Genomic DNA, 72,089 nt, shown 5'->3' on the forward strand with positions numbered 1-72,089 from the left:
TTACATTCAGCAACTTTTATTATCTGATTTATGGGAACGGAGGTCGTGCAGGTGATGAAACAGAAGTAGTGGAACTCCCTCCCTAGGGAACTCCGCCATGCCCCCTCCTTAATGAGCTTCCGTCATGCATTAAAAACGTGGTTGTTCAGGCAAGCATTTGGGGTGGGTTAGGGTATTTTAGAAAACGTTTTTATTGTAGAATTTTATTGTTTTAAACTGTTTTATTGTATGCTGTACATCGCCCAGAGTGGCTGGGTGACCAGCCAGATGGGCGATTAATAAATTTAATAATAATAATAATAATAATAATAGTAGTGAAGTGACATTTTGTTCCCATACTTTGCAGGTGCTTTAAATGCATATGTGCCATGATGTAACCCTCACTGAGGATTTAATTTCTGAAGACATGGGGGCAGGGAGGAGGATGACATTTGAAGAACTCTAAGACGCATACAGGCAAAGGAACCATTCTTAAAAAAAAAGCTTCCCCAGAATTGTCCCCAAAGGCAAAATAGTGTCAGCAATTTTTCAGGGACAGGTGCCAGCAAACATGGACAGTACCCTGGGAAATGGGGACAACTGAAGTCTGTGGCAGGGGTGGGTAGACTTCAAGCTTCCAGAATCTGTTTTGTTTTTTGCTAAAATACTGAGGTCTATCAGCTTGAGCTGGGTTGCAGTTAAACCTACCCCCCCCCCCCAGATTATGGCAACCAGCTTGATTGAGAACTGGCAAATAGAGGGAGAAAACATGGAGGCAGTGACAGACTTTGTCTTTCTAGGTGCAAAGATTACTGCAGACGCTGACTGCAGCCAGGAAATCAGAAGACGTTTACTTCTTGGGAGGAGAGCAATGACAAATCTTGATAAAATAGTGAAGAGCAGAGACATCACACTGACAACAAAGGTCCGCATAGTTAAAGCAATGGTATTCCCTGTAGCAACCTATGGCTGCGAGAGCTGGACCCTAAGGAAGGCTGAGCAAAGGAAGATAGATGCTTTTGAACAGTGGTGCTGGAGGACAATTCTGAGAGTGCCTCGGACTGCCAGAAGATCAAACCAGTCCATACTCCAGGAAATGAAGCCAGACTGCTCACTTGAGGGAAGGATATGAAAGGCAAAACTGAAGTACTTTGGCCACATCATGAGAAGACAGGAGACCCTGGAGAAGATGCTGATGCTAGGGAAAGTGGAAGGCAAAAGGAAGAGGGGCCGACCAAGGGCAAGGTGGATGGACGATATTCTGGAGGTGACAGGCTCGACCTTGGGGGAGCTGGGGGTGGGGACGGCCAACAGGAAGCTCTGGCGTGGGCTGGTCCATGAAGTCACGAAGAGTAGGGTTGGTGGAGAATTTCTCCCCGAAACTTCGGGGGGGCCGAGCGCCAACGTGTTCAGCCCCCCGAAAAAGTTCCGGGGAGAAATTCTCCGCACCCCCCCCGGGACGGGACTTACCTTTCCCAAATGTCCCTCCCGGCGGCGGGTCCCGGCAGCGGTTCGTCAGGTCTTCGTCAGGGGCGGGGGCGGCAGCCGATCTTTCGACCGGCTGCCGCCGCCGCCATTCCAATAAAAGTAAATAATAAAAAAACGCCCCCGTGATAGGCTACGTGACGATTTACGTAGCCTATCACGGCTGACTTTGCAGATCTAGCCGTGATAGGCTACGTTAATCGTCACGTAGCCTATCACGGGGGCGGTTTTTTTTTTTTTAACTTTTAATTTCGCGGCCGGGCGAGGCGAGGCGCCTCCTCCCCGGCCTGAATTTCGGCCGGGCGAGGCGGGAAGCCTCCCCCCCAGCCTGAATTTCGGGGGGAGAGCAGCGAAGCGCCTCCCCCCCACCGCGAAAAGCTGCGAGACCAGGTAAGTGACTTTCGTGCACCCCTAACGAAGAGTCGGAAGCGACTGACCGAATAAAGAATCAGCTTGAGCCAGACACAAAATAATGGCTCGGGGGTAGAGTTAATTATCTACAGCACACCGCTTGCTTAGGGTGGCTACTTACACGTCGCCGAAAAAGAGGAAATGCATCACTAAAAAAGAGGACAGATTTTCATCACATTTGCATACGTTAATTTATGTCTATTGATGCACAATTAGAAGTGATTACTATAATTTAAAAAGGAATTCAATACATCTCACTACAGTAGGAAAGACCGACTCGTGTGCCTGCTGGGTCTGCTGTCTGGGTGCTTGCTGTTGATGGGCAACTTCACGGCCCCTTCTCTCCCCTTCTTAGGGTTCCTTATCTTTAGAGCTGCTTTGGACTGGACAGCCCTTTCGACAGAGGACTGTTCTCTGCAAAATGGGGTACATGGCCACCCTGCACTAGCATAGATTCAAATCTACTTCTGAATTACCGGAGATTAGGGATTCTAATACTTCCCTCTAAAACCAGCCAGCAGAGCTGAACTGGTCAAAACAACTAACTAGTACTCCTATTTTACAGATGAGGAACGCTGAGAGCAAATAAATTTGCCCAAGGCCAGCCACGGCAGAGTTTTTTGTTCTGCGATTTTATTTGCTCTGATTAAAATATTGGGGGGGTCAGAAACCATTGAGATCTGTTGAAATCACTCATAGACACCCCTGGTCTGTGGGAATGCATGGGTTGTGCTAAGACGTCAAGAACCGTGGTTTCATTTTTGAAATGTCACGTAGGGGAAGGATACACACCAGCTTCCTTTCTCTGCCTTCCCTAAACACGAAGGCAGCATTTTGAAGGCCAGACTGGTCCAATGGGAACCAAAGATGCTGTCTACCTCAGTACAACACTCTTAAAGATTCTGCTTTGAAAGGAGTTTAGGTTAGTGCTTCAGTGTCCTTCTGTGTTTCAGCGTGTATACATCGATAAGTAGCTCTGTTGAGAAATAAGCAGCGGCTGGGTACCCTCTTTGCCTCTGCATGCTGCCCGAATTTGCAAGCTTGATATCGAAAGCACAGAACAAAACCAGGAAGTTGTTTTCAGCTCCCTGCTGGTTTGCTTCTTTTAAGTATCCTGTTCGAACACAGTGGATACGATTAAGTACGGAGGGATATTTTAATGTTTTTCTAAAACGTCCGCTGAGCACTTTATTCCTTTGCTGTGATTTCTGAGCCATTTGTCTCTTTTTCCAGCAGGAAACAAAGCAGTTCGTGTTTCTTGGTGACATCTGCAAAAGTAAGTGGTTTCTGGGGGGCGGGGGCTTGCAGCTAATAATTCACTATGCAGAAAATCCATACATCTAACACAATCTGACACCTGGAAAAACAACAGTTGCAGCAATTGGTAAAAACTGTGCATTTACCATGAGGACAATTGGTCTTCTGAGTTCAGCAATAACAGACAGCTCAGAGAATATTCTGCAAATTCTTGACCCAACCAACAACCTGATTCATTATAGCTTCTTTGCAGGAACAGAGAGAACTAATGTTATGGGGCCATGTGTGCTATAGTTTTGTGCCAAACCTCTTTTATAGGTTCTTTCATGGCTTAATTAATGGTGAATGACAGCTAGTTCTTCATTTGTTCTATCTATCCATTTGTATGTCACCTTTTCTTCAAGGAGCTCAGAGTGGTAGAATCATAGAATAGTAGGGTTGGAAGGGGCCTACAAGGCCATCGAGTCCAACCCCCTGCTCAATGCAGGAATCCAAGTCAGAGCATTGAGAGTATTCATGGAGTTTTTCCATTTTACCCTCCCAACCACCTTAGTAGGTTGTTGTGTTGTCTGAACCTGGCACATTTCCCACAGGGTGGCTTAATGTTCATGAAGAATCACCCTGACAACCCAGGGCTTGTTGTAGGGTTGTTCATACCCACGGTAGGTTGTCATATTGTCCGAACCTGGGAGAGCGATTTTATTGTGGGTTGCCAGGATCAGCTACAGGGCCACTTGGCAAGAGTGGCAAAAAAGCCCGTGCCGCTGTTTGCGATCTCCCCAACCTCCCTCACCAATGACTGCCCCTCCACCAGGCCCAAACGGTACTTTCAAGGGGCAGTGACTTGTTTGCCACCTTAAATTGTTTTTGGAGGGAGGCGCTTCAGGAGTATGCAAATGTGTTCATTAAAAAAAATATATATTATTTTTCCGATTCTTTTGCAAGTGAACAACAGCGCACTTTCGCCGGTCCGATCATGTACTCTTTCCTTGTCAATGTCCTTGTATGTTGCAGCTGTCAAGGGAGCACCAAAGTGGAGTAGGTAACTACAAGGAAATTGACAAGGTGAGACTGCAGATAGGTTGATTTGCACACAGTTGAAAAGGACCAGGGAGAAAAGAATACCTAGGGACACTAGGAACCCATTTACACAGTTGAGAAGCCCCCAAAAGGGGAAAAATGCAAGATCAGTAGGTGCACCAAAGGGGGGGGGGCAATATCTCTCACTTGGCAATATAATCCTCTTGCTTTCAAGTGTTGAGCTGACACTTGTCAGGGTCTTCCTCTCATTCAACACTTCTGCGAGTCCCCAGCAAGTCCAGAAACAGAAGATACCGCCCCCCCCCCCTTTGCGGCTCCTTTTTGGAGCAGTCACTGCAGTAACGGCAGCAGCAACTGCTCTGTTCGTCAGTCTTTGGTTTCCTTTTAATTTCTTACTGTCACTCTCGGTCAAGTGCACAGGAGCAAGTGATAATTGCTGGAGACATTGCACCATGTTCTGCTCCTCTGCCATGATTTCTGCCTAATTTCTGTCAATGTCCCTCCCGGTCTACATCACGTCAAAACCAGCAACCATTTAAAACAAAGCAGGGACAATTTCAAACAATTTTACAAGAAGAGATAAATATCCAAGTACCTAAAGCATAAAAAAAAACCATTTTAAAATGCAGCATTAAACTGATCGTTAAAATCAAACAGCAGTTAAAAATTCTTTTATAAGCCTTTGGAGAATAAAGAGGTCCAAACTCTCATGAGACACAGGAGACCTGTAATCTCATCACCTGATGTTTCCGTTTTTACTGTACAGCAGCTGCAGCCCCCCACCCCCAATCTGTCCAGAGTTGCTGTATGGAGGAGTTATTTGTAACCCTTCCCTGTCCCCGAAACTTTTTCCTCAACTAAACTGCCCCCTGAAGCTGCTGTTTGACTAGCTAGGGAATACACAGAGGGGAGGGTTAACAAAATCCTCCCTGAGCACAAGGGCTCCAAACAAATCCAGAGCCTTCCACAGCTGCTGCAAAAATAGAAACATCTGAGGATGTGATCATGGGTCCACATAGGCCTAAGTAGCTGAAATAACAACAAGAGGAACTAATAGCTTTCTGGGCCCATCCATTCCAGGACTGACTCATCCAAGGCATCCAATGGCTTTTCTGTCACCCCACACCCCACACTGATCTTGAATCGGGAACTCCACTAACAGGGCCTAAATGCCTTTTCTTCCATATCTCCACGGGAACTTGCTGAAGGGAGACGTTGCTGGACTGCCCTGCAGATGCAGTGACCAATTCACCAGGTGGCACAAGAGGCCGATGGGCATTCTCCAATCCTATAAAGCAGGGGTGCAAAAATGGCAGGCCGCACGTGGCCGCAAAGCTGTGTCAGGTGACGCTCAACATCTACAGCTGCTGGAAAAGGAGGGGCCACTCCATGTTTTCTGCCATAAAGCAGCAACCTCATTCCTAAAGTATCCAAGAAAGCAGCGGTTGGATATTCCTGCCTGCTCCCTGGGATGCTCTAGGAATGAGGTTTCTGCTCTACAGCAGGAACCATAGAACCTTTTTTCCAAGAGTGCTTTCTCTTCACTTTTTTGGTGATCGTCCTATATTGGCTGGGGTGAGGGGAGTGCTTTGGTATTTTGGTTTTGGTGCTGCAAGACTGATGTGTGTTGCTGCTGGGACGTGAGTACGGGTGTGTGAGCACAGGTGCGTAGGTGTGGCCCCTGCTACCCCAGCAGGCACCTGATGCAGCCCTCTGGACCAAAAAGCTTGTGCACTCCTGCTCCAAAGCTTTGGGTTCCAGCTTGGCTGCTGAGTTTCACAGCCCTGTGCTTGCCTTTAGGCCATCAGCCCTGACAAACTCTAACAAGGCAGGGAATCTGCAAACAAACTGCAGCAGCCAGAATGAAGGGAGGGCAGATTCATGACAAGATGACCAAGGGGAAAGGCTTCAGCGAGCCCCTCTGTTGCTAGTTTGGTGCTATGTGGTGCCAAAAGCTAACCCGTGAGATTTTGCCAAGGGTGCAGCTGCAATGCACATTCTTATAGATGCACCAGGATTCTCTTAATCAGCTTTAAGTAACACATATTCCATGCGAGTGCAACCGTAGCAAGGTGCCCTACATTCCTTTGGGCATCTCGGAAGTTACCACTGGCCACCACCCACCAGGACTGAATTCCATGGCGGTGGCAGCAACATTGCATATATATACTGTGGAAAGAATGGGACACTGTGGACACATAAGATATACAGTCAGGGCCAGAAATATTGGAACAAGGATAACTGTTTTGGCAGTTGGCCTCTGCACACCACCACATTGAAGTGGAAAGGAAACACACCCAGATGGGAGCGAAGTCAGGACTGTCAGCTGTAATTCAAGGGGTGTGACAAAAGTGGGGCACTAACCATTCAGGAAGGACAGCCAGTGGCATCCCCCCCCCCATCGTTGGTGGCTCATAAGTAATGGAACAAACCAACATCACTTCAAACTGAAGGATCGCCTTTAACTGTTGTTGTTCAGTCGTTCAGTCGTGTCCGACTCTTCGTGACCCCATGGACCATAGCACGCCAGGCCTTCCTGTCCTGCGCTCCCTCCCAGAGCGTGCTCAAGTTCATATTCATTGCATCGGTGATGCTATCTAGCCATCTCATCCTCTGCCGTCCCCTTCTCCTTTTGCCTTCAGTCTTTAAACAATATTGTTCTTTACAGCATCAGATTTTCTTTTCACCACCAGACACATCCACAGCTGAGTGTCCTTTCGGGTTTGGCCCAGCTGCTTCATTCTTTCTGGTGCTACTTGGAAATACCCTCTGCTCTTCCCCAGTAGCATATTGGACACCTTCCGACCTGAGGGTCTCATCTTCCGGCGTCATATCTTTTAGCCTTGTGATATGTTCCATGGGGTTTTCTTGGCAAGAATACTGGAGTGGGTTGCCATTTCCTTCTCCAGTGGACCACATTTTGTCAGAACTCTCTGCCATGACCTGTCCGTCTTGGGTGGCCCTGCACGGCATAGCTTATGGCTTCACTGAGTTACGCAGGCCCCTTCATCACAACAAGGCAGTGATCCATAAAGGGGTCTTTAATACCTGGATGAAAATCCTTTGTAGTCAGTGAATGCCTGAAGTCTGGAACCCATGCACATGACCAAATGCTGAGTTTCCTCCCTCGAGATGCTTTGCCAGGCCTTCACTGCAGCTGCCTTCAGCTGCTGCTTGTTTGTGGGTCTTTCTGCCTTCCGTCTTGTCTTCAGGAAGTGAGAAGCATGCTCTATTGGGCGGAGATCAGGTGACTGACTTGGCCATTGAAGAACATCCCATTTCTTTGCCTGGAGAAACTCTTGGGTAGCCTTTGCTGTATGTTTGGGGTCATTATCCATCTGCAATATGAAGCGGCGTCTTATCAGTTTGGCAGCATTTGGCTGAATCTGAGCAGAAAGTATAGGCCTATACACTTCAGAATTTCAGGATGTTCCAAACTGTTGTATTGGCCACTCCCACTGTTTTTGCTGTCTCTCTGATGGGTTTATGTTGTTTCCTCAGCCTAATGATGGCCTCCTTCACTCGCATGGACACCTCTTTGGACCTCATGTTGGGAGTTCCAGTGAACAGCTACCAAATGCAAATGTAACACTCAGAACCACCTCCAGGCCTTTTATGTGCTGGATTGGTCATGGGGTGCCCAGGAAACAGGCCACACCTGGCCATGCAGCTGCTTGTCAGCCATTCGTTCCATTACTTATGAGCCCCCAACGATGGGGGTGTGTGTATGCCACTGGCTGTCCTTCCTGAATGGTTAGTGCCCCACTTTTGTCACACCCCTTGGATTACAGCTGAAAGTCCTGACTTTGCTCCCATCTGGGTGTGTTTCCTTTCAACTTCAATGTGTGGTGTACAGGGGCCAACTGCCAAAACAGTTATCCTTGTTCCAATATTTCTGGCCCCAACTGTAGGTGCATGTGTACATCATGGTGAACTTTGAGCTCTGGAGTGGGAGGGAGCAAGTCTTTTTATACGTGAGCTCAGTTTCCCACGTGTTTCTTCTTTGGACCTCTTTTTATTAATGTATTTATATTGGGATACTGGGAATTATCAAAGCAATTAGATGTCAATATTAAAATGAAAAGTTTAAGAGCAAGTTGATGTTTGGGTTACAGCTAGCATTCATACTGTAATAAAAGTAGGTCTAATGTTTTCCCCTATCCCTGTGCCATATTTATCCTATCTTTCCTCAGACATTTCAGTGTTTAATTTAATCCAGATGGTTAATTGTCTCATTCCTCTCAATTATTTTCTTCTGTCAACCCTGTTTTGTGTGTGTTCCTGTTTGGGTTTGTGGCTATCCTGATGAAATATATTTCCTCCGGGGTTTTGTTTAGAGTTTGTGCCTGTTTTGGTTTATGAGTCTGGTGTGAAAGTCTTTCATCATTTTTACAGCATCTTTCCCCCTCCTGAGTTTAGTTTGAATCCCTGAAGAATCTAAGGTTGTTCCTGACAGGTTCCCATTTCACTGGAGGCAAATGTTTAAAAAGACACCATGGAGTCTGGAACCTCACGCCCTCAAAGCAAGGGGTCCCACTGATGCGTCATCTCCAGTGACATGGTTACTGCCACCTCTGTGCAGTTGCTCCCCGACAAAGCTGCTGCCTACATTTTCCATCCATATGCATGACCAAACTGAAGTCCGAATCAGCCCCCCGTCAGTAGCCACTGTTGCAGACAAAACACACTCGGGTGGTGGGTTAAGAACAGACTTTACTTGAGATAGAACAAGCTTCCATCTCGAGGTATGTTGGCTGAGGTCAGCCCCATGGTCAGCATCCCTTGCAGGAGGAAGAAGGGAGAAGAATAGGAGAGTAGGGGATCACCCAGAGACCCCTCTCACCTGACTCAGGTACATATTAACCCTTCAAATTCAGGTTAAGTGACTCATGGCCCGAGTCCCTCCAACACCCCTTCTCAAGGGCAATGGGTCACTGCCCCAATCCCATCCCAATCCCAATCCCATGCCCATCAGGTGGCGCTGGTGCAGTTCCCCAGCAGAAGCTCTGTCAGCACATCTGCCACCATCTCTTCAGTCGGGCAATACTTCAGTTCGATACTGAATACTCTTGCTCTACTAAGGCTGTTATCAGATGATGCCTGATGTCAATGTGCTTTGTCCGTGGCCTCAGTTTCTCGCTTGACGCCAGCTTTAGGCACCCCTGATCGTCTTCATATGGCACTGTGGCTTGCGCGTTGTCCTCTCCCGTGGCAGTGAATAACTGTCTGAGCCAAATCACTTCCTGACACGCACTGGTTGCTGCCATGTACTCTGCCTCTGTGGAAGACACAGCCACAACTGCCTGCTTCTTACTGGCCCAGCTGATAGTCCCGCCGTTGTATGTGAACAGGTTTCCTGATGTGGACTTGCGTTCTGGCTCATCGCCCGCCCAGTCTGCGTCCACAAACCTGATCAGCCCTGCGTGTGTGCTGCCGGGCAGTGTGAGCTTTGTATGTGTGCACCTCTCAAGCAGCGCATCACCTGCTTCACTCCGTCCCAGTTGCGTTGAGATGGCTTGGCCGCTTTCCTGCTCACGACGCCCACGGCTGCAGCTATGTCTGGTCTGGTAACTGTTGCGATGAATAGCAGCGGTCCACAGAGGTCGGAGTGGATGAGCTCCTGTGGTTCTTGAGCTCTGCTCTTGCTTGTCTTGGGCAGTGGGGCTCACGTGGACTTGGTCTTGATGCAGCACACGCAGCTCATTCTTGACCTGCACGCTGGGATCTGTCAGTCTGCAGTGAGTGCTTTGGTCACCAACTCCTTCAGTGCCTCCATGCTTCTGTGCCCCATGCATCTGTGCCAGAGGTGGATGCAACTGTCGTGGGGTATGTGGTCTGCGCTCTTGGCCTCTTCTCTGCTGCCAGCAATCTCATACATAGAGTTTCTTACCCTGGCATTGCCCCACAACCTTCCTTCTCTGTATATTTGGCATTCATCTCCTTCGAAAAGTAGGACAGATCCATCCGCTGTAAGTTTTATTTATTTATTTATTTACATTTATTTATTTATTTATTTATTTATTAAATTTATTAATCGCCCATCTGGCTGGTCACCCAGCCACTCTGGGCGATGTACAAGCATATCACTAAACAGTTTAAAACAATAAGATTCTACAATAAAAACATTTTCTAAAATACCCTTACCCACCCCAAATGCCTGCCTGAACAACCACGTTTTTAATGCACGGCGGAAGCTCATTAAAGAGGGGGCATGACGGAGTTCCCTAGGGAGGGAGTTCCACAGAGTGGGGGCCACCACAGAAAAGGCCTTCTCCCTCGTCCCCACCAGTCTAGCTGTCCTGGCTGATGGGACAGAGAGAAGGCCATCCGAGGCTGTTCTTGTTAAGCGGCCTTACTGAGAGCAAGTTCCGTTCCAGGTCTGGCACAAACAAGACATCTTTTAGCTTTGTTTTCCCACCATGCAGTGGTGCTACACAGTTTATGGTGCCTTCTCCTGTTCTTGAAACTTTTACCTGTTTCCCATTAGCCAGGTAAACGTAACCCTGCTTTTGGAGATCCAGTTCCTCGAAGAACTCCCTCGGGCTAGTCATGTGGCTGGTAGCTCCTGAGTCCAGCACCCAAACTAGGCTGTGCCTCTGAGCTCTGGTTGCTCCGAGGTAAACAGACTGGCAGGGATGGGCCCCTTGTGGCACGGAGTTTCCTCTGCCTTGCCCTCTGTTGCTCTTTGGCTCCCTGTTGTGGCCGTTTTCAAGACAGTCTCTCTTGAAATGTGTCCTGGAACCACACTGGTAGCATTGTTTTGTCCTTGCCTTAAGAGCTTGTTCTGATTCCCTCGTGGCCTTTGTTTCTGGCCTAGCCTTTGTCCTCTTGCATGAGGCGTCAGCCATGTTTTCCATCCTGCGATTCCACTCACTAGTCAGCCTGGCCTTTACATAGTCCAATTTAGCTGCTTCAGGGCACATTTCCAAGGCTGTTATGAGGGTTCATAGGAGTCATCAAGGCTGCACAAAATGATGGCCACGACATCCTCCTCTGGGGTCTCTGAGCCAATTGCCCGCGACTCCTCAACAACATGCAAGACTGCATTTACATGGTCTGGCAAGCTGGCTCCTTTCTCGAGCCTCATTTTAAACAGCTTCCTCTTCAGGAAGAGCTTTGCATTTATGCTGGTAGGCTGGTGCACCATCCGCAGAGCCTCCCGCATTTGCTGAGCTGTTCTCTGATTTCTGATGTGGAGCAACTGGCCATTTTGGACTGACAGAGCAATTGCTGTCCTTGCATTTCTGTCCCTTTTGTCTCAGTCCTGGGGGGTTTCTGCAGGGCCAGCCAATCCCAGAACCTCCCACAAGTCCCCTTGCACTAGCACCATTTCCATCTTGAACTTCCCTATCTGGTACTTTCCAGTGCCTAGTTTTTCCATGGCTCCATGTACATTTCCTTCAGCCGTCATTCCCCCCTCTGAGATTTTTCTCCCTTGTCTATCCGAGGGGCAGTACTCACAGATTCTGGGTGATTCCTTGCAAAAGCCTTTTTCTTCTTTATTGGCTGCTGGGCCACATAACCCGAAGCCCAAATCAGCCCCCGTCAGTAGCCACGGATGTAGACAAAACACACTCGAGTGGTGGTTTAAGGACAGACTTTACTTGAGATATAACAAGCTTATATATCAAGGAAGTTGGCTGAGGTCAGCCCCATGGTCAGCATCCCTTGCAGGAGGAAGTAGGAAGATCTAGGGTTGGCGGAGAATTTCTCCCTGAAACTTCGGGGGGCTGAGCGCCAACGTGTTCGGCCCCCCGAACAAGTTTTGGGGAGAAATTCTCCGCACCCCCCCGCCCCCTGCACCCCCCCCGGGATGGGACTTACCTTTGCTGAATGTCCCTCCTGGCGGCGGGTCCTGGCGGCGGTTCGTCAGGTCTTTGTCAGGGGCGGGGGCGGCAGCCGATCTTTCGACCGGCTGCCGCTGCCGCCATTCCAATAAAACTAAAAAAAAAAAAAACGCCCCCGTGATAGGCTACGTGACGATTAACGTAGCCTATCACGGCTAGACTTGCAAAGTCAGCCGTGATAGGCTACGTAAATCGTCACGTAGCCTATCACGGGTGACTTAAAAAAAAAAAAAGCGCGTACGGATAATGGTGGCCCCCATAGGGAGCCGCCATTCGTGTTCCTTATTTGGTCGCTGTAGTGTACGTAAAGATTACGTAGACTACGGTGAAAATAAGGGCAATGCTATTTGTGTTGCCCTTATTTTCGCCGTAGTCTACGTAAAGATTTACGTAGACTACAGCGACCAAATAAGGAACGCGAATGGCGGCTCCCTATGGGGGCCGCCATTTGCGTACACGCTTTTTTTTTTTTTTAAAGTCACCCGTGATAGGCTACGTGACGATTTACGTAGCCTATCATGGCTGACTTTGCAGATCTAGCCGTGATAGGCTACGTGAATCGTCACGTAGCCTATCACGGGGGCGTTTTTTTTTTTTAACTTTTAATTTCGCGGCCGGGCGAGGCGAGGCGCCTCCCCCCCGGCCTGAATTTCAGCCGGGCGAGGCGGGAAGCCTCCCCCCCGTTCTGAATTTCGGCCGGGCGAGGCGGGAAGCCTCCCCCCCTGGCCTGAACTTCGGGGGGAGAGCAGCGAAGCGCCTCCCCCCCACCGCGAAAAGCTGCGAGACCAGGTAAGTGGCTTTCGTGCAGCCCTAGGAAGACCCTCCCACCTGACTCGGGTACATATGAACCCTTCAAGTTCAGGTTAAGTGACTCATGGCCCCAGCCCTTCCAGCACAAACTGCTCAGAGCTGAGTGCTTTCACCCAGGAATAGCTTGGTTGCCTGTTTCTTCCTGCCCGTGTTCTAGGAGAAGTGAACCGAGACTTTCTCCTTTCGAGGGAAGTGAACCAGAGCAATGGAGCCAGACTTCCTCAGCGCCTTTTCAGAGATGGTTACTCGGTTGCCACAAGAGGAGGACATTGTTCCAGGTATGTGGTTAGGAATCAGCAGGGGAGAGAGTGCCAGCAAACGTTCAAGGCTCCTTGGTGAGCAAGCAGATTCTTTTGCTCAATATACTTTCTAGGTTTAATTAAGTCCTTTGTGGGTAGATTGGTCCCAACCCCACCCCATTTTCAACAGGCACCTTAGAAGTGGTAATATAAATTACAGATGACCTTTTAAGGGCAGAATCCTATGCATGTTTAGACAGACAAAAAGTCCTACAACTCCCAGCATTCCCCAGCCAGCCATGCTGGCTGGGGAATGCTGCCAGTTGTAGGACTTTTCCTGTCTAAAATGCACAGGATTGCAACATAAATGAACTTAACATTAGGGATGTACGAAATGTACTTACCTTTCTGTGGATTATGTTTATGGTGGGGGGGAGGCGTTCCGTCCCTCCCCCCGGAATCCTCGACGGGGGGGAGGCGCTCCGTTCCTCCCCCCTGGAATCCTCGATGGCCGGCTGTGCTCTGCGGCAGCTCCGTGGAGCAGCCGGCCAGGCCCAGGCCACAGCCGTTTGCAGCCGGATTTCCGGCCGCGGAGGGCTCTGGGTAAAAAACAAAACAAAAAACTGCGTACGCAAATGGCGGCAGCTACGGCCACCGCCATTTGCGTTCCTTATTTTTGGCTGTCTTAGTCTATGTAAATATTTACGTAGGCTAAAACGGCGAATCAAAAAGGGACGAAAATAGCGCCCACTACGCTATTTGCATTCCCCTTATTTTCACCGTCTTAGTCTACGTAAATATTTACGTAGACTAAAACAACAAAAATAAGGAACGCGAATGGCGGCGGCCATAGCCGCCGCCATTTGCGTACGCGGGTTTTTTTTTTTACCCAGCCATGATAGGCTAAGTAAATCTTTACGTAGCCTACCACGTCTTGAAAAAAAAAAACAAGTCTGCAAATGGCGGCGGCGGCGGCAGCTGGTCGGAAGACCAGCCGCCGCAGCCACCGCTGCCGCTGCTGCCGCCGCTGCCGCCACCACCGCCCGGAAGATCCGGCCCAGGTAAGTCTCATCCCGGGAGGGATCCACGGGGGGGCAGGGGGGGCAGGCCGTTCCGCCACAGATTTCGGGGGGCCGAATGCACTGGCATTTGGCCTCACCGAGATCCATGGTGGAATTCTCTGCCATCCCTACTTAACATATCACCCAGTCAAGTCAAATTAAGGTGGTATTATTTTTATGATTTTCTTTTTAAACATTAATTTTAAGAAGCGTTTCCTCCTACAATAAAGGGTTATATTACTTGGTATTCCCTTGATATGTTATTTCAAGGGCTCCTTCACACGGGACTTTTATCCTGCTATGGTGATTGCTTACTCACAGACGTTTGCGGGTCCTGTATTTGACGCAGCCTCCTCCAGGGAATCTCCCACTCTTTGTGAGCTCTATTGCGTTGTTTTCCATGACCATGAAAGTTTGGCATATTCCCTCCTCCCACCATGGAGTTGATATAAATGAGGGTATACTGTTCAAAGTCGCTTTTATTGCAAATAAAACAACAGTGCCGCCTAGTGACTTTGTAATGAAACACATAGAAGTTTAGTTTTCTTTTAAAGCCACGTGGAAAGGACCTGATCTAATCCCACAAAGATTCCGGAAGCAGAAGCCCTGGGAAATTGCAGGATTTTTAGCCTTGTGTGATGGAGCCCCAAATCTGTGATCTTAAAAGATCTGTGTTTTGCTGTGCTTTCTCCAGGGGAATCTAGAAGTCCAAATGATTAGACTCCATGCACAAATCAGCAATATGTTGAACAAATGGTACTTATCAGGGCCTGCATTAGTCATGCTCCATAATTGTAACCAGTGTTTGTTTTCTTCTGTTTTAGGAGAAAAGAGGAAATACATAAACCCAAGTTCTCGAAATGACCCTAAACTGGAAGCCCTGCAAACAGTAATGACATTTAACTGATTTTAGTGAGCTTACAGTTCTTTTATAACAACCACATTCTCAAAGATGAAATTCTAAGTGCCTCTGCTGACAAACAGTATATTTGGGCAACATTTTTATTGGGCAGGTTAGCTCTTCTTTGCAGTTGAACTCACTGAGGTAGTGGTGCTAGTTATACCAGTAGCAATGTGTAAAGGACCACTCCTAATCTAGTGGGCCTCCCTTTCTGTGGGATGCAAGAGAGGCATCGGTTAGGTAAGAAGCAGCCCCTTCCATGTGCTGGATGTGCCTGATCTGGATGCTGGATGCGCCTGATCTCGTCTGATCTCGGAAGCTAAGCAGGGTCAGCCCTGGTTAGTACTTAGGTGGGAGACCGCCTGGAATCAGGCTTCCTGCACTGAGCAGGGGGCTGGACTCGATGGTCTTGTAGGCCCCTTCCAACCCTACAATTCTATGATACCCCTCCAGTAACGCTGCTTGCCTGATCTCGTCTGATCTCGGAAGCAGGGTCAGCCCTGGTTAGTACTTGGATGGGAGACTGCCTGGGAATCAGGCTTCCAGCACTGAGAGGGGTTTGGACTCGATGATCTTGTAGGCCCTTCCAACCCTACGATTCTATGACATCAAGCAAAGGGCTGGATGCGCCCGATCTTGTCTGATCTCGGAAGCTAAGCAGGGTCAGCCCTGGTTAGGACTTGGATGGGAGACTGCCTGGGAATCAGTCTTCCTGCACTGAGTGGGGTTTGGACTCGATGATCTTGTCGGCCCTTCCAACCCTACGATTCTATGTCTATGTCTAAATGAAAGGGTTCTGATAAGTTGGTGACAGGGGTGAGATCCAGCTCATAGGCTGCCTGTTGACCATCCCTGGTTTACATGCTGAAGTTACATGACTTAAGTGACTCAGCTTAGGGGCGGCAGACTGTTCCTGGTGTGTGCCATGTGTCCCGGCTCTTGGGGGGAATCTGTCCCCTTAAATTGAAGACATTGGCCATTCTTGATTAAAATATAAGGACATGCTCAAAGCCTTTGGTAGACCATCATGGGGCAGGATCAAGCCCCAAAGATGGTGCTCTCTGTTGAAGCCTGTCTACTGATTCAGGTTCCACTAATTCAGGTGTTGCTAATGTATGTGTATTAACAAGTGGTAAATGGGGCAGCCGTTACTATGGTTTTTAGGAGAGTTGCAATGGAACCTGCAAACTGGGTTTGTGCGGGGGTCTCTTACTGAGTGCAGGCAGCTACGGGTTCCTTTTTCCTTTCTCTTAAAAAGCAGTTTAAAAGCTGCCAGCAGCTTGACAACAGCAGGAGCACTTGTGCTGCCTCCATGCCTCTCCAGAGCGCACCTGGAAATACGCTAATGTGGACATCCTAGTGGCATTACCAGGGGCACTGTGCTCTGATGGCTGTGGCAGACAGAACTCCACTGCTGTCACCACCAAAGACACTGGCAGGAGCTGGCAACTTTTAAATTGGGGGAGGGGGGGGAGACAAAGCAAGAAAATGCAAGGAAGCTGCAGATGTCCACCTCCATGGGACATGGACCTCTGCTTCTTCACACAGCGCATAGTTAAACTATAGAATTTGCTACCTCAGGATGTAGTGATGGCCACCAATTTGGATGACTTTAAAAGGGGGTTGGAGAAATTCATGGAGGAGAAGGGTATCAATGGCTACTAGTTCTGATAGCTATGTGCTACCTCCAGTACCAGAGGCAGTGAGCCTGTATGCACCAGTTGCTGGGGAACATGGGCGGGAAGGTGCTGTTGTGCTCATGCCCTGCATGTCGGTTTCCAGTTGACAGCTGGTCGGCCACTGTGTGAACAGAACGCTGGACTAGATAGACCCTTGGTCTGATTCAGCAGGGCTCTTCTTCTGTTCTTAAGTGCCCCCTCTTCTCAAAACAGTGTGAACCATTTCACCTCACCCCCCAAATGCAGCCTCCACCTCTTCTTAATCTCATCTGCTTCTGTTAGGTCCCTGCCTTCTTTGTCCTTTATCATGCCTGTCTTTGCACAAAATGTTCCCTTGAGATCTCTGATTTTCTTGAAAAGATCTCTAGTCTTTCCCATTCTGTTGTTTTCCTCAATTTCTTTGCATTGTTCATTTAAGAAGGCCTTCTTGTCTCTCCTTGCTATTCTCTGGAACTCTGCATTCAGTTGGATATATCTTCCCCTTTCTTTCTCCCTTGCTTTTCGCTTCCCTTCTTTCCTTAGCTACTTGGAAAGCCTCCTCAGACAGCCACTTTGCTTTCTTGCATTTCTTTTTCTTTGGGATGGATTGAGTTGCTGCCTCCTGAACAATGTTACGGACCTCCGTCCATAGTTCCTCAGGCACTCTGTCTATCAGGTCTAATCCCTTAAATCTATTTGTCACCTCCAATGTATATTCATAAGGGATATGATTTAGGTCATACCTGAATGGTTTAGTGGTTTTGCCTACATTCTTCAATTTCAGCTGAAATTTTGCAACAAGAAGCTCATGATCTGAGCCACAGTCAGCTCCAGTTTTTACTGACTGTATAGAGCTTCTCCATCTTTGGCTGAAAAGGATATAATCAATCTGATTTCGATATTGACCCTCTGGTGATGTCCATGTGTAGGGTCGCCTCTTGTGCTGTTGGAAAAGAGTGTTTGCTATGATCAGCGTGTTCTCTTGGCAAAACTCTATTAGCCTTTGTCCTGCTTCATTATGTACACCAAGGCCATGCTTGCCTGTTATCCCGGTTATTTCTTGACTTCCTACTTTAGCATTCCAATCCCCTATGATGAAAAGGACATCTTTTGTTGGTGTTAGTTCTAGAAGGTGTTGTAGGTCTTCATAGAACTGATCAACCTCAGCTTCTTCGGACTCAGTGGTTGGGGCATAGACTTGAATTACTGTGATGTTGAATGGTTTGCCTTGGATTCATACTGAGATCATTCTATTGTTTTTGAGATTGTACCCCAGTGCTGCTTTTCCCACTCTTTTGTTGACTATGAGTGCTGCTCCATTTCTTCTAAGGGATTCTTGCCCACAATAGTAGATATGATGGTCACCTGAATTAAATTCGCCCATGCCTGTCCATTTTAGTTCGCTGATTCCCAAGATGTCGATGTTCAAACTTGCGATCTCATGTTTGACCACCTCCAGCTTACCTTGATTCATTGATCTGACATTCCAGGTTCCTAAACAATATTGTTCTTTACAGCAACGGACTTTCTTTTCACCACCAGACACATCCACAGCTGAGTGTCCTTTCGGCTTTGGCCCAGCTGCTTCACTCTTTCTGGCGCTACTTGGAAATACCCTCTGCTCTTCCCCAGTAGTATATTGGACACCTTCCGACCTGAGGGGCTTATCTTCCGGCATCATATCTTTTAGCCTTGTGACATGTTAGATGGGGTTTTCTTGGCAAGAATACTGGCGTGGGTTGCCATTTCCTTCTCCAGTGGACCACATTTTGTCAGAACTCTCCACCATGACCTGTCCGTCTTGGGTGGCCCACGGCATAGCTTATGGCTTCACTGAGTTACGCAAGCCCCTTCACCACAACAAGGCAGTGATCCAACTATTTATTTATTTTTTTAGCTATTCACCTATTCACCTATTTATTTATTTTTTTAGCTTTCATGACAAACAATCTCAAGGTGATTAAACTCTCTTCTGTATTATGTTATTTTATATATGTCCCCACATAGGAAACAGTGACAGGGAAAAGGTTGCAACTTAGCCTTCTCCCTGACATGCCAACTTTTTATGTTCAGGGAAATGTTTTGTATGTGGGAACTTTTAGTCTTATGAGCTCCCACCTCCAGCCGAGAGACAGGTTTACCATCGTAAGAGAGGACTAGGCTGCAGTCTCTATAAGATGCTGTCATAAGGTTCAGCAATTTGGGGACAGCTTTTTCTTAAGATACAGGCAGGAATTAATTTGCATATTAATGATCTATACCTTTCTGTCAAGTGCACCGTGCATGAAATCTCTTCAGAACACATAGATATGCTAAATTTTGGGAGGCGCTAAAATTTTATTTTTAAATTAAAATGGCGTGTGTTACAGTAACCCCAGATGACAGCCTTTAGATGACTATGGCATATAATTTTAAAGTAAACCTGAGTTCTACAATATATATAAATGTTGCAGAAAAAACCCAATTTGCATGGACTTTTCTTTTTTGCTTTTGATACTCATCAGGAGTGGCAAAGAGTTAATTAGGGCATGGAAACACCAGCCCTTTCATCTCTGAAATAGATGCACAGTGCCCTGTCTGGTTTCTGTAAGGCAGGGAACCATCTGCAGCTTATCCCATTCTCAAGGGCTCAATTGCCACTGAATTTTTAAAACTGGCTTTCCTTCTGCAGAATTTAGTCAAAATTATGATGGAATATGCTAAGGGAAGAAGATAGAAATGATGGGAAATTGAGAAGAGAGAAATGAGTTGGATAGAAGAGAGAGAATGCTGTATGAAAACAAGGAATAATTCAAGTGAGAGCAAAAAAGACATGCACTTTGAAGGGCTACCTGAGAAAAAACTCCAGACATTTTCGTAGAAATACTTAGCCTCAGATTAGGATGGATTCTTGTTATAGATAACTATCGCACTTCTATTTTACTATATTTTAAAATATAGTAAAATATAAATATATTTTTACTATATACATATAGTAAATATATATATATATATATGTAAAATATAGTAAAATCTGGGACCAATGTAATTCTAATGAAACAATTCCCCCACAGTTTTTGATGGATTGGATTAACACAACTTTGAAGCATGAACACATTGTGGTGAAAAGCCTTGAACAAGACCTATATGATGGATTAGTCCTTCACCATCTCTTAGGTAAGCCATTTATCTCCGTAATTCAGAGCCCTGGGTGTGCAGCTCACATTCATTTCAGTGGGTGCCCCTTAATGAAGTTGAGTGAGAAACCCACTTCTTTATTCATTAATTAAAATTAAGTTCACAATGCTGGTGGGCGTGTGCATATGTAAATGAAAAGAAGGCACAGTTGTGCCGGAGCGCCATGGATGGTTTGGAGTACCTTGCAAGAAACTGCTGGGGTCAGAACTATGTTCTCCCTCTTTTTTTGCTCCTTTTTAAATCCCAGAGAAACTTGGATCGCTCACTCTGGAAGTGGAGAAGATTGCATTGACAGAAAAGAAACAACAGCTTAAACTTGCAGTTATTCTGAAAACTGTGAGCCAGTGTTTACAGCTAGAAGAAAGTGAACTGAAATGGAGCGTGGATGGTATGTACAGATGCAAAACCCAAAACAGATGTCACATAATAATATGTATGTATCCTTTCTCTTTTAGTTTTGGAAGGTGGTGATGTAAAGGAAGAAGGTGTTCTAGACTTGAGTGGAACTCAAAAAACCAAAGTTTTAACACCTGACTTAGCCCCAGCTTAACAGCAGCGATTGGCATAACATTTGGAGGGCAAAACAAGATGACATCACCCCTCAAAAATATAGGATATATTTATTTATATATATATAAACAATTTTTATACATGCACACTATAAAATATATAAAAGGCACCCTCCAACATTCTACCCCAAATCTCCCAATAATCTAGTGTCACCAAGAAAGAAAATCCAGGATAGGTCTATGCAGGATCAACTCTTAGGCTCATCCCTGTGGACGCCATTTATGTTTTCCCATATAAATGAATGGTTGGCATTAATTTCTGTTGGGAAAAGTAAAGTACTGTACTTGGGGACAAGATAGGGTAAGGGCAAAACCTCCCCTCCACCCCTAATACTGTGGCCTGGCTTTCACTGATAGGGATGCAATGAGGGAACACATACTGCCCTCCCTCTACAAGCCATGATATAGCATGATACAAGATTTCTTCACAGTATACATTCACCTTTATACTTCTACAGACCAAAGAAACGTAAAACTTAAAATATACAAATTAATTCCCATCAGCCTTTTGGGGCTCTGCTTAATATATTCCACAAACTGGCAAACTTCTGAGGCCCAATCTGTTACATAAGTCATGACCTAGGAATAATATTTATTTCCTTCCCTTTGAAATTCTGTGTCACTACCTTGGTTGCAATATTCACCTTTTTGAACTTCAGAAATATTCCTTTCTTGTTTCTTGAACACAGGGAGCAATCCTATGGTCACTAGACAGGGGCTAGATGGCCATAGAATATGGTGGTTCCTGGAGAACCGGCTTCCCCCCAAATCCGCGTTGCCTTGGACGCAGCGCGGAACAGCCCCATCTTCTGTGCTCGCAAGAGGAGCGTGGAGCTGCAGAAAAGGGGCATGGTTGGGGGCATTCCGGGGTGGGGAGGGCGGAACCGCCTGTACGACACATTCGATGTGTCGTACACCAGCCTCCTTCCCCATCCCGTCCTCCCGCGGCTAGACAGCCGCAATCGGCTGTGTAGCCGAAAATGCAGGGCAGGAGAAGCGCGAAGGGAATGATCCCCTCCATGCTTCTCCTGCCCTGCATTGGATAGTTGGTCACCTCCGAGTTCGGAGGTGGCCACCTGTCTAGATAGGATTGCTCCCTCAGTTAGCTAACTAACGTCCTCCACTGAGATCCTTTTTATCTGAGTTCCTGTTATTTCTCCAGAGTTCAGGTGGGTGCAGTGTAATCTTGTGTGCCATTGGGTTTCAAACATAGAATCTAGGGATGTCAGAGAATTTCTCCACGAATCTTGGGGAGGTCAAATGCCAGTGCATTCGGCCCCCCGAAATTGGTGGAGAAACGGTCTGCCCCCCCCCCGGGACGGGACTTACCTTGCTCGAATGTCCCTGGCGGCGGCGGGTCCAGCGGCGGTTCAGAGGTGGCGGCGGCCGGTCTTCTGACCAGCCGCCGCCATTTCCAAGTAAAAATAAAAAAAACAAAAACAAACGTGATAGGCTACGTAAAGATTTGCGTAGCCTATCACGGCTAGATTTTAAAAAAACACCGTGATAGGCTACGTAAATGTTTACGTAGCCTATCACAGCTGACTTTGAAAAAAAAAAAAAGCGCATATGCAAATGGCGGCGCCCATGGGCGCCGCTATTTGCGTTTCTTATTTTGGCATGTGTTGTCTATGTAAACATTTACATAGACTACGGCCAAAATAAGGGCAACGCAAATAGCGTTGCCCTTATTTTCGCCGTAGTCTACATAAATGTTTACGCAGACTACACGTGCCAAAATAAGGAACACAAATGGGCGCCACCATTTGCGTACGCACTTTTTTTTTTTTTTAAAGTCAGCCGTGATAGGCTACGTAAACATTTACATAGCCTATCACGGCTGACTGCAGGGACGCAAACGGCGGCGGCTACGGCTGCCGCCATTTGCGTCCCGGCAGGAGACGAGGTTCGCGGCCGGAGGGACGGGGCGCCTCCCCCCCCGGCCAGAATTTCGGGGGGAGGGACGGAGCGCCTCCCCCGCACCGTGAAGCAAGCGTCGGGATCAGGTAAGGGACTTTCGTCCATCCCTAGAATTGACAGAAAATAGCTAGCTAAAAGGGACATGCTGAAAAAGGCAGAAATGGAAGGTCATACAGTTTGAACAAACTGGATATGAAATCTGCTTGACTGAAGGTGAATCTGACTCATATGTTCACATTTTTTCTAAATATCCATGAAGAAGGGCAAAATACTCAATTGCTATCATGGACAAAGGCCAACACTGGGGGCGGCGGCGGCGGTGGCGGCGGCTTCTTCTTCTTCTTCTTCTTTAATAAACAATGCTTTTCTGTAGCAGAAAATCCATGTAAAATATATATTTCTGTTGGCTGAGGGGAAAAGAGATAAAGAAGGTATGGATTAACACAGAACTAGGCACTGGAAAGGAACGTTTTCTGCCCTGGATGATTATGTCTGCATTGCAGGATGAACAGCATTGTTGGAATTATTAGTGAAGTGATCAGGGCTGTGTTTCCATGACAGTGGAAGGAGAAGTTAATGGAGGAGTACCGGATTTTTTAAAAGGAATCAGCTTTGCTGCGCTTTGGTCCATGCAGGGCTCTACAAGAGAGTGCTCCAGACCAGTAAAAATCACTTCACAGAACATAATTCCTGGTGAGGGTGTGGGTTGGAGTGAACGTTATCTGAATGGCAGGGGCTTTTCAACCAATAGAGGCTTCCCCCTCCCCCCTTTCTCTCTTCTCCTGAAAGCCCATATGCATCTGCATTTCAGGAGCAAGCCTCTTTGAGCACAATGGGAGTTACTTCTGAGTAGACACACATATGCTTGTGCTGGGAAGGGGAGGGAGAACACAAAGAGGGAAACCAGCCCCCATTTTAACCTGCAGGATCTCATTGACCACAGTAGGAATTACTTGTGAGGAGCCGCTAATGGGTTTGTTGTGGGAAAGAGAGCAGTAAACACAAAGACGGAAACCAGCCCCCATTTTAACCCACAGGATCTCTATAACAAAGGGTTGAAGTAGTTTCTTCCTAAGGCAATAAACCAAACAAAGGAGAATCAGAGCCTCGAGATTGCACTGTGCTATGTCAGTTCTCTGTTATTTCTGTGGTCACTGGGCAGGCAAGCCTCATTCAGCACAATGGGGGGAAACACCCCTTGACCAGGGTCACGGTGAAAGGCACACTCCTGGGCAGGGCTGGCATACCCGAGGTCAATGCGGGGGTTGGGGCACACAGCAACTATACCAAGGAGAACCCGACTTAAGGAAAAGAATCGGACATTAAGCAGTCTCAGGAAATCTGTTTTTTCCCTGATAAGCTCCAGGGTGGCTGCTGGATGGCCATGATGTCATCTATCCCTGATGACCTCAACACGCAGCTAACTGGGAGAAAATTGCTGGTGGGAACACCCCCCAGGTCTGGCTTTAAGGAATAGTGAGGGTGGGTATTTCCTGCACCCCAAGGCCAGCAAAGGACCCACCGTCCTAGCAGCACCAGCAGTTTCACTTTTTCTCATGCTGTGTCCTTACTGAGTGCTCTGCACAGAGACAGCATGAGGGAATTTGTGGTTCACATGCCCCCATCTCTTCCAGATTAAGAGGGCCAACTCAAGGTTGCTTTCCGGAGGCCCCCCCAAATCCTGGAGCTAGTACTTGTTCTAAGTTATTTTTAAATAGCTTTTGAAATAATATAACTATGCCAAGAGATTTTCTACACGAGGCAGTTAATTGGCTGTTAATCTGCTGTATCTACTTTTGGTTTCGTCGCAGAATTGAGATTCAAGCACTACATGAGGAGCATTTCCTTTCCTGCTTTTCCACTCTAGGTGGCACTGTGGTATAACAGAATAACACAAATGCACAAGAGGAAATTGCACTTTTGTTCACGTTCACAATTAAGTGCCACATTTCCCCTGCTCTAAAAAAATAACCAAAAGTGGTGGTTAGACCCAGAAGCAAAACTGGAGGGTTGCGATGTCATCTAAAGAACCCATAAACAACCATGAGTAGGGAATGACAAGTGCACAACAAATGCCTCATGTAGAAAAGCCCCCAAATCTACTAGCATTAATACAGATGTTCAAAATACAGTCGGCTTGTACGTCATCAGTTTTCTTTGTGCTTTGATTTTAGCCATCTTCAAGAAGGATTTGTTGAGCACGTTGCATCTTCTGGTGGCCATTGCTGAGCATTTCCAACCAGAGCTCCCTATACCTCCAAATGTTAATGTGGGTGTAATACATACAGAGGTAATTTAAGACCATTATTTCCTTTGTGCCCTCTGTTGTGGTTGTAGGGAACATCTTTTTACCCTGTTGTAAGTATCTTAAACCTAGAGATGTGCCTGTTATGATAATGGGGGCGGGGTAAGGAGCCAATCCTGGCCTCTATTCTCATCTATCTACCTATCTCAATGATGGGTCAGGGAGCAAGAATGGTGTGGGATATGGGGAAGAGAGCTTCCACTTGCTCCCTGTCACCAACTTCCTCATCCTACAGCATATCAGTAAGAGAACTGACACCATTTGGTGAGGGAAGAGTGGGGCCAAGATTGGTTCTGTAGGTCCCCACCTCCCTCTCCTCTCATTTGACCTGCTGTAGTAGCAGCAACTTAGTTACAAGATAGCCTGCAAGGTAGTGGAGAGAGACTGTTCCTTCCATCTCAGGTCCTCAGGTGTGTCATAGACCATAGGATGAGGTGAACAGCAGATCAGCGTCCACTCAGTTTTTCTAGAACTGAGATGAATATTAGGAATATTCAAAATTGGCCACAATTTCAATTTTTGAATGCAAAATTGAAATCTGGAATGTGTAATTCTCTTAAAATTCAATTACATTGGACTTGATGGCATCTCATAATGGTCTTGATTTTGGGTTTTGATTATGAGATATGAACTCTCATAAGCTGTCAGCTATGAAAACCATCACATGCTTCATACCAGTGCATATCAGCGATTAAATATGAAATACTATTGCATGCTGACTGTCAAATACTGTAGAATGTTAACTGTCAAGTACTGAAATAAAATATGTTTCACAATTAAATATCACAGGATCTCAAATAGAGACATCAAATATTCACTGAATATTTGGCAAATATTTTGGGAGAATATGCACTGTGCAATTGACATCAAAATTTTTAGAGGAGAATTTTGTGGATTTGGGGGGGGGGGGAGCGAATGCAGTCCAAGGGTATGTTTCCATGCTATCAGCTTCACCTTGTTTGCAACTTTGTTGCGATGTTTCCCCAATTGCAGCTTCTCCTTTTCCAGTTTCCACAGTGCTTAAAGTCCCAGCTTATCATGGCTGTAGCCTGGGGCTCTGTGCTGTTTCCACTGAGCTCTAATCGAATTAATTTCTTGATGGTTGGGTGGAGTCTGAGCGGAGTCTGGGCTGGGTCTGATGACCTCATCAGTATTCCCGCTTCCTCGGTCGTGTTTCCAGGACAACGGAAGGAGAAGCGAATGGAGGAGTGCGGGATTTTTAAAAAGGAATCAGCTTTGCTGTGAAGAGAGGCTCCCCCCTCTCCCCCCCTTTCTCTTTTCCCCTGAAAGTCCAGATTCACCTACATTTCAGGAGCAAGCCTCACTGAGCACAATGGGAGTTACTTCCGAGTAGACACACATATGCGTGTGCTGGGAAAGGGAGGGGGAGAACACAAAGAGGGAAACTAGCCCCCATTTTAACCCAGAGGACCTCACTGACCACAATGGGAGCTACTTCTGACAAGACAGTAATGGGCTTGTTGTGGGAAAGAGACCGAAACCAGTCCCCATTTTAATGCGCAGAAGCTGTGAATGAGTTATGTCCTAAGGCAAAGGACCAAAGCCTTGAGATCACATTTAAGGAACTGGGCTTAAAAGTGTGCCATTTGAATTGAGGGGGAATCTCTGTAAGTTCTGATGTAGGCATTCAAAGGCAAGCCTCATTGACCGCAATGGGAGTTACTTCTGAGGAGACACTAATGGGTTTGTTGTAGGAAAGAGAGTAGTAAAGACAAAGATGGAATCCAGCCCCCATTGTAACCTGCAGGATAGCTATAAGGAAGCTGAGAAGTACTTTCTTCCTAAGGCAATTCATTGGAGCCTTGCTTGGTTGCTTAAACGCATTTAAGGAATTGGGCTTTAATGTGTGCCATTTCAATTGAGGGGAAATCTCAGCCTCAATGGGAGTTACTTTTGAGGAGACACAAATGGGTTTGTTGTGGGAAAGAGAGCAAAACCAGCCCCCATGTTAACGCACAGGATCTCTATATGGAAGCTGTGAAGGAGTTACGTCCTAAGGTGATGGACCGAAGCCTCGTGATGGCGCTCAATCGCATTTAAGGAATTGGGCTTTGATGTGTGCCCTGTCAATTGAGGGGCTTCTCTGTTATTTCTGTGGTCATTGAGAGGGCAAGCACAATGGGAGGAAACACCCCTGGACTGGGGTCATGGGCTGTGTTCTCGTGCTTATTTTCAATGATGTTTTAAAAGTTGCTCCCTCGGCATCCTGCTCCAAAATGGTGATGAGACTTCTGGAAAACAGGGAGGGGAAGGGTTGGGTCGCTGAGGTCAGAGTGACACACCCACAAAGGCCGGGCTACATGCCCCATGGGAAGGGCTAAGACAGCGAACCCAGTGCGACTGTGGAAACAGGTCAGTAATGGAACTTTTCCAGTAAGCTGGAAAAGTCGGACTATAAGCAGTCTCAGAAGAAGCGGTTGTTCAGCGATAAAATGTGGCGCTGGGGCTGAATGGCTACAACTTCATGGAAACACAGAGACCTCGCGGCACAGCCAGGTTGGAGGAAAGCGCTGGCAGGTTCCCACGTTCCTAGGAATCTAGCTTGCGGATCAGTTCAGCTACCAGAAGTATCTTGTCTTTTTTCCACATTACATCTTTTTCTATTGGTTGCATACCTGCTACTGGTTATGGACGCTCAAACACACCCTAGATCTGTTCAGAATACTTGTGCTAGAAACCAAATTTGACCTGTTTGATTTTCCATTACAAAAGATTTTCCAGAGAACACAAAGGGTAGCAGGTAGAACTTCACGATCAGAAACCAGCACAGGATTCCCAGCTCCATGACTGCCGATACCAGTCAAAGCAGTGTGTGCACGTGGGCTTCATGTGGGAGGAGCAGTGGGTAGGAAGACTATTACAGGCCCCTCAAAACACTGTTGCCACTTTATTTCTTTATTTCAGCATGCATATTCTGCCTTTCTATCAGATAACATCTCAGAACCCATAGCTGGAGGTGGGTGGGGTGGGGAACGGCAGGGGGAGGGTTGCAGAGGAAAAGCAGCGAGCAGGTAAAGGGTTAAGCACCTTTCTTTCAACCTCCCACTTCTCCCTTGCAAACACTCCCCACATCACTTTCCATGTTGGCAGAAAAGAGGGTTGGGAGTGTTGTGCTTGACCTCAAAATGCGTAGACCTGTCCTAAGGGTTGTGTTTAGCAACATCTTGTTATTTCATACTAGACCATTGAGGCATCTTGCACAGCTGACCGTACATTGCACTCCCATCCATTTAATGTTCTTTCTTCTCTTTCTTTTTTGCAGTTAGTACTTGATCTCTTCTCTTACCTTGCCTCTTACAGTTTTCCACAATTCGTCTAAAGCTTGCTTTCTGTTTCATAGTGTACCGCAAATGGATTAAAGACAGAAAATGCAGTAGAGTGCATCACAAAGAACAGGTAAAAACGTACTTTGTCCTGAACTTTGAATGATGTAGTACAAAGATGGAAATTATACTTTACTTATGAAGAAGTGTGGTAATTTCACTTAGAACATTATGTCAATTTTGCAAATAAAATGGTAAAGGAGTAGAAAATACATTGTGTTTCGTTACTGGCTTGTGGAAAGCCTGTACAGCTCTTTATTGATGTGCTTTTGAAAACAAGAGACAATTCAGCAGGTGCAAGGCTCTCTTCTTAACCCACATTTACTCCTTCTGGTAGCTGAACTGATCCGCAAGCTAGATTCCTAGGAATGTAGGAACCTGCCAGCAGGGCAACTGGTCCATCTAGCCCAGTATTTGTCAACACTGTCTGGCAGCAGCTGTCCATGATTTTAGGCAGGAGATTTTCCAGCCCTGCCTGGAGATGCCAGGGATAAACCTGGGACTTTCTGCATGCAAAGCGGGTGCTTTACCACTGAGCTGCAGCCCTCATGTGCAGACATATGCCGAAACCAACACATGGGTGTTTCAGCACGTGCTGAAACAAACACAGTTCTACACAATTCACAAAGGCCATGGCAATCTGATTGAACAAACTCACTTTTACATTTCAGGGCTAGCGAGCATGATGATGGTGATGAGGTCATAAAACTGTTCCTGGATTGTATTGCTTCAGATGCTAAGTGGGGTATTCCTTACCGAATGATCTGCCATATGAACTAGTCCATGCCCATAAAGTCAGGGGGAGGATTCAAAACAAGCCTATGGGTAGGATATTTTTCATGTGAAAGCATTCAAAGATGTCTCCTAGAAACAGTGTCATCTCCTCAAGTTCACTTGGTAGCTTCCACCATGAGGGATGCCTTAATGTCCCGAACCTCTCTGTATTTTCCTTAATTTCTTTTTTTATTTTTTTAAAAAAGAAAAACACAACAGAACAACAACAGAAACACAACAACAATACACATACACTAAAATATCTCTTAAGATTGTAAGATATCTACCTTTGGCTCCCCTTACAAAACAAATGCTTATTATTATTATTCTCCTCTAGTTCTTGTCTTAGTTGTGTATCATACATTGAGTTCACAGACATTATCTCCTTTCCCCTAATTTTAACAACAACAGAAAAAAGAGAATCAACCATCTCAAAGTTCAAAATCCACATACATAGATATCATTTTTCCCAACCACTCTGTATTGAGCAGAAGGGGCGGGTGGTTGTGGTGGTGGTGGTGGAGATGTCTGCATGGAGTCTTCTAGTCAAGTTCAAGCAACTGTGAGTGGAAGTTCCCTGCAGACCACTCTGCTCAACATTGGAAGATGGGGACTTCAAGGGCCCCCCCAGCAACGACGAGGATGTTGGAGGTGGAGTCAGTATGCATGGCCCCGCGACTCTTATGTATGATACTGCACTCATGTGGTGAGCTGACGGTGAATAGTGGCACACCGGGTGGTTGAGTGCTTTTCTCGTCAAGATAGCGAATTGCCCCAGAAAAGGAAATATGGGGTAAGTTGATTGATCCATGTGGTGAGCGGCTCTAACTGAATGGCTCATCATGTGACAACAGCGGCCATATGGATCCCTTTAACTCCATCCTCCTCCTGATGGCTGTAATGGGGATGTTGCCCTAAAACTACTGCCACACAGTTACAGTGTGCCTCTCCGATGAGGCACAAGAGTTATATGCAAGTCAAAAAACATGGATGACTCTTTTCCAGCACATGATGCAGAGGCATTAGCCCTATTCAGGCCTTCTATATCCAGAAATACTGAACAGGCGAGGAGAGGGCACACGCTAGTCCTGCACCACTCCTCATGAGTTTCCCTTGTCCTCTACTCGTGAAGGGTGATTTTGTGAAGAAGGGAGCCCCCTGTATCCATGGATACAGGAGGCCCTCTTCTTCACAATGTCACCCTCCATGTATAGAGGGCAGCAAAGGAGCAGGCAGGACTAACACGCTGTTTCTCCTTGCATGTTCAGTATTTCCGGATGTGGAACACCTGAATAGGACTACAGTGAGATTTTAACTGTAAACGTTTCCATCTTCAACAAATTATTCATACCTTCTGATCATGTGAATGACCCATTAGCTTGGTGCAGATGCAGTTTCGGATCTCTTAACTATGTTGCGAGGTGAAGAGTGAGAGTACACTCCTGGCGTACTCTCTTGATCTCCCTCTTCTTCTCTCCTGCCATCTTGTGTGCAAATTCCCCCTTTCTTTACCTTCTGGAACTAACCATGGTGCTGGTCCTGTTTACCCCAATGGTTGTCAAGGTTGGATCTGAGCCCATAGAGTCCCAAAGTAGCTCTGGTTCTGAGGAGGAGATAGAGTCTCCAATGTTCTTCAAATTGTATGTAAATGCTATTGACATATAACAAGTATCCATATATACTTTCATATAAACTTGCTTTTAGTGATGTGTTGCTGAAATCAGAGATTTTCTGTGTAGTTTTGGTCTTGAAGGCAGGACAATAAGAATGAGCTCAGTTTTTATTATAAGAAACTGCTGATTAAAAAGGGAAAAATCATGATTTATAATGTCTAGAAAACATGGAAGTATGTCTTCTGCCTTTAATTGCTTTGTCCTTAGCTATTATGGTAGACCAACCTTTCCCAGCCCAGTGCCCTCCAGATTCTTGGACTACAATTCTCATTAGCCCCAGCCAGCATGGCCAACAGCCAAGGATGAGGGGCATTGTAGTCTAAGACCTTTGGAGGGCACTGGGTTGGGGAAGACTGTGGTAGACGATTAATTAATAAATATCACAAAGCGTGCTTATAAAATAAATGTTCATTGGCTTGGGAGCCAAGGTCAGTGTCACAGCTAAGTTTGGATTTCAGGCTCTTACTTCCTTGGGACAAATGCCAGAAAGGCAGCTGTGTTAATCTGTTGCAGCAAAAATAACTGAGGCTGCAATCCTATGCAATTGACCTAGCGAGCTCTCCCACCCTGGAGGCATTCAAGACGAGGCTGGACAGCCATCTGCCAGGGATGCTCTGACTTGGACTCCTGCATTGAGCAGGGGGTTGGACTCGATGGCCTTGTAGGCCCCTTCCAGCCCTACTATTCTATGATTCTATGAGAAAGTGAGACTTACTTCCAAGAAAGCATACATAGGATTGGGCTGTCAGAGGCAGCATGAGATATTGTGGGCTGCAGCCCACCTTATCCGATGCCTTTCCTCTGGATACTTGCCTAACTCCTCATTTTTTGTTTCATATTTAGGGAAATGGCAGAAAACTCTTCAAGTAAGTTACAAAACAAAGCCTTGTTTCAATGTTTCTGTACGACATTCTGCTTTCAATAGCTCTGTGACTTGGACAACAGTTCTGATTCCCTGCAAAAAGCCTCGTATCTCATGCAGCAAATGACAACATTCTTCCAATACTCTTACAGGCAACTACATTAGTTTTTCTAAACTTGTAAACATAACAGCAGAGAGCTGCTCTTCTGAGATGTTTATGAGTGTGAGGTAAAAAGTCAACTGCGTCTGAAGCTGGGCAAGAGCAATAACGGCTTTCTTAAGGACACGGGCTACTGACAGATTCCTTATTCTGCTGTTAGTCGATGGTTTTCAAACTGGATTAGAGGAACCTTGGGCATTTATTAAGAATCCCTCAATGAGAATCAAACTTTTTAGGTGAGTTAAAGTGTTTTTGGGGTGTATTCCTGTGCATTTCCCAGCCAGCATAGCTGGCTGGGGAATGATGGGAGTTGTAGGGCTTTCTTCTGTCTAAACATCCCTAGGATTGTGCCGTTAACTGATTAATTTATCCAAACAATTGATTATATTATTTTTATTATTTAATAGGTTTATATACCACTTACTACATGTTAAAAATACCTGTAAGGGCGCAACCCTGTTGGTTTGCCACCTGTTAGAAGGAAGCCTATGCCCTGCTGGGCTGCTTTGACCAGGGCTAGAGGAGAAACAGAGGCAATTTCCTCCACTCCAGCCTCCTTTTTTTTTACATTTTCCTCTCAACAGGCCTCTCAGCCCCTGTAGAGTAGTTGTGCTGCTGGGGGAAGGGCTGGAGATGACATAGGATTTTGTGTATCCTGGCCTCTCCTCTCCCCTCCCTGCCCATTGGAATCCCGCCCCCCCTTTGACCTCTATGAGGTCCTCTGAGGCTGCTTTTGCAACCTCGGAAAGCAGGCACAGCAGTTTTTTCCGCAGTGGCTGCAAGGGGGCAGGCAAAGGGAAGGATCAGAACTTGGAGTCCCCCTCCTGAAGTCATAGTAGGGTCTACTGCTCCGGGAGGGGAAATCCCAAAACTCCTGTGGTCCCTGGGACACTCTCCAGGGACTGTAAGATCGCACCCTAAATATCTCTATGTTGCTCTTCTCCTTCTCCTTCTCCTCCTCCTTCTCCTCCTCCTTCTCCTTCTCCTCCTCCTCCTCCGCACAGCACCATCAATAGACAGGATGCATTACAGAGTAGAGATGTACGAGTATTTCATTTTGATTTGTTTTTGACCAGGATTTGCCCCCTGCGCACCCCTTAACATGAACGTGAGTGCAATTTTCGGGAAATGCTTGAATATCCAAGAACTTGCATTCACGTTAGAAAAATGCGTACTTTTAAAATGTGCATTTGGGGGGAAATGTGCATTTTCACACTTTAATCAGGGGAGGATTAAGCGTGCATTTGGGTGCACACTTTAAAACCGCGCACTCTAATGCACACTTTCTCCCTTTGAACTGCAGCAACAGAAGCTCACCAGCTGTATGGGAAATGAGGCAAACTGAGCTCCGAGACGAAAATCAGGGGACCTCAGCGAGATTAAGTGTTGCTGATTCTCCCATCCCTATTACAGAGTAAATAAACATAGAAGACAGGTCTCTGTCCGAAAGAGCTCACAGCAGCCTTCCTTCTCCTGTTGCTCTCCAGATGTGTTGGAGTGCAACTCCCAAGCTGGCTGGGGGTCATGGGTGTTGTAGTCCAACACATCTGGAAGGCACCAGGTTGGGGAAGCCTGGTTTACAGTCTAATATAGACACATTGCGTGCCTTTTTTTGGTAGAAACGGGAGGTATAAATCAAATAAAAAAATAAATAGCACAGATTTAGGATGACTATAGAAGGATAGGAAGAAGAAGCAAAGGTAGCATGCAGCAGAGACAGGAAATATATGTCATCTATGTACAAGCTCAGAGAGGGGCTCATGCACTCTGCCCTATCCCAATTTGTTATTGGGTTGAGGTATGGATCATTAGGACCTGCATTACAACAAATAACATAAATGCATTCCCCATAAGCATTGATCAAGGGGATGGCAGTTATTTATCCCAGTTAACATGTACCACTTTGCTGTAGAAGCTGACATCTTTGATGAATTACTGAAACGTGCTCCAGAGAAACTGGATGCTGTAAAACAGGTAAAAGAAACACTACTATTTTTTCAGGACACTTGATAGTGTGATATAGAACTGAGAAGCACGATGATTCTGTGCTTTCTCTTCTTTTAGGTACTTTTGAAGTTTGTCAACAAGCATGTTAGAAAATTAGGATTAAATGTTGAAGATCTTGACTCTCAGGTAAAAATCTGCTACTAATGATTTCCTATACCATTTTTAATCTGCAAAGTGCTTTATGGTGTTCACCTTTATGCAGCTCTATGAAAGAGAGATTACTGTTACTCCCTTTTTACAGATGGGTTGGGGCAGTGACTTGATTAAGGTCACATAGCGGGCCAGTTTGAAGCACAGAAATATCATGCAGTTCAGTCTTTCCTGGACTGTACCACTCCAGTTAGCAGGAGATTGCATGTTTCGGTGCCCCTTCCCCCCTTAAAAAAATCCATAAAGAACAAGCATGTCAGGAAGAGGGGTTTTAACCCAGCACCTTCCTTGATGTGTTAGTTCTCCCCAAGTAGGAAGTTTGTTTTTATGTGAGGGAACATTTAATCATACACCCCATTACTACTATCTGCCTTCTGTAGTGGTACATTGCAAGCAAGATTGCATGCTTTGCTATTTCTGCATGATTGAATTGGTTAAGTAAGAGTCATTTCACATGCTGTGTTTTTCAAAAACGTAAGGGAGTCCTATTGGGTCAGAACAAGGGTCAACTAATTCAGCATCCTGTTTCCAACAGATGCTTCCTGGAATCCCATAGAAAGGACTGCATACACCTACGACTTTTTAAGGTGTATTCATAAAAATGTAGCATATGAAACATAAACACATGTACTCATTATTCATAGTCATTAGAGACAGGATTAGCTTCAGCTCCCTGTCAAGTGGAAATCTGGTGGCAAACCAGGTCTCCTACCACAACATGTGTGACATGGCCCTGCCATCAATGTCTAAGTGGTAGGCAAACCTCCTCTTGTCAGATCCAGGTCCATTTCTCTGTGCCCTGGAGTGGAACACACACTGCCCTGGAAGGTGAAGCTAATGTACAAATCTTGCAGTAGATGAATATTTTACCAACAAGATTTTTATTTATATATTTTTATTGATTTATTATATTTCTATACTGCCCAATATTCAAAGCTTTCTGGGTCGTTTTTAGCTATAGGGGCTTGGATCCAGATTTAGGTGCATACGACTGGGCTGGCAGAAGTGAATTTCCCACCCTATTCTCCTCACTGCAAGCTCCTCTAAAAGCTACACAGAGGATGGGGGACCCTGCTGAATAGGGTAGCATGTGGGGCAGGGGGAATCTCTGAAAATTGGGCAGAGGCAGCTTCTGTGAGAGGATTTAAGGCTCAATTTTCAGAGACCTTGCTGTTCCCTGTTGACTTGGGGATATGGGCACTTAACATTAGCCTAAATTGGTAACCCAAAGCCATGCCCAAAGCCAGGCAGTATATTACAAGGTCTGAACCAATTAGTTTGTAACGTCATATGGACGTGTACAGGCTGACTCTTATCTGAATCCTTAACTCTAAGATCTGATTCATATGTTACTTGGTGGTGCCATACCACACCAGTAATTTATTTATTTATTTAGCTGAGGTATTTATATATTGTCTTTCAATCATGTTCCCATCCAAAAGTGTGGATGAAAGAATCGTCACCTGGAATAGTATGAAATAACAGCATTAGTACCCAATGTCCCTGTGGCCTGGCAGCACGGATATGATTATTTTTCATGTGATCCATACATCCGACGTTATTCTTTCATCCAAATGGTACAAGAGAGCATGGGATCTAGCTACAGGTATATGACTTCCATGCTACATTGAGCTGGGCTTAAGGTGCTAGTTGGACTTAGAATAGATCATGAGAACATGGGTGATATTGTAGTGTTGTAGCATTCCAAACAGTTTATGGATTACTCTGTTTTGTGCTGGTTTGCATGGAAACCTTATTGGAAAAAAACTTTATTGGACAAAAGGTTTTTTTGGACCTTGATTGTGCCCAGTAGTTAAATCCTTTCTGTCATGGAAGTCTTGAAGTTAATGGAACTGAAACCAGAATTAAGCAACTATACACAAGTATATGTTCATGATCTTTATTGTCTTTCTGTTCACCCCCACCCCTGGCAGTTTGCAGATGGAGTGATTTTGCTTTTGCTAATCGGGCAACTTCAAGGCTTTTTCCTGAATCTGGGAGATTTCTTCCTGAATCCAAGTTCTGTTTCAGAAAAGGTAGGTTATTTTTGTGCACCCAGCTTTGACTTTAGGACTTTGTGTTGGCTCCCACACTTTAGGGTTACCCCAAGAAGTAGGGAACCTTTTTGATCTGTTGACACATTGGGCAATTTGAGAAACTGTCCTGGGCACCACTACAAAATGGCTGCCATGGGAGGCATAGCTAGCTGCAAAGGACAAATAACCTGCCCCAAAGACTGAGCACAAAGCAAAGGTGGGGTTTGAGCCCCAATACACTAAACAACTCCTTTGAACCCCCTAGTTTTCAGTGCCAACAGAAACCTATTTCAAAGAAGGCAACTCTTTTATCCCCCCACCCTTCCTCTGCTAGCCAACTCATTCTCCCCTACCTCTTTTTCTCTTGCACTCTGGATCATTACCCATTACATATGCGCTCTCTCTCCCTCTGGCACACACACACATCCAAGCAATTCCAGCTGCCAGCAACAAAACGTGTTAATTTTTCAAAATAAAAAATAAAAAGTGAGAGGAGTAGGACACATTGGCGAGAACCAAGGAAGGTGTCTGAGGCTGCATTGCTTATCCTTGGGTTACTCACACTACTGTTAATGTTCTTGGGTACCTTATGCAAAGTAAGGATACTGACCTTATATTGGGCAATGTAACTTTTGCCAGTCTCTAGAGATGTAAAATCTCTGGAAATTTTGAAGATAATGGAAAAAAAGTTTTTAGGAAGAATGGAAAAATAAGCAATTTTTTTTAGCAGTTGTTACAGATCTAAAGTTGCTTTGTTGCTTTAAGACAGCCTTCCCCTACCTGGTGGCCTCCAGATATTTTGGACTTCAGCTCCCATCAGCCTCAGGCAACACAGCCAGTGGTCAGGAATGCTGGGCATTGTAGTCCAAAACATCTGGAGGGCACCATGTTGGGGAAGGCTGCTTTAGGAAAATAAATCAGTTTTATGTTCCTAAAGCTATACTATGTATAACTTGGTTTGCTCATAAAATTATCATTATACTTTAAAAGTTTTAAAAGTAAATTCATTAAATTTGTAATTATTGTCTGAATAAACTATACTGTTAAGTTTAATATACCAAACATAATTTTATGAGCAAACCAAGATAGATAGATAGACAGACAGACAGTTCCTATTTAATGTCTGACCAACGGGAACATCAGCAAGTAATCCCTGAAACATCTAAATTATCCTAGAAGCCAGAAGAAGCAGGCAGAACTGGAAGCAGAGGAAGACTCGTATATAGCATCTATTTCTATTTGTAAGGAAGTTTAGGAAAATCCCTAAACCTGTTCCTGTTTTTGGGGTGGAACTTAGGGAAAACTGACCTGAAGGAAAAGCTATTGAGATTGTATTTACCTGGGAATTACTCAGTTTAGGAATGGTAAGCAACTGTAAGAAACTTTAAGCAATCTCAACCTATTTGAAGAGTGACATTTTATTCACTTTCTAAATAATTTCCACTAACAAACGTCTTGTTTTTGTTCATTTTGAAAGGTGGTCTGTAGTGGTAGTGCCAATCCCATGCTTATGCCATGGGAACCAGACTATGAGTTTCTTTTAGATAGAGAGGGTTTATTCTAGTAGCAATAGTTCAAAGGTTTTATAGCTGAGGCAGCCTCACTAGTGGTGAGGTCTAACTGAGAACTTTATTAAAAACTGTGGCAGTGAGTTCCATAGATGCAAGCCTCAAAGTTATTATTTTTTAAATGAAATATAGGTGGGATAACCCACACGCTTCTCTGTCACATCTGGTTGGCCATGGCAGGATAACCTACAGTATTTTTTTTCACATGTGGGTTTTCGATTAGAACTACATTCATTGACTGCTATAGCATCTAACCAGAACAAGCCCAGAAACACCGGACTCTGTAGAACAAAGCCCAAATTGTCAAGAGTGCACCTTTTCTTCCATATGGTGATACGGTGACTCTACTCACATGCTGGGAAACCGAGCATTACTTGGGGCATCCTGAAATGTCTATCAGTAAGAGATACATTAGATAAATAACTTTAATAAGGACTGGAAGAAATGACTATGCTGGGAATCTTATAAAGAAGATTAACAAAACATTTTCCCCATGGCATCATTATTTCCAGACGTTTTGCATCTCTGGTCTTTCTATAGAAGTGTACTTATTACATAGTTTTTAGAAATTATTGGGGTGTGTGTGTAAAGGCTGGGCAACAATATGTAAACACCTTGTCTTAAAATTCTAAAAGAAAATATTACACAATCCAAAGCTATTCCGTTTTTCAGAAAAAAACAAAAATGGTCCTTGGGAAAAAAAACTGGTTTTCCCAAATTTTTCTGTCCCCCCACCCTCCTGGGCCTTCACATCTCTAGTCTTAGCACCCTGTCATATGCCTGTCTTTGCCATCCTTGGAAACTAGCCATGTATACCTTTATGCTTCTGTTTAGCTATTACATGTGAATATGACCAAATTCATACATATGGATTTTGTATGGCTATTCAGAAACTGACGCAAAGCTGCATTGGCTGGGCTGTTGTTGTTTTCAGTGCAGTAATTTTCTGTGTGATATGTGCTTCTTCAGTGTCCAAAAGTCTGAATTGATGCTTTATTACCTGGTTTGTTGTTTTAATCAGTGAGCCTACATTTTACCCAGAACTGGAACCACCTTTTCTCTTATTGACCTTTCTTAGGTACACAATGTTAACTTTGCAGTAGACTTGCTGATGGATGGAGGCCTTTTAGACACTCCCATCAACCCTGAAGGTCAGTCATTGTAGGAGAAGGATAATTTTGCAGGTCATACCCAGCACCTTGTACAGGGTGGGACTGGCCCATCATAAATCAGTGTAAAACCGCAAAAACATAAAAATAGTCTAATATGTTGAACATTATAAAACAATATTGATAAAACATGTTACATAAGTGCTTGTCAATCATATCTTTGCACTCATTGGCCAGAAAACTGGATCGCAGGAAGGAGTTTGTTTTGCTGAGCAATTGGATTTCATGTAGAATCCTGCCTGCACATTTTCTCTTAGTTCTCTGTAAGGTTGTAAACTTATACCTTCTTACCTGGGAGTAGTCCCCATTTAGCTCAATGGGACTTATTTCTGAATAGAAATATATATATTCTGCTGTGAGTAAAAGAGATAGAGACTTACTCTGTTTCTCCCTGACTGAGCTGGCAGAGGTGGTCTTCAGTGTGGTGTTGGAGGAATCCAGGACGGTGATTCTGGGTGACTTTAACTTCCATGCTGAGGTTGTCTCTGTAGTTCCGGCTCGGAACTTCATGGCCTCCATGACATCTATGGGGCTGTCTCAGTTTGTCATCAGCCCAACACATGAAGCAGGGCATACCCTTGATTTGGTTTTTGCTCCAAGTTGTGGGCTGGGTAGTCTGAAGATGGGGGGTGGGTGGGTTTCCAAGTAACCCCATTGTCATGGTCAGACAATTTCCTGGTGAGATTTGAACTCATGGTGCAACTTTCCTCCTGCAGGAAGACTGATGGAATCCAATGGATTTCTGAATGCTCTTCAGGGTTTTCCAGTGGAGAGAGCTGGTGATCCAGACGAGGCCCTAGTCTCACTGTGGAACAGTGAGATATGGAGGGCCATTGACTTGATTGCACCTGAGTGCCCTCTCCAGCACTGTAGAGCTCATCTGCTCCTTGGTATACTGGGGAGCTGCAGTCAGTGAAAGAGGCTGGATGTCAGCTAGAGCGCAAGTGATGCAAGACTCACAGCGACGATGACCGAGCACGCTCCAGAGCACATAACCGTTCCTATTGCGTGGCAGTGCGGGCAGCCAAGAAGGCTTATTTTGCTGCCTCCATTGTGTCCTTGTGCGGAGCTCTTCCGGGTGGTCAGGGGCTGTTAACACCCTCCCCAGCAAATGGGGCCCTGGCCCTGTCGAGGACTCGCTGTGACCTTTTTGCATTGCACTTTGAGGACAAAATCGCTTGTCTCCACAGCAAACTTGACACTGTTGTTAGTGCAGTTCCAGTCGAGGTGTCTGATGCCACCATCTGCCCGGTTTTGTGGGATCAGCTCCAGTTGCTGTGGCCAGATGAAGTGGACGAGGTGCTTGCAGCAAGGCGGCCAACCACAATGCCCTCTTCATCCCTGTCCCTCCTGGCTAATAAAAGCTAGCTGAGGGGGAATGACTGGGTGGGTCCAGGGAGTGATAAATTCTTCCCTACAGGAAGGGGTGGTCCCTGCTGTCCTAAGGAGGCAGTAGGGCAACCACTCCTGAGGAAGCCCACTTTGGACCCAATTGTATTGGATAACTACTGCCCAGTTGCCCTCTAGGGAAGGTACTTGAGAGGGTTGTGGCGAGGCAACTACAAGCACTCTTGGAGGATACTGATTATCTAGACCCATTCCAGTCTGGGCTTCGATCTGGTTATGGGACAGAAAAGCCTTGGTTGCCCTGATGGATGACCTTTATCAAGAGAGGGACAGGGGGAGTCAACCCTGATAATTCTGCTTGGCCCCTCATTGGCTTTTGATACTATCGACCATGGTATCTTCCTGGATTGACTCTGTGGGATGGGTATCAGAGGCACTGTGCTACAGTGGTTCTGGTCCTACCTACAGGACTGATTTCAGAAAGCATCATTGGGTGACTATTCCTCAGCCTCTTGGCAATTGAGCTATGAGGTCCCGCAGGGTACCACCTTGTCCCCAGTGTTATTTAATATCTAGTGTACAAAGCCGTAAACAACTTGGGAGCAGTATACCTGAGAGAGCGCCTTCTCCCTTACCAACGTGCCTGGTCACTGAGGTCATCGAAAGGCCCCGGTGATCCCACATGGACCCATAGCCCGACTGGAATAAACCAGCCACAGTTTATTAAACTTGGTTTTATCAGAACTCTGTTTCTTCTTTTAAAAGAATTAAATTTTAACAAGGCATTTTTAATCTTTATCCTGTTTACTCTTCCCTGCTCCGAGGTCTTTGGATACGGAGCCATATATACATGCTTTAAATAAATAACATAAATAAATGAAAGCTGAAAAATCACTAGAGGGTTTATCATGTCAACCTTTATTTGACAACACATCCCAGAATTCATTGTCTATATAAACTACGAGTGAACAGCCCTGGCTTGGCACAGGTTGAAATAGCTCGTAGTTTGATACAGTGAAGCCTTCAAGTTATCTTACACAGCTGTCGGATTTGAGCATATTGTGCCTGCCCTGTCTGAATGAAGCCATACCCACTGGCATCCCTTGGCATAGCCCCCTGAGGGAGAAGTCTGTACCCCCTAAGTGGGGGGGGCTGCCCCACAACAGGGGGAGGGGAGGCATATAATGGCCCCTCAGCCAACTATTCTTCCCTGGCTTCAAACTGTATGGACTACAAAGCTATGTGCTGGTTAGAAAAGTCTGCTCCTCATGGCGGAAGGTGTGACTGCAGGCTTCAACCACATGGACACATTTAAATAAATACAAAAATCATTAATGTGTTTTAGGGCGCAATCCTATGGCCGCTAGTCAGCGGCTAGATGGCTGTAGGATACGTCGGTTTCCGGGAACCGACCTTGGAGCCCATGCTCTGAGGTCGGTTCCCTGAGAACTGACCTTCCCCCCTCCCGCGCTGCTGTTCTCAAATTCTCCTGCCGCAAATTCTCCTGCCCTGCATTGGACTGGTGGTTGCCTCTGAGTCTGGAGGCGGCTGCCTATCCCAATAGAATTGCGCCCTCCAAAAATAAAAGTAACGCCAAAAAGCACACCCGTAGGGTCCCCTTAGTATGCATGGTAATTTTCTTGGTCTTGATGCTATGGCAGTGACAGATGGGCAGACAAACATCTTCTTTTATTATATACTCCTGTCTTTTCTCTTAATATTTTTTGCACCTCCATTCCACAGCACCTTGAAGGCAGTTGCCTCTGGTCCTGACTGTTATGTCTGGAAGAACTGCTTTGGCTTCTTCTCTCCACCCTGAGGGATGCCAATTATATATGTTAAACCAGACATTTCTCTTCAGCACCGGGATGTATAACTTATCCGATTTAGTTTTGTCTTCCTTGTGTCTTCGCAGATGTTGTGAACCGAGATATGAATGTTACATTGCTAGTCTTGTACTGCCTGTTCTCCAAATACAAGACCAAAGGGGCATGAAGAACAAAAATCAAAAGGCTTCTGTCACACTCATTTTTGCTAGTGAACAGTCTACTTTTCAGTGCTAATCATTATTTGACGCTTTGCATCTATATACACTTGATATCTGTATACATGTACCTGTGGATAAGTTTCAATGTCAGAAATACTAGAAAACTAGTGAATGTTGACATTAACCAGTAATTTTTAAGATTTTAAGAGGGCCTGCAGGAAATAGTTGCAAATGTTTGTCTCGGGGCTTGTTCTGGCATTTACAGTATGGTAAACGCCAGGTTTTTAAACATCACAGCTTAGATGTCCTCAGTAAGATTCAGGTTTGCATACCTATGGAGTTCCCAGTTGATGCCCAATCTCCTGACCTTAACTTTTCTTAAACCAAGTTCCCCAGAATTTCTGCAAGATGTATGCATATCCAGTGAAAAAAGGGCCTGATAAATGCAGTTTTTAATTAAAGGGCTTGATCACTTGCATTAGACTCTGATGGCAGACACCCCTCTCCCATCCTTTAATTGGGCATTCTCACGAATGTTACATTAATGCCAGTCATTTATCTTTAACTCAAAATTGTTATAATTTGGCTGCACCAAATATGCAGTAGTATTGCTTTCCAGCGATTTCAGTGAAATAGACGTTATCCTGAGGAAAAATGTGAATGTTCACCTTTTTAAAAAAAGAAAGCATGGGGCCAATATTTCCTCAAGGATCTCATATCGAATGGGATGGCATCACAATGTTACTCCTGAAATGATGATGTCATTGGATATTGGTGAATGAAATCACAGCTAGTCTGGTAAAGCTATGTCACTGAGGACAGATTAAATTAACATGCTGTCATTTTTACAGGGACTGCCAGAAAATTAGTCTAAAGGGGACCTTTTCAGTACCGCCAATTTTTAAAATGAAAATGGCAAATCATTTTGGCACATTTCATTTGTGCCTATCAAGTTTCTACACGGGTACTGTGAACCAAGATATGAAGATCACATTTCAGATTGTATACTGCTGATTTTCCAAATACAAGGCTACAAAAATCCAGAAATCAAATAACTATGTTTTGTTATATTTATATTTTATTAATACTTGTACTCAGTATACTTTACACTGACACTCAGCATTAAATATAAACAGTTAATGTTTTACAACCCCACACGTAATGACATAAAAAAGAGCTTCTCAGGAAGTGAGTTAGGCTCCGTATGTCAAAGAAGCACAGTGTACGTTTTCCAGCATCTGCTTAATTTTGACAAAAGCCAGATCAAAGAAAATCAATGCTGAGTCCTACTCAATGGACTTACAATAGATTACATTGCTTCCCATGTTGTGATGGGCATTCTGCATGACGCGTGCCATTTGATCCTTGTGCAACGAGTTGTCTTAATTTATTGGCTTTGCCTATATCCACAAGAAAAAAATTAAAACAATGATTGAGGAATGCTGAAGGGGATTCTGTGCAGAGGCAGCCAGGAAGGATCACCAAGCACAAACTCACCAAACACCCAGCTGTGTGGACTTTGCATCATGGGTAGTCAAGCTGTGCAGTATTCCATAAAATATGAAAGTAGCTTATGCAGTAGTGATGTGAGAAGTAGTAATTTATGCAGTAACTGCATTGTTAATAAAGGAAAATGAAAAGGATTATCAAATGTAGAAGAAGGATATTGTGATAATCCCCTCTCCCTTTCTGAATGCTTTTGGGGAGTATTAAGCATACTGCATTGAATGTACTGAAGTGTTTTGTGAATATTTGCGAAATGAACAACGTTAGAGAGCTGCAAAAGAAAATGTTCTTCCCTTTAAACCAATTTGACTTCCTTTAGGCTATACATTTGACCTTTAATCAGATTCACTGTCTGAGTATTAATGGAAAACCTAGGCATTTGAAGGCACTTTGATCGCTGACATTTAGAGCGAGGATTTGTTGTTTCTAGCACTTGAGCAGACAGATGAAAAGAACTACTTAGATGGTAGCATGGATTCTGAAGCCTTCGGGTTCTGTCTTCCAAAAATGACGATGCAAAAATAGTTTAGCAAAACGAATGAACATAATATTATTTAGCTTTATTACCAACCACTCTCCCATTTTGATTTTTGGGTTGAAAACAGCCATTTCGGTAAGGTACTTCCTCCCGCCCCTTGAAAAATATTTATATTGTGTGAATTTTCACCTTTTAAAAACACACAAACACACACACACTTTTTGATGCCAGTGTTTCATCTGGCTGCTGCTTCGTCGTTCCTGGATTAGTCACATGTGTTATCCCAGCCAATCAGGGATCATGTAGTGAACATAATGATACAATGACACTCAGTAGTCAGATTTGGCTATCAGATGGCATCACTTTTGGTTGCCTTCAGTGTGTGCCTGCAAGGCTTCCTAAGTGATCCTAACCACATCAAGTATTATGAATGGAAAAGGACAACCTCCTTTTTGGTATATAACCAATTATATTTGGCTTTGTGATGTCACTATTGTGGGCGTGGCTCTTGGCCACATCCAGCTTTCGAGGCAGTCCATGTAGTTCCTGTTGTTGTTTCAGGAACTGTAAGTTCGGCTTCAAACAAAAAACTCAGATAGTGGCAATCATTTTTCATGAAGGCGTATGGGAAGGACTGAATCTAGCCCCCGCCGTTTACTTTACAGAAGTTATTGCTCTTGTGAGACAAGCAGTAGATTACATTTGCACATAGCTGGGTCACGGCCATAGTCTCTGAGGACAAATATGGGACATCTGGTACCAGTTAGTTACAGAATGGTCTTCTTAGGCAGCTTCCTGTATTTATAGAAATACTAGGAAACATGGTTTCTGCAAATGTGTATAGGGTCCTGGGTGCAACTGGAAATTCTCAATCCAAGGATTGTTAATCTGTCACATTTGTGGTGTATCCCATTTTCAGATTAATGTTCTTGGCTGCCGCTGCATATCCACTTCAGGATAGAGGTATGGGGGTTGCATGCTTGAGTGCTGCCCCCCCCCCTTTTAAAGCCTCCTTGCACATGGAAGATTGACACATCACTGAGAAGGCCGAGCTGAACCCTTTTCCCGGAGGTGGCAATTTTCACTTATAGAAAGTTTTGCTTTTGCTTTTTCATTGCATTCAAATTGCAACTCGCCCCCCGCAGCCTGAAGCGGAAGAGTACAGAAAAAGCATTATCATGTGTTGCCAGAGGAAATTGTTTCAGGTGGTATGACACTATTTGCATTTTTTAAATACAGATATATTTCAGGATTGTTCGCTACCATTCAGGATTGTTCACTACAGCACTAACTTGGGCAGCAAGAAAGCAGTTCCTAGCAGAACAGGAACTAATGGCTGGGACAGATTCTTTGCCCTCTTGCTGCTGCTGCTCCAGTCAGGAATGGTTTGGTGTGCAAAGAATTCTGCCTGTGTATCTCCTCCCGCTACAGCAGCATCACCTCTAACAGCTTCAGCGATTTGTTGCTGCAGAGGCTTTTCCTTCTTGGTTTATAGGTGGACCGCATGCTGCTTCCTGCCTTTGTCAATGCTGCTGGAAAAGGCTGAGCTATTTTCGGAAGATAGCTGTTTTGCAGGGGTGGGCAGGGCGGAGAGAACAGAAACGGAGGGGACTATAGGTTAGGTGTAGGGCTGGTGGTTATGTGAGGACCCTGCTGCCTGAGGTGAGAAAGAGGGAATTGTTGTCCTGTGGTGAAATGGCTTATGGGCTCCTGTGAAAGTGAGGTGAAGGAGTGCAGGAGAGGCTAAGGCTGGCTTTCCCCTTCCTCCACATATGCAAGTTCTGAAACAAACCCCAAGAATATTGAGCTTCTGGGACAAGGAGTCCAACTGGATGACTCCACTGAGTAAATTGACCCGAGTATGTTAGCAGAAGTTGGCGAGATATCTACAGAACAGCACACCCAAAGGTATCGGCCTTATTTTAGTTTCCATCACTTCTTGACATTTGAAATTAGATTGTTGTGCTGTGTGCATTTTGACAAATCGCTCGAGCCCTACCCCTCTTCCAAGATTACTAAAAGTGAAATGAATAAAGGAACAAACCAGAAGAACGGCACGCTAGGCGTTCTGACTCTGGCTCTAACTGATATCTTGCATTTCATATGGAACAGATGGTGCAACAGGTTTTTGCTTGACTGCAGCTGGGAAAGGAACAGATTGCCCTGGGAAGTTTGTCGGCTAAATCTAGCATGCATCTAGTTACTTTATATATTTCGGCAAAATGAGAAAAGTTTGAAAAAATAAAATAAAAAGCACTTATTATACTGTTAGCCGTAATATGATAAAAGTTGGGCTGAGCTGTATAGAAGTTATTGTAGTACATTTTCTCTCTTTGAAAAGGAACTGGCATAAGGGCATTTGAATGCATTTAATTTCTTCCAACTTTAATAAAGCTATGGAATTGGAATGGTTTAGCCTAAGGAGGCTTTACAGTTAGTGAAATGTGCTTTGTTCCCAGAGTTGCATAAGAGGGACTTGATAATTTGTAATATGCATTAAAAACGCCTTTCAGCTGCTTTAAACATTCAGCAATCGTATATTTGATATTCTTGTGACGAATCTACATGCCTAGATGCAATTACATCCTTGGCAATATCAGTGCTCACTTTTATTCAAGTATGCTTATGAATAATGATAAAGTTAAAATTGGATTTGGTTAGTTGATATTTCAAGGCCATAGGGGCACTCATTTAAAAATACGTTAGCTTGGAATTAGGCTCCACACACCATCTTGATTTGAAGTCGCTTGTAAGAAGCATGAGCCGATGACAGCAGTCTGGCCAGCCAGCAGTCGCCAAGGGTGTAGAAGTCACCGCTAAATGACAGCAGTCACTGACTATTGCTGCAGCACCTTGCTGGCTGGCTGCCTCTCCAGTCCTTTATCTTGAAGGACTTTACTTCTGAACATCTCACATTCTCAGACCTGCAACTGTTCAAACACTGTTCAGCCCCAGTTCAAATATGTGTATGCTTGGAATGAAGCCTGCCTCCACATCTCTTGTCCCAGGAGAGAATCTAGGCAGACAGGTCAAGACATTTTGGTGCCTGAGGCAATCAAATCGCACCCCCAGCTCATCATACTGGTAAAAATATAATAAGCTCAGGAGGAGTCCCCAGCTTTTGTGGACTGGTGAGAACATTTGAAAGTGTGTTGTGGGGACTCTCACAAAATGGCTGCCACGAGGTTTGCTTTCCTGTTCATAAAATTGCTGGTGTGGGCATGGCCAGCCTCAAAATACTCATTTCCCAGAAGACAAACTGGTGAGATTTCCAGGCCCTTCTGGGACCTCTTCCTCATCTTTGGCCTATCTATGTGTGAGGCTGTAATCCCAGTCAAACTATTACTTCCTTTTCTCTTACAGGAGCTGGACTTCAGACTGCTTTGTTCCTTGAGTAGTTGAACATTCCTAGCTGTCACAATATCTAAATAATTGACTACTTGCTGCCCTTTAATGCTACCCCCAAATCTGCTGCCTCCACACTCTGCCTATTTGTAAGCCCTGGGTGGAGACAACAAGACAGCCCTCCCAACTGTGTGGGCTTCTTCACACGGGTCTTTTATCCTGCGATTGAGATTGGTTACTCACGGAAGTTTGCAGGTCTGTTACATGACGTTGTCACCCTCCAGGGCCTCTCCTGTGTTTTGTGACCATTTCTGCAGCTTTATTCATAATGGGGATAATGAACTGTTTAAAAGATGGCAGTTTGAATGGATTTGAATCTAAGCATGTAATTATGGAGTTGCGCTATAACAGCAGCTCCATCTAGTGGCTGTATAATGAAACAGATAGAACTTGCAGATAAAGGCTACCTCTAGGAAAAAAAGAGGAAGTGCATGTAAAGGAGCTGATCTTAATCCTGCAAAGAATCCGGAAACAGAAACCTAGTGCAGGATAAAAAGCCTGTTGTGGAGTAGCCCTTTGTGTTTCATTCAGTCATGTACCATGAACCACAATGCCACACAAACTCTTAGTAAAAGGAGGCTACCTAGGCAGGTGGTGGGCTCTCCCACACTGGAGGCATTCAAGTCAAGGCTGGACAGACATCTGTCGGGGATGCTCTGACTTGGATTCCTGCATTGAGCAGGGGGTTGGACTCGATGGCCTTGTAGGACCCTTCCAACCCTACTAGTCTATGATTCTATGAGTCCTCAGTCCATGTCTGTATTTGAACATTGCCAAATGCTGAGCAAAGTGGAACTCAGCTGGTATGGAGAAGCTCCACTGTAGTAGTAATACTTTGACCTACAATATAGTAATAATTTGACCTACAATAACTGCCAGTCATTTACTTCCTGTAATATTTGCTCCTGCAGATGTTATAAAATAATCCAATGGAAGACGAGAAGTGTGAAACAAATACATTTAACACTGAGCAACTCCCAAAAGAATTGAACTCAAAATGGCTGCTGGTCTAGGTTTCAGTGTGCTCCTAGTGTTCTCCAGAACTTCTCTCTGCGCACACACACACAGGACACTATGGTTCCTACCCACTATCATCCCGCCATCAGTTGCCTCGAAGGTGCTCACTGTCTTAGGTTGCCTATGTTTCTTGATGGCTGCTTGTGCCAAGGGTGTGTGATCAGCGACAGCAGCTCTCCCTGATAAGAGGGTTGGAGAAGGGAGTGGGGAAAGGAGAGCAAATGCATGGAAAGACAACCTGCTGTATCTGACTCTCCTTGCTGCTGGGGGAAGCAGGGGAGGGGGAAAGTGGAGGCTAGATTGATTACACGCCTTTCCTCACCAAGGAATGTGGGAACCAGCCCATAACCCTACTCGGTGCAGTATTTGCAAACCCAACTCCATTGGGGTGCCTTCTGGCACGGCCAAAGTGGTGAAGTATATACCTTTTTGTTCAGTGTCTTGACAGCTGAGAACCCAAAACTGTGTCTCATCACTGCCTTCTTTATGATAACATATTTTTTTCCAAGCACATTTGTCTCTGGGGGAGTGTGACTGAGCTCTGTTGGGCCTGCTTGCCTGCGAAATGTTACACTCAGCCCACCATTTTGTGACACCTTCCTATGCCAGAGGAATGATATTTTAAACTTTTTCTTGAAGATCTGAGTTTTAAAATTGATTTTAGACTGTCAGCTGAATTGTGTAGTCAAGTTAATACCCAACTAAATTCCAGCTGATTCTGAGGGATCCATGGGCTGAGGATGTACAGACCTTTCTGGATTTTAGGAGGGTTTAAAAGTGGCTTTTTCCTGTTTATTCACCAATAGGGCTATAAACCACCCAGGATTTTCATTTCAAAGACCGTCACTTACATTATCTCAGTAATCCTTACAACAACCTTCTAATGCACACCACATACTGCAGGTAGAGGATTGAAGCTGAGGGAGTGCAGCTTGCCTAAAGTTGCCTAGTGAGTCCATGGCTGGGGTGAGATTTGAATCAAGAATTTTCCTGGCTCACAGCTCAAACACACTGAAGATCGAACACCATGTCATATAGTAATTAAACGGCACCTTCGAGGGCCCTGACATTTGGTGTGAAAATACCACAGGAAGGAAACGGTTAAAAAAACACACCCTTTCCCTATGGGTCATCTCCCTCACTCCCCCCTGCAACTGTGTTTTTGTGGAAGAAAAGGGGATAGTAATTGTAAGCACATGCTTTAAATCATGTGCTTACTGTAATGTGTAGTTTGACTCTTACCAGGCAGGAAGCCCCATTAAACTCAGTAGGAATTACTTTTGAGTAAACAGGCATAGGGCTGCACCATGAACCACAATGCCACACCAGCTCTTAGTAAAAGGAGCCCTCAGACCATGTCTTCATTTGAACATTGCCAAATATTAAACAAAGCGGAACTCTGTTGGTATGGAGAAGCTGCACTGAATATAGTAATAATAAGTGAAGCCATGTAGAAATCACCTAGCCTAGATGGTTTGTAGGCAAAACATTAGAATAAACCTGCATCCTATGACAGTTTATGTTCTTATGTGACTTCTGAAGCCTGCTTAGGCAATAAGGTTTCTCATCCTGGGGGAACCCATGATGTGTGAAAGTATTGTAAAGTATAAATCTTCTGCCAGATGTAGTTAAGGTTTTTTTTTTTTTTTACTGTCACAGTTCACATAACACAGTTCAATCATCCTACTATTTTAAGGTATTTTGGCTTACACACTTTTACACACTTTGATTACAACTGGATAAAGCTGCTGGTGTGGGAAAAAAAATTCCTGGGCCTGTTCTGAAGGCACAAGATACAGCAACCTTGCTGAAACTAAACAGGTCTAAGTCTGGTCAGTGTTTAAATGGGAAACCATCTGGAAACACCATGTATGCCCCTTTCAGGTCCTGAGGAGATATATGGAATTTTGGAAATTGTAGTCCCGTGAGAGGGGCTTGTAGTTTGGAAACTGTAGTACTGTGAGATGAGGTTGTAGTTTGGTGAGGGTGCTGAGAAATCTAACAGATTTCTCAATGCCCTCACCAAACTACAAGCTCCCAGGATTCTCTGGGGGAAGCCATGACAGTTAAGCTGGTATAATGCCAAAGTTACATTTGTGGTGTAGATGTGCCTTTTATTGTTTTTGTCTAAGTATTAGTGCAAAAGGAAATAGCAATACATTCTAATAAAGCTCTAGAGGTTTATACACCTTTCCTTGTCACTAGATGGTACTACAGAACAGTTTTGTTTTGCTATATGACAGGTGTCTGGTGGCTCTTGGCGTTAAGCCCTCATAAGCCTGCTTTTTTGTTCCATGCTGTGCTACTTTTATCCAGACGTGCTGGGACCAATAAAGGAACCAACAGGGGAAGTAGTTCATAGTGAGCATGCGTGATCAACAATGGGAAAGGCTAGGTGGTCGAAAGATGGGAGGATGAAAAAGTGTGTCGTCTTTGTAGGAGAGAAGCCCCTTCTGTTACCTGCCACAGTTCTTCTCTCACTAAAGCATGAAAAGGAGAATTATTTACAAATCTTCGGACCCAGGACTTAAGCTGAGCCAGGACTTGCCAGGGCTTAACCCTGAAACTTGTTTTCAGTACCAGGGCCCCATCTGCACAAGCCTTTTACTCCGGGGCAGCTGTGAGTCGAGGTCCCTTGGGACAGATGACATAGTCGCCACTTTGCAGCCATCCATGGTTTTCTCCCAGAAAATGCGTATTTCCAAGAAAGTGTTTTGCTGCGATGTTTTTCATTTGTTGCGGGTTTCCCATGGTTGTGAGCAGTCTGTCCCTTCCCCAAACCGACTTCGCATTCTGCAGTGGGCGTGTTGTAGGTGTGCCTAGTGCTTGCGTCACTCTGTGATGCCCCTTTACTCCCCCTGTCCCTTCGCGGCTGCGCAGTGACAGAGGCACAGAGAGGCGTTTTCATTTATTTAATCACACTTTCGCACATTTCTGCAGCTTCGTATCTTCGCAGTGGTTGCTTTTGCACTCAGTGCCCAAGAGCTGGGGGAGTCTTGGGGGAGGACCAATTTCACTCCGGCCACCATTTTGGAGTGATGGGTAGGGTAGGCACGTACCGCTCACATGAACCATCGCGAGAGTCTCAGGCTGGGGAACTGACAAATAGCGTGGAAATGAAGGAGCACAGAACACCCACTTTTTACCTGTGTCTTTTACGGAAAGACACAGCAGAGCCCCTAAAATACAAAACAGCCACTGAAGTGTTGCACCCCACGCTCATGGGACTGCACAGCTGCGCAGTAAAGTATCATGGCAAAAAAAGAGGGCACGGCGGAGTCAGTTAGGGAAGCCCACCATAAATTGTGAATGTATCGCTGCAGAAGCTAATTTGAAGCTGGAATGTTGTGCAGTTGCAATGGAGTGAAGGGTGAAAGCGGTGCCATGTAGATGGGGCCCAGGTCTCAGACCTGGTAATATAAGTGTATGCATAAAGAAGACAGTGAATATGTGACTGTGTATTCATTAGGGCATCTAGCCCACTAATCCAGCCTTCCCTGATGTGGTTCACTCCAGATGTTTGGGACTACAACTCCCATCAGTCCCAACTATCATGGTCAATGGTAAAGGATGCTTGGAGCTGTAGTCCAAAACATCTGGAGGGCACCAGATTGGGGGAGGCTGATCTAATCTGAAGGGCACAGCTTTCCAAGATACCCAGGAGAGGCCCTCCTTGGGTATGCTACTGTTCTTTATATCCCAGAGATTATTGGGATTGAGCCAGACACCTTATACATGCAAGGCATACGTTCCATCTGACCCTGTATTAGGGATGGACGAAAGTCCCTAACCTGGTCCCGCAGCTTTTGGGGGGGGGGGGAGGCACTCTGTTTCTCCCCCCGAAATTCTTGGCTGGTGGGGAGGCGCCCCGTCCCTCCCCGCCAAAATTCTGGCTGGGGGGGAGCGCCCCGCCTCTCCGGCCGCGAAAGAAAAAAGTAAAGTAAAAAAAAAACACGTGATAGGCTATGTAAAGATTTACATAGCCTATCATGGCTGACTTTGAAAAAAAAAAAAGCGCGTATGCAAATGGCGGCGCCCATGGGCGCCGCCATTTGCCTTCCTTATTTTGGCACGGGTAGTCTATGTAAAGATTTACGTAGACTATGGCAAAAATAAGGGCAACGCTATTTGTGTTGCCCTTATTTTCGCCGTAGTCTACGTAAATCTTTACGTAGACTACGCGTGCCAAAATAAGGAACGCAAATGGCGGCACCCATGGGCGCCGCCATTTGCGTACACGCTTTTTTCCCCCAAAGTCAGCTGTGATAGGCTACGTAAAGATTTATGTAGCCTATCACGGTGTTTTTTGAAAATCTAGCCATGATAGGCTACGTAAATCTTTATGATTTTAAATGTTTTTGTTGGGGTGTTACAGTGCACTTGCTGCTTCTTCATCTGCCTCTGCAACTACCTCTCCTCACCACAAACGATATTAAATGTGTATGAATTGCAGCTGTTTTACAATAAGTACAACCAGCTCTATGGTGTGATCCAACATTCTCTCTCTTTTTTAAAAGGACTGTTGTGGTCAGTTTACTAACATTGCTTCAGAAGCCAGAGCAGGACAGGTTATTGCCAAGTAAGTGACTACAGCAGATGGCTGTCAGCAATGTGTAATAAAGCAAAGATACTTGGATAGACAGCAGTATGATAAATACAGAAATCCATCCCTATCTTCATCTGTGGTATGTTTGGGAGCATGTTAGAGCCCTTACTCCTAAAGGTTGCAGACCCTTGAGTTCCTCCCACAACAGAGATAGCACTGGTGATCTTCTAAGCTACAACAACACCTCAGATTGACCGAGCATCCAACCAGCTATGCAACACAGCCTGCCAAATTCCTTTCTCCAATGTGATGTTGCCAAATCTGCTGGTGTCTTCGAACACATGTGTATGTAAACACACATCTATGCACGTGTAGTCGAAGGAGTAGTGTGAAAGTACTAGGATCTTGGGCAGAGGCATGATGTGCACACAGCGGCTTGCAGACTGCGCCTAGACAAGTGGGGAAATTCACTCAAGAGCAAATTCACTCAAGAACCCCGAGAAAGATTAAGCTTAAATTATGTAAATTCTATTTTACCACAAATGTTTACAGAAAGAAGAGACTGATTAGTACACCACTCCCAGAACTGGCCTGGCAGACTATTCATCATAACAATAATACACACAGAGAGAAGACAGAGGCAGGGAATTATGGTTTGCCAAATATGGAGTGGGGAAGATGCAGGGAAATGGCAAGGCAATCTTCAGAGGCCTAAGCACAATAGGGAAAAATCAGTTTTCATTAGTACCCTGTTGGGCACGTGAGGGGCAGAATGGATAGATTTAGAGCAATATCAGCAGAAATAAAACCAGGGTGGCTATATTTGCCTATTTCAGAGGAAAGGGAACACAGAGGGTTTCACTTCCTGATGTTCATGCGCACTTGGAAATTCACAGTGAGCAGTGGTATGACAAAGACAGGTAAAGGTGATGATGGGGGACCGATGGCAGGCTAAGCTATTATTAAATGGTTTTTTAAAGTTTACAAATTGTTCTTTTTAAATTAATGTTAAAGTTTAATTGTAACTCACCATGGGGGTCCTGTTTGGGCCAAAAGGCAACTTGTTATCGTCATCATCTCCTGAGTCCTGGAAGATATGAAATGCAATGCCTCTCCTTGGATCCTGACTAGCCCAAATAAAAATCACACACACACGCGCGCGCACGTGCGCGTGAAGTAAGGAAAGGAGGCAAAGAAAGACACTAGAAAAATGTTTGACAGACCTCTAGAGATCCTGGAAAAGCCTAACAAAATACCCATGGCTCTTAGCTTGGCCATAGGAAGGATAAACCACTGAGGTTAAAGCCAACAATTTTTGACAGTTGTATCGCTTTCTCCTCCTTTGTGGTACGGGCTTCCTAGACTGCTGAGTGACACACAACACGTTCATGGTCCCAATCTGGAGGTTCCTTGAGTAACCTAGGCAGGTAACTGAGCTCCCAGTGTGGTTGGGCAGACCCACTGGAATGGAATGTTATCTAAATGCAACAATGGGTGCTTCACAGGGTGTGGAGCTCTATCTGGGTATACGAGGCAGCAAGGTTGCTCAATAGAAACATGGGTTCAGCCCTAGAGAAAGAGATAGCTCTAAAAAAAGGTAAAGGTAAAGGTGTCCCCAACCAGTCATGTCTGACTCTAGGGTGTGGTGCTCATCTCCATTTTTAAGCCGAAGAGCCAGCGCTGTCTGAAGACGCTTCCGTGGTCATGTGGCCGGCATGACTGAACACCGAGGTGCACGGAACGCTGTTACCTTTCTCGCCAAAGCGGTACCTGTTTATCTACTTGCAATTTCTTGCTTTCGAACTGCTAGGTTGGCAGAAGCTGGGACTGAAGACGGGAGCTCACTCCGTCACGCGGCACTCGGGTCTCGAACTGCTGTCCTGCCGACCTTCTGGTCTGCAATTCAGCGTCTTAACCACTAAGCCACCGCGGCCCCGTGAGATAGCTCTAGGAATCAATTATAAGAAACAGGCAGTGTGTCAGGCAAATCCCACGGGAAAATTAGGTCTTTGTAACACAGCGTTTGTACACCTCAGGTCCTACAAACAGCTTCTCAAAATAGAGTTGGTCTAAAGGGTACTTATAGAGTTCTGCAAAGAGTGCAAAGGAAGCAACAACTTTGCGTATACTCTGGATGGGGTTAAACAAATGATTCAACAGCTTGGCTGTGGAATGAATAGAGGTCTTCCTTTAGACTCTGGCTTCTTGGTTGAATTTGGGCTGGCTAGTTAGACATTAGAAAAGTCATGCCTCCAAGGGACAAACAGGTGCAGTTGCTAGAATAAAAGAGACCGTGAGGGATAACAGGCGACGCTTTGGCCTGCTGATCTTTCTGGAGGTGAGGACGCTTCAGGATTGAATCATATTTCCTGCCAACACTTTAGATTGGCCAGTTTAAGATAACCTTGTGGGTTGCTTGACTTGGGTGTTGACTTAAGGAACAGGAAGGCATTTGCCTTGATCTGGAGCTCCCATTGTTTGCATACTCACAGGAAGGCAACTCCTATTAATTTTGTTAACTCTAGAAGACACACAGGGCATGAACGTATTGTGTGAGCTCTAGTAGCTCACACAATACCACCAGGACCCTTCTGCTCCTAGCTGCCGTGAGTCTCTTGCCCATGCAGCCATTCTGGAAGAATAAAACATATTAGATAAACATAGGGCGTTGCCAACAAAATACATGTGTAAAAGCCACTATGGCTGAACTCCTCCGTAACAGTAGGTGCAATCACCTCACATATCTGGAACTGAGCCCAATTCATATGTGACATGGCCGCCACTGAATGTGGGTGTGCATTTCATGCGTTTTGTTTTTATTTAAAAAATAGCAGCTGTGAGCATGAGGTGACAATCAGGATCAGAACTATGGTGCATAGGGTGGGGGGGTTAACCCTTCTCCCCCTCATAGTCCCAGTGAAAATCCCCCCCCCCAGCTGCTGCTTGCTCAGGGAGGGAATAGAGGCTTTAAGAGCAGGGAGGTGATTTTCATGGCGGCTGTTGCGGGAAAGGGCTACCCCCTCTTCCCGCACACCATGCTTCTGAGCCCAATTATCCCCTCACGTTCACAGCTGTTATTTTAAAAGTAGAAACAAGACACATCAAATGTGTACCTGCATTTCGCATATCACCAAGTTTGGCCCTGATAATTAACATATGCTACTGTTACAATATGAAGAAATGAAAATGTGGAAGTATTTCTTTTTTTGCAGCTGCTGTGTCGCTATGGTAACATGTGAATTGGTCTTTAGGGGGGAAGGCTTATAGGTTAAAAGAGCGCAGCTTCCAAGCTGGCTTGATTCCTGGCACAACCCAGTTTAGAAATTAAAATTAAGTGTTTCTCCCACCCCACTGATGTATCTTTTACACTTAAAAAAGAGTAAAAGAGTTATCTCCATAGAGACAATCATCATGTTACGAACCAAGCCATTCTAATTTTATGCTTAAACACTAACTTCACTTCTAGATCCACCCGACTTATATACAAGTTGAATCCAGAACTTTAAAAAACTGAAACAAATAGTTCTGAAATGCATACGAAAGGACTCGAATAGGACTCGAATATGTATTTATTTGTTTTATGTGCATCCTGTCCTTTCTGATTCAGAACAATCCCTGCAAGGAAGGGGGTTAGGCCAGGAGAGAGTGACTTGCCCAAAGCTACCCAGTTAGAGCCTCTTCACATCTTCCATGGCAATCACGTTTGTGCAGCTACGCCAGTAAACATTTAAAGTGTGAAGGGCAGACATGCGTTCCTAAAAACACTCGAAGATATTCACGGGAGAGTCCTGATGGATCATGACTGCCTGAATTGTGTTCACCCCATATTTATCGTTTTCATCTGCTGTTTTATTTCATTTTTACTTACTGGTTCTATTCTTCTATCTGACATCTTTTTTTGTGATCTTGTTTGTGTTTTAGGCCGCAATCCTAAACCCATTTACTAGTGAGTGCAGTGGGGCTTAATTCTGAGGTAACACACATAAGATTGCATGGGACGTGTGTTTTCTGTATTCTCATGCTTTGTAAGCCACCTTGAGGCCATCCATCCAGGCGCAGACAGGGTATAAAATAAATAAATAAATAAATAGCTCGCCCTCATACATAGTTTGCTGGCAGAAATCTTGGCGTAGCCATAGCTAACACAACGGCCCGGCTTATGCAGAGCATAAAGCCACTGTTTGGTGCTACTTGCTCAAGCAGGAAGGAGCTCGAGCTCACCCTCCTCTCTCTTCCTCCCGCATGGCTAGGAGTAGCATTTAAAACGAACTTTGGTTAGTTAAAAAAGCCAGGTTCATAACCCATGCTTTGGAGCTGACCAGTTTAAAAACGGACTAGAGTTCGTTTTAAAAGACGACCTCAGGTTCTTACATACCGCTACGCGAGGAGTCTGTGCAGGTGAAAGTAAACCGGGCAATCCCACCTATGGAGTTTATTTTTAGCAAATGCTTAGATTTTAGGGCCTAAGGAATGACCTTGTTTCAGTCATTGTACTTTAGGCCAGTTGCAGTAGGGGATGAGGACCAAAGGGTTGTACCAAAAGCTTAATGGAAAATGTGGGTTTTGAGGAGGCATTTGAAGGAATATCTGATAGGTGGCATGTTGCCAGGCAATGCCAGGCAGAAGGAGCAGCAAGGGAGAAGGAGCAGAGACATTTAGATGTCTGAGGAAGATAGAACTGTTGGAGGGACTCGAACCATGAGACACTTAACCTGAACTTGAAGGGTTAATATGTACCTGAGTCAGGTGGGAGGGGCCTCTGGGAGATCATATTCCCTTCTTCCTTGTCTCCTCCCTCATCTCTCCTATTTGTCCTACTTCCTCCTGCAAGGGATGCTGACCATGGGGCCGACCCCAGCCAACTTCCCTCGAGATGCAAGCTTGCTATATCTCAAGTAAAGTCTGTTTACACCACCCAAGTGTGTTTTGTCTACATCCGTGGCTACTGACGGGGGCTGATTTGGGCTTCGGGTTATGTGGCCCAGCAGCCAATAAAGAAGAAAAGGGCTTTTGTAAGGAATCACCACCCTCGGATAGACAAGGGAGAAAAATCTTGGAGCATAGAATGACGGCTGAAGGAAATGTACATGGAGCCATGGAAAAACTAGGCACTGGAAAGTACCAGATAGGGAAGTTCAACGTGAAAATGGTGCTAGTGCAAGAGGAATTGTGGGAGGTTCTGGGATTGGCTGGCCCTGCAGAAAACCCCCAGGACTGTGACAAAGGGGACAGAAATGCAAGGGCAACAATTGCTCTGTCAGTCCAAAATGGCCAGTTGCTCCACATCAGAAATCAGAGAACAGCTCAGCAAATGCGGGAGGCTCTGCGGATGGTGCACCAGCCTACCAGCATAAATGCAAAGCTCTTCCTGAAGAGGAAGCTGTTTAAAATGAGGCTCAAGAAAAGAGCCAGCTTGCCAGACCATGTAAATGCTTTTGTAAAATACATGGTAAATACCATGTAAATGCGTTGTTGAGGAGCTGTGGGCAATTGGCTCAGAGACCCCAGAGGAGGATGTCGTGGCCATCATTTTGTGCAGCCTAGATGACTCCTATGAACCCCTCGTAACAGCCTTGGAAATGTGCCCTGAAGCAGCTAAATTGGACTATGTAAAGGCCAGGCTGACTAGTGAGTGGAATCGCAGGATGGAAAACATGGCTGACGCCTCATGCAAGAGGACAAAGGCTAGGCCAGAAACAAAGGCCACGAGGGAATCAGAACAAGCTCTTAAGGCAAGGACAAAACAATGCTACCAGTGTGGTTCCAGGACACATTTCAAGAGAGACTGTCTTGAAAACGGCCACAACAGGGAGCCAAAGAGCAACAGAGGGCAAGGCAGAGTAAACGGTGAGCCACAAGAGGCCCATCCCTGCCGGTCTGTTTACCTCGGAGCAACCAGAGCTCAGAGGCACAGCCTGGTTTGGGTGCTGGACTCAGGAGCTACCAGCCACATGACTACCCCAAGGGAGTTCTTCGAGGAACTGGATCTCCAAAAGCAGGGTTATGTTTACCTGGCTAATGGGAAACAGGTAAAAGTTTCAAGAACAGGAGAAGGCACCATAAACTGTGTAGCACCACTGCATGGTGGGAAAACAAAGCTAAAAGATGTCTTGTTTGTGCCAGACCTGGAAGGGAACTTGCTCTCAGTAAGGCCGCTTAACAAGAACAGCCTCGGATGGCCTTCTCTCTGTCCCATCAGCCAGGACAGCTAGACTGGTGGGGACGAGGGAGAAGGCCTTTTCTGTGGTGGCCCCCACTCTGTGGAACTCCCTCCCTAGGGAACTCCGTCATGCCCCCTCTTTAATGAGCTTCCGCCGTGCATTAAAAACGTGGTTGTTCAGGCAGGCATTTGGGGTGGGTAAGGGTATTTTAGAAAATGTTTTTATTGTAGAATTTTATTGTTTTAAACTGTTTAGTGATATGCTTGTACATCGCCCAGAGTGGCTGGGTGACCAGCCAGATGGGCGATTAATAAATTTAATAAATAAATAAATAAATAAATAAATGTAAATAAATAAATAAATAAAACTTACAGCAGATGGATTTGTCCTACTTTTCGAAGGGGATGAATGCCAAATATACAGAGAAGGAAGGTTGTGGGGCAATGCCAGGGTAAGAAACTCTATGTATGAGATTGCTGGCAGCAGAGAAGAGGCCAAGAGCGCAGACCACATACCCCACGACAGTTGCATCCACCTCTGGCACAGATGCATGGGGCACAGAAGCATGGAGGCACTGAAGGAGTTGGTGACCAAAGAACTCACTGCAGACTGACAGATCCCAGCGTGCAGGTCAAGATTGAGCTGCGTGTGCTGCATCAAGACCAAGTCCATGTGAGCCCCACTGCCCAAGACAAGCAAGAGCAGAGCTCAAGAACCACAGGAGCTCATCCACTCCGACCTCTGTGGACCGCTGCTATTCATCGCAACAGTTACCAGACCAGACATAGCTGCAGCCGTGGGTGTCGTGAGCAGGAAAGCGGCCAAGCCATCTCAACGCAACTGGGATGGAGTGAAGCAGGTGATGCGCTGCTTGAGAGGCGCACACATATAAAGCTCACACTGCCCGGCAGCACACACGCAGGGCTGATCAGGTTTGTGGACGCAGACTGGGTGGGCGGTGAGCCAGAACGCAAGTCTGCATCAGGAAACCTGTTCACATACAACGGCGGGACTATCAGCTGGGCCAGTAAGAAGCAGGCAGTTGTGGCCATGTCTTCCACAGAGGCAGAGTATGTGGCAGCAACCAGTGCGTGTCAGGAAGTGATTTGGCTCAGACAGTTATTCACTGAGACGGGAGTGGACAACGCGCAAGCCACAGTGCTGTATGAAGATGATCAGGGGTGCCTAAAGCTGGCGTCGAGTGAGAAACAGAGGCCACAGACGAAGCACATTGACGTCAGGCATCACCTGATAAGAGACTTAGTAGAGCAAGAGGTGATCGAACTGAAGTATTTCCCGACTGAAGAGATGGTGGCAGATGTGCTGACAGAGTTTCTGCCGGGGAACTGCACCAGCGCCACCTGATGGGGATGGGATTGGGGCAGTGACCCATTGCCCTTGAGAAGGGGTGTTGGAGGGACTCGGTCCATGAGTCACTTAACCTGAACTTGAAGGGTTAATATGTTCCTGAGTCAGGTGGGAGGGGTCTCTGGGAGATCCCCTACTCCCCTATTCTTCTTCCTACTTCCTCCTGCAAGGGATGCTGACCATGGGGCTGACCTCAGCCAACTTCCTTGAGATGGAAGCTTGTTCTATCTCAAGTGAAGTCTGTTCTTAACCCACCACCCGAGTGTGTTTTGTCTACATCCGTGGCTACCAGCTGGGTGTGATTCAGACTTCAAGAACTGGTGGAGCAAAAGGATGCATTATGATATGAAAGCAGAGAGAGAAGGGGGTGAAAGAGTGTTGGCAGCCTTGAACGTAAGCACAAGGAGTTTGTACAGAATTTGGGAATGAACTGAAAGTCCGTGTAGGGATTTAAGGAGGGGCTTCATATGATCAACCAATGAAAGAGGTGAATGATCTTGGTGGATGAAGTGAGACAATGGAAGACCAGAGAGGAGAAGGTTGAAGTAACTGAGGGAGAAATGATCAGAACATCAACCAGAGGGCAGAGGGCTCCACTTTTACAATATTGTAAAGGAAGGCGTGGTGTCCTATTCTGTGGTCTCTTGAGGTTTGCAGGTGAAGCTGGTAGCATCCAATGGCAATCAGAACAAGGCAAGAAAAAAAGCAAGGCTGTGGATCATTCCAGGTGGATCCTGTTGACTGGTTCCAGTACAAGAATTGGAGAGCTGAAGCCTTGTGTAGGCTGACATGGCCTGTAGCGTGGTCAGCTCTGCCCCTCCTGGAGGAGCTGACTGGACTGTTAAAGGGCTCTCACCTGGTTTTGTAGCTTGAAACTCCTGCAAGGCTGGGGAGATGGAGGGACTCATTCTTTGAGCCAGAGGATGATGATAGGACTGTGTCCCCTGGCTGGGAAGGCACTGACTGTCCTACCCTTGAGGAAGTTGCCTGTGCCTTATCCTCAGAATCCTCTGCTGCACCCTGGAAGGTCTGAGGGCTGGGGGTCATGCCAGATGGTTTGGTGACAGACTGCCTATAGGGAGCAAAGGAGAGACAGGAGTCAAAGATAAAGCCAAGGCTTATTCAGCAGGGTGAATATGGATATGGTCAATTATTATGGAGAGTGAAAGAGGATGGGGCAGCTTGGAGAGACAGATGAGAAGTGTGTGGTATTAGGCATATTGTGTTTGAGAGGTTAATGAAACATCCAAGCAGAAATATTAGACGGTGAGAAGTGTGGGTCGATGTGCATGTCATCCAATTTGTGAAAATCCCCCCCCCCGCATTTTTCTGCAGTTACTTCAATAACTACGTGAGGTGGCTGAGGGTTGTTCTTTTTCCTTTCATCCTTAAACAATCAAAGATGTGTTGCTCTCTGGCATCTCTGCAACTTCCTGGAAAGCCCATGGGAGGTTGTTATGTCATGACATCCCCCCTTGGGTATTCTAGGAAATGTGGCCAGCCAGGGAGGTTGTTGAGATGTTAGAGAGGGGCACTAGTATTTGTTTTTAAAGCTTAAGAACAATATCTCCACGCCACCTCATACAGTTATTAAGGTAACATAAATGTTGTTGTTCAGTCGTTCAGTCGTGTCCGACTCTTCGTGACCCCATGGACCATAGCACTCCAGGCCTTCCTGTCCTCCGCTCTCTCCCAGAGTGTGCTCAAGTCCATATTCATTGCATCGGTGATGCTATCTAGCCATCTCATCCTCTGCTGTCCCCTTCTCGTTTTGCCTTCAATCTTTCCCAGTATCAGGGTCTTTTCCAGTGACTTTTCTCTTCGCATTAGGTGGCCAAAATATTTGAGCTTCAGCTTCAGTATCTGTCCTTCCAGTGAGCACTCAGGGTTGATTTCCTTTAGGATTTGACCTCCTTGCAGTCCAGGGGACTCGTAAGAGTCTTCTCCAGCACCACAGTTCAAAAGCATCGATTCTTCGGCGCTCAGCCTTCCTTATAGTCCAGCTCTCACAGCCATATGTTGCTACTGGGAAAACCATAGCTTTGATTATACGAACCTTGTTGGCAAGGTGATGTCTCTGCTTCTTACTATGCTGTCTAGGTTTGCCATAGCTTTCCTCCCAAGGAGCAAGCATCTTTTAATTTCATGGTTACAGTCACCGTCTGCGGTGATCTTGGAGCCCAAGAAAATAAAATCTGTCACTGCTGCCATTTCTTTCCCTTCTATATGCCAGGAAGTGATGGGGCCAGATGCCATGATCTTAGTCTTTTTAATGTTGAGTTTCAAACCAGCTTTTGCACTCTGCACTTTCACCCTCAACAAGAGGCTCTTTAGATCCTCTTTGCTTTCTGCCATTAGGATGGTATCGTCTGCGTATCTCAGGTTGTTGATAATTCTCCCGGCAATCTTAATTCCGACCTGTGATTCATCCAACCCGGCATTTCTCATAAATACCCCCCACAAATTCAAATAAATTATCCTTCCCCACAGAAGAAGCGGAAAAATGTCCCCTTCTTTCTGTGAATATTTTGGCACAACCCCCTAAATTGTAGATCTTCCTGTAGCCTAACTACAATGACTGAAACGAATACATATTTTCAGGGCCAATGTCTTTTCATCCCACTGCCTTGAATAGCTGTAAATGACATGGCCAGAAATATCAGTTCAGGACTACCATCATCAGAATATTGATGGTACTGAAAGTTACATAAGATCACCCGCTGACAGTGTGTAGAATCGCAGAGGCTCAAGAACAGATCTCTGGTGGGCCTCGACAGAGAGAGGGAAAGAAGACAACTGAGTTTTTGGACATTCACAATATTTGTTTGGGATTATCAGCATTCACTTCCAAATATGAACAGTCACTACTGTACGCATATACAACTACTGCCAAATACATGCAGCATGCATATTGTGAGGTTTCGGCTGTTTGTGCTATGCTGTGTTAGATTTTATGATTTTATCTCTGAATTTGATTGTTTTTAATTTTTACTGTAAGCCACACAGAGAACTCTTGTTATTCAGTGGCCTATAAATAAAATAATCATCAATAGATATAGCATACTAGTCTGGATGCTTTTTGTTGCTCCGTCAGTGCCTGTGAGCTGAATACGGAAAGTATATGTGTGTGTGTGTGTGTTTAACCTTCTGTGATGCCTATTAAATGTTAATTGATCCGTTTTGAGATTACTCTCACACCCAGTACACAATATTCAGCCACTCCACATCTTTAAATTATTTTGTTGGTCCTCTCTGAATTCTCCCGTAACTTGACTTATTCAGCCTTAGACATCTGGTTGCCTCATCTCTATTCCATCTCACTTCACTATAACTATTCGTTTATATTCTCAGGAACAAGAATGGATGCCTTGAGACTCTCTTTATAATGAGGGATAAGTGGAGCTCCTAAATTACATTATTGCATTGTCCAATGAAAAAAGCAGGAATTAGCAGATAATGCAGGGATGTAGACGTTAGGGAGTTGCTGAGTACAGCTTTTTTATCTTCTTTTTTATATGCATACACAATTCTAGTTGGTGCTCTTGTGAGTTGTAGAATTGCTTATGGATGGGAGAACAGATCGGCAGGCTAATAGGTAAGTAGGATTTGCCCATACAATGTAAAATCTTCAGCAGGAGAGACGTTAAAATTTCCCTCATGAATTTCTCCCCCACCTGTCAAGCGTCTGAGAAATACAAGTGACGTGTTGCAGGTGTTGGAAGAGCTGCAGTGTTGATAAACTCATATTTATAACAAGAAAACCATCCCATTGCCCTAAAGTACTATTTTTTGGTGGTGGTGAGGGCAATACATTCATTCTAGTTTTGTGACTGTAAATTAAGTATTTATTTTAATTTGTTTACCAACACTAAGTTCATAAAAATGTTTAAAGGATAGTGAGTCAGAGATTGCCCAAGAGATAAAGCAGCAGCAGTTGATCTCTTGTATTAATTTTCCAGCTTGACAAAATGGATATGCAACCATTCAGATGATCTAATATATACAATGAAATCTTATTAATAGATGATAGTAACAGGCTTGCCATTCACTGGAAATGAAAGACTAAATTTCCTAATGTTCCCCACGGCTGTTAAAGAAAACAGGATTACACTTGAATTTCATCAGTGCCCTGATTCAGGATCTCCAGTTATGCACATGAAAAGTCCAATGTGTACATGGAGATCTCATATGCTCAAGTGCTTCCATATTCTGTCTGTGACTAGGGCAGTTCTCTACATACCTCTCCATTGTGTTTAGAGTTCTTCCCCAAAATGAAGAAAATAGGAAGCCCTGTGCAAGAGCTCCCTCTGTACACTGGAGCCTGTGTGGAGCTTCCAGCTGGGTACAAATGAAGGCCATGCAAAGCTAGTCCATTAAATGCTGGCTCAGTACAAGCAATTATCTATTATAAACCTGTATGTTATAAGTGGAAGGTGCTGTCTTTATCACAGACTCTTGCACCGAACATGATCTGTGCATTCACAAGTCATGGTTCTTCCAGACACAAATAACTGGGTTACGCAGTTAAGATTGGATCCAGGGGATTGGATCCAGAATCTGTGTTCTATTGATGGAAGGGCTCTGGCCACAGAAAGTGCTTTCACCTGATTTTTGGAGATCCCCTGTCTCCTCCACACCACAGCACATCCCATTCAACAGCATCCCCCAACCTTCTGTGCAGCGATCCAACTCATTGTTAGTAACACAGTCAGAGCTCTGTGTATGCTGTGATTCTAGTAAAATTGTGGAATGTAGTACTGGGAATAGTACTGGGAACAGAATTTGGTTTCCTGACAATTACAGATTTAAAAAAGAAATAAATTATAAACAGCCTTCTAGCCCTTTTGGTTGGAAAATGCTAAAAGTATATATGAAATGTCTGCTGAAATCTCAGAAGCCAGAGGGTGGCTGCATATATGTAGGTACCTATCTGCTATATTATAGACTGTCTTTCAACACAGATTCTCATGGTGGTTAACAGGGGCGCTCGTATCTGTCACCAGAAGTCATGGATGGCATTTTCATGCCCTGCATAACTCCTTGCTCTCTCCCCATGTCTAATAAAAGCAACATAAAATGTTCAAATTAAGAAACATTGTAAAACTTTGTCTAATTTTCATAATTTATATAGATGGCAGAATTCTGTTTTTCATGTTGCAAAATCGGGTTTGCCTTGGTGCAGAATTTTGGTGTTGTTGGGTTTAATTATTTTTTTCAGTGCAGAGTACACAAATAGCCCTGAATACAATTAATCCTCCCCTGCCCCAAGCTTAAGTAGGAAAACATGCATACAAATAAAGTTTTGCACATAACACTTTCAAATGTTTCCCCATCAGGGGAACTGCCAGTCACATTTTTGGCATTTGCTCAGTCTGAAGTGCAAGGAAATCATGCCAGCATCAAAAGACAAATTTCCAATGTGCCTTGTGACATTTCAACAAGGGTTATCCTTGGATACTTTCAGTACTGCACCAAGGTAACTCCAATTAAACACAGCAATAGTTAGGGCCTCAGTTCAGATGGTGATTGTTTTACTTCTGTTTAATTGGCTTGAATAACAAGTTGGAAGAAACAAAAATGGCTAAAATAAAAGTGTTCAAAACAGTCGCAATCCTGCTGTATGTCCAGGGGATTACAGAAACTAGTGAAATTTGGTGTACCAGAGTAGCTTAAAGGCTGTGGCTGCAATCCTATAAACACTTACTTGAGAGTAAGTCCCATTGAATTCATCGGGCTTTGTTCATGTCTAGGATTGCACTGTTGAGAGAAATGAACCATCTCTGCTCCATCTGATTAGCTTGGTTCTCTTCCCTAAACAGATGTGTCTGAATCGCCTGACTAAGAAAGAAAACTGCAGCTGTATGGAGAGACCCCCTCAGCAACAGATTTATAAATCCTAGCTGAGTGTTTTGGGCTTCAAGAATTAACTTTATAGGTTGTGATCCCTGAAACACCTCTCAAGCCAGATAACACAAAGTGGTACCGCAAAATATATATTTATTGTTCAAACAGTATTAGAGAATAACTTTGGTAAACAAGCAAGACACATTACTACATACAATACATGATTAGAAGCATAATAGAAATAGTGGCTAGGACATTCTTAATAAAATTAAATTCTATTTCTCTCAACTAGTCAAACTGTCATCTTTGCGATCTCATATTTACCTAACTGGCAGGCATAGTTGGCAGAGCTCAGGTAATCCTGTTTGGTAAGCTTCTTGTTCTCCTAGGCTCTCTCTGCTCAAGCAAGCCAAAATCTTACTATTTATAATATTTTATTTAACGTTAGCTCTAGTTCTGTACAAGAAAACCCCATGGAATGTATCACAAGGCTAAAAGAGATGACGCCGGAAGATGAGCCCCTCAGGTCGGAAGGTGTCCAATATGCTACTGGGGAAGAGCAGAGGGTATTTCCAAGTAGCGCCAGAAAGAGTGAAGCGGCTGGGCCAAAGCTGAAAGGACACTCAGCTGTGGATGTGTCTGGTGGTGAAAAGAAAATCCGATGCTGTAAAGAACAATATTGTTTAGGAACCTGGAATGTCAGATCAATGAATCAAGGTAAGCTGGAGGTGGTCAAACATGAGATGGCAAGATTGAACATCGACATCTTGGGAATCAGCGAACTAAAATGGACAGGCATGGGCGAATTTAATTCAGGTGACTATCATATCTACTATTGTGGGCAAGAATCCCTTAGAAGAAATGGAGTAGCACTCATAGTCAACAAAAGGGTGGGAAAAGCAGTACTGGGGTACAATCTTAAAAACGATAGAATGATCTCAGTACGAATCCAAGGCAAACCATTCAACATCACAGTAATTCAAGTCTATGCCCCAACCACTGAGGCCGAAGAAGCTGAGGTTGATCGGTTCTATGAAGACCTACAACACCTTCTAGAACTAACACCAACAAAAGATGTCCTCTTCATCATAGGGGATTGGAATGCTAAAGTAGGAAGTCAAGAAATCACCGGGATAACAGGCAGGCATGGCCTTGGTGTACAAAATGAAGCAGGACAAAAGCTAATAGAGTTTTGCCAAGAGAACATGCTGATCATAGCAAACACTCTTTTCCAACAGCACAAGAGGCGACTCTACACATGGACATCACCAGATGGTCAGTATCGAAATCAGATTGATTATGTCCTTTGCAGCCAAAGATGGAGAAGCTCCATACAGTCAGTAAAAACAAGACCTGGAGCTGACTGTGGCTCAGATCATGAGCTGCTTCTTGCAAAATTTCGGCTTAAATTGAAGAACATCGGGGAAACCACTAAACCGTTCAGTTATGACCTAAATCATATCCCTGATGAATATACAGTGGAGGTGAGGAATAGATTTCAGGGATTAGACCTGATAGACAGAGTGCCTGAGGAACTATGGACGGAGGTCCGTAACATTGTTCAGGAGGCAGCAACGAAATCCATCCCAAAGAAAAAGAAATGCAAGAAAGCAAAGTGGCTGTCTGATGAGGCTTTACAAGTAGCTCACGAAAGAAGGGAAGCGAAAAGCAAGGGAGAAAGGGGAAGATATACCCAACTGAATGCAGAGTTCCAGAGAATAGCAAGGAGAGACAAGAAGGCCTTCTTAAATGAACAATGCAAAGAAATCGAGGAAAACAACAGAATGGGAAAGACTAGAGATCTCTTCAAGAAAATCGGAGATCTCAAGGGAACGTTTTGTGCAAAGACGGGCATGATCAAGGACAAAGAAGGCAGGGACCTAACAGAAGCAGATGAGATTAAGAAGAGGTGGCAAGAATACACAGAAGAACTATACAGGAAAGATCTCAATGTCCCTGGTAGCCATGATAGTGCGGTCACTGAACTTGAGCCGGACATCCTAGAGAGTGAAGTCAAGTGGGCCTTAGGAAGCATTAGTAACAACAAAGCTAGCGGAGATGACAGTATTCCAGCCGAGCTATTTAAAATCCTAAAAGATGATGCTGTTAAAGTGCTGCATTCAATATGCCAACAAATCTGGAACACTCAACAGTGGCCACAAGACTGGAAAAGGTCAGTTTACATTCCAATTCCAAAGAAGGGCAACGCCAAAGAGTGTTCAAACTACCGCACAATTGCGCTCATTTCACATGCCAGCAAGGTGATGCTCAAAATCCTACAAGCTAGGCTTCAGCAGTATGCGAACCGAGAACTACCGGAAGTACAAGCTGGGTTTCGAAGAGGCAGAGGAACTAGAGATCAAATCGTCAACATTCGCTGCATCATGGAGAAAGCAAGAGAATTCCAGAAAAACGTCTGTTTCTGCTTCATTGACTACGCTAAAGCCTTTGATAGTGTGGATCACAACAAACTGTGGCAAATTCTTAAAGTGATGGGAGTACCAGACCACCTTACCTGTCTCCTGAGAAACCTGTATGAGGGTCAAGAAGCAACAGTAAGAACCAGACATGGAACAACCGATTGGTTCAAAATTGGGAAAGGAGTACGACAAGGCTGCATATTGTCTCCCTGCTTATTTAACTTATATGCAGAGTACATCATGAGAAATGCCGGGTTGGATGAATCACAGGTCGGAATTAAGATTGCCGGGAGAATTATCAACAACCTCCGATATGCAGACGATACCACCCTAATGGCAGAAAGCGAAGAGGATCTCAAGAGCCTCTTGTTGAGGGTGAAAGAGGAGAGTGCAAAAGCTGGTTTGAAACTCAACATTAAAAAAACTAAGATCATGTCATCTGGCCCCATCACTTCCTGGCATATAGAAGGGGAAGAAATGGAAGCAGTGACAGATTTTACTTTCTTGGGTTCCAAGATCACCGCAGACGGTGACTGTAGCCATGAAATTAAAAGACGCTTGCTCCTTGGGAGGAAAGCTATGGCCAACCTAGACAGCATAGTAAGAAGCAGAGACATCACCTTGCCGACAAAGGTCCATCTAATCAAAGCTATGGTTTTCCCAGTAGTAATGTATGGCTGTGAGAGCTGGACTATAAGGAAGGCTGAGCGCCGAAGAATTGATGCTTTCGAACTGTGGTGCTGGAGAAGACTCTTACGAGTGCCCTGGACTGCAAGGAGGTCAAATCAGTCCATCCTAAAGGAAATCAACCCTGAGTGCTCATTGGAAGGACAGACAATGAAGCTGAAGCTCCAAGATTTTGGCCACCTAATGCGAAGAGAAAACTCCCTGGAAAAGACCCTGATGCTGGGAAAGACTGAAGGCAAAAGGAGAAGGGGACGGCAGAGGATGAGATGGCTAGATAGCATCACGGATGCAATGAATATGAACTTGAGCACGCTCCGGGAGAGTGCGCAGGACAGGAAGGCCTGGCGTGCTATGGTCCATGGGGTCAGGAAGAGTCGGACACGACTGAACGACTGAACAACAACAACAACTAGTTCTGTATCATAAAGAAACATCCATGCAGCTTGATTTAACCAGGAGCTCCAGACTCAGTCATAGCTCCTGCCCATAACCTCAGGAGAACCTCTCCCCAGTGCAGTCAGGCTTACTGCAGCTCACTTCAGAAGCACCCTTGTGAAGGTCCATCACTCATGAGGCTTCCACTTTCAAGAAAAGCTTTCCACTTTCAAGAACCACACCCCCCTGCAGCAAGCTCCCTTGCCCCAGTTCCAAGAACACCATTCTGCCCTTGAACCTAGCTTATAGAATGAATCATTCTGCACGTCAGTTATCACACGCAGATTATAATGAATGGAAATCATAGAATTGTAGGGTCGGAAGGGGCCTACAAGACCATCTAGTCCAACCCCCTGCTCCGTGCAGGAAGCCTGATTCCCAGGCGGTCTCCCATCCAAGTCCTAACCAGGACTGACCCTGCTGAGCTTCCAAGATTAGATGAGATTCTTGCCAACAACAAGTTGTATTCATACTTTGTGATAATGTGAGGGACAAATCAGGATCTCTCTGATTTGAATCTTGCCTGTTCCATGAACTCACTAAATGGCTTTAGGCAAACCACCCTCTCTTGACCTCAACACTCGATACATTTATCATCATCATTGCAGTTTGCATCATCACATTGGTCAGAATGACGTGTTATGAAGCAAACATAGGTTTTATTTATTTGTTTAAGAAATGTGAAATCTTTGCAAACTAAAGGTTCTCAGAATGGCATGCAATAGTTTAATTAGCAGTACAACCAAAATCCAGTAGCAGCCGTAGCAGGTTCTTAAAACAGTGTAAAATAATAAAACTGACCGTATAGCAGCAATAAACAACAAATAAAAAAATAGCTTAAACAGAAAATAAAATTCAGCTTCTACATTGCAAGGCATGTATTCTTTTCTCTTGATTCCCCCCCCCCCTTTTTGCATATGATAAGACACATGGCCAAATGCAAAAGTTCTTCAAATTCATGGGTTGGATCCAAGCTTAGTGATATTTAGAATAGAAATGGATGGGGACTAAGCCCTTTTATTTCTCCCAGTTTTCTTTCCCTGGTCAGGGCTTGGAATGCTCAGAGAATTCTGATATGAACTAACCTGATCCTCACCTCCTATATTAATGGGTGGATTGGAATTAATGGGTGGACTGGAATGTTGTTAATCACAGGCTGTTCCACTACTTGAATGTTCCTTTGCAGTTCTCAGCTCAGCCCCCCCCCCCCGCAGATCAAAATATGTTTAGAAATGCCTGTTCAGAGAGAAAATACACTTAGAAATCTCTGTTTTGAGAGAATACACATTTAGAAATGCATATTTAAATACAGATTTAAATGCAGATTTGAAAAACCAACAAACCACAGATTAATGCAGAAATGAGCAGGAATAGACCAGACTTATGGGTAAACCCGTGTGAAAGTAACATAGATCAGAAATACTGATTCATCTATCCCTAGGCATGGCTGGCCTACATACTGACCCAGTTCCTGTGATCGCGGTGGGCATCAGCATGTGATGGGCAGTTTTTGAATATTCAGGCCATGGCTTGTGTCGTCCAAACCTGGGCAGCGGGGGTTATGCGAGGGTGAAACAACCCTCGCATAACCCTAGAACAGGCCATGGGTTATGTGAGGGTTGTTTAACCCCAGCCGCCCAGGTTCAGATGGCACAAGTCGCAGCTGTGGCTTAAATATTCATAACTGCCACCGACTCATGCCCACCTGCCTGTACGGCAGCCCACCATGGCTTTAAGCCATGGTGGCTTATTTGATGGTGGAAACTGCCCTGTTAGGGCATTGCGCTGTGTCTTTAGACGGACACGGAACGTAGATCATCCTGAGCAGCTGTAGAGTAATGTGGTGGGGGATTTCTTTTCCTCACCTACAGTCTGAAGCAGTCATTCTGCGTAATGGGTAGAATGGCTCTTAAGAAAGTATCGGAGGGGCTTGGCCATTAGCCTTGCCCATCATTCTGTCCATGAGGGCACAATCCTATGCATGTCCAAACATGCACAGGACTGCACCGTAGTCTCATACACACACAGCTGCATAAGCAAATCATGCACACAGTGAGGCAGGCAGACACATGTGGACAAGCGCATAGCAGATAACAGACACGCAAACGCTAGTGCCGTGAAAGCAGAAGCCATGAAACCAATTCTAAAAATCTCCCAACTTGCCAGTGTTACATAAAACCCCGACAATCCTGCTTGGTGGCCTAGTTCACCCAAACAGCAGCGGAGGTATTAAAACTGCTCCTGGATTTCACCACTTCAGACTGCACTTCATCTGAAGTACATGATTCAGAACGGCTTCTCTGCAAATTGTGCTTTCAAAATTAGGTCTCTGAGAGAAAGGCTCCAGCCTAGCCTTCTCCTCCAGATGCTAGGTTTTCTATCTGCCCCCTGCCCCCAGGCTGAATCTACACATATGTACCTGAATATGTACCTGAATCAGGTGGTTAATATGTACCTGAATCAGGTGGGAGGGGATCTCTGGGAG

At 45.1% G+C, this 72,089-nt stretch overlaps 1 protein-coding gene across 6 annotated transcripts; it reads left to right on the forward strand.

Annotated features, from left to right (window-relative positions):
- The first annotated feature begins 779 nt into the window (after positions 1–779).
- PARVG (parvin gamma) lies at positions 780–42,215 on the forward strand. 6 transcript variants are annotated; one of them, XM_084811249.1, is made up of 14 exons: positions 780–1,246; positions 3,112–3,151; positions 12,988–13,108; positions 14,955–15,019; positions 19,743–19,845; positions 20,114–20,254; positions 24,530–24,645; positions 28,022–28,077; positions 31,295–31,317; positions 33,386–33,447; positions 33,538–33,606; positions 35,565–35,666; positions 38,313–38,385; positions 41,666–42,215. In XM_084811249.1, exons 3-14 carry the CDS (start codon positions 13,036–13,038, stop codon positions 41,743–41,745), a joined length of 963 nt encoding a protein of 320 aa, XP_084667375.1. In that variant the 5' UTR covers positions 780–1,246; positions 3,112–3,151; positions 12,988–13,035; the 3' UTR covers positions 41,746–42,215. The 6 variants fall into 6 exon arrangements, with proteins under 6 accessions (XP_084667375.1, XP_084667372.1, XP_084667370.1 ...); XM_084811246.1 differs by lacking the exon at positions 780–1,246 and adding an exon at positions 2,692–2,797 and having other exon boundaries at positions 3,109–3,151; XM_084811244.1 differs by lacking the exon at positions 780–1,246 and adding an exon at positions 2,692–2,797.
- Positions 42,216–72,089: the final 29,874 nt, after the last annotated feature.

Source organism: Heloderma suspectum, chromosome 7 (assembly GCF_057233095.1).
Source record: "Heloderma suspectum isolate Gila_16-S chromosome 7, 16-S_ref, whole genome shotgun sequence".
Classification (NCBI taxonomy): Eukaryota; Metazoa; Chordata; class Lepidosauria; order Squamata; family Helodermatidae; genus Heloderma; species Heloderma suspectum.

Excerpts from the sequence above, each read along its gene's own strand:
- PARVG (XM_084811249.1), top strand. The coding sequence starts at position 13,036 with ATGGAGCCAGACTTCCTCAGCGCCTTTTCAGAGATGGTTACTCGGTTG. Across the intron at positions 28,078-31,294 it reads GAGTGCATCACAAAGAACAG|GGAAATGGCAGAAAACTCTT; the intron begins GTAAAAACGTAC and ends TTTCATATTTAG. Across the intron at positions 38,386-41,665 it reads CACTCCCATCAACCCTGAAG|ATGTTGTGAACCGAGATATG; the intron begins GTCAGTCATTGT and ends GTGTCTTCGCAG.